The 72,089-nt window shown below is 39.2% G+C and overlaps 2 protein-coding genes and 1 long non-coding RNA gene across 5 annotated transcripts; 1 reads left to right on the forward strand and 2 right to left on the reverse strand.

Annotated features, from left to right (window-relative positions):
* Positions 1-1,750: 1,750 nt before the first annotated feature.
* Positions 1,751-31,282, reverse strand: acp7 (acid phosphatase 7, tartrate resistant (putative)). 2 transcript variants are annotated; one of them, XM_083550502.1, is made up of 14 exons: positions 30,887-31,282; positions 29,263-29,403; positions 28,637-28,837; positions 25,224-25,406; positions 23,690-23,715; positions 21,833-21,930; positions 19,356-19,418; positions 10,572-10,686; positions 10,282-10,395; positions 9,370-9,436; positions 8,725-8,792; positions 8,544-8,615; positions 4,140-4,277; positions 1,751-2,416 (listed from the first exon to the last, which is right to left on the reverse strand). In XM_083550502.1, the coding sequence occupies exons 2-14, from the start codon at positions 29,363-29,365 to the stop codon at positions 2,351-2,353; spliced, it is 1,314 nt and encodes a 437-aa protein (XP_083406628.1). In that variant the 5' UTR covers positions 29,366-29,403; positions 30,887-31,282; the 3' UTR covers positions 1,751-2,350. The 2 variants fall into 2 exon arrangements, with proteins under 2 accessions (XP_083406628.1, XP_083406629.1); XM_083550503.1 differs by lacking the exon at positions 30,887-31,282 and having other exon boundaries at positions 28,687-28,837; positions 29,263-29,402.
* LOC310731157 lies at positions 24,512-25,180 on the reverse strand. The gene is made up of 2 exons (XR_014535085.1): positions 24,840-25,180; positions 24,512-24,769 (listed from the first exon to the last, which is right to left on the reverse strand). It is a non-coding gene; the product is annotated as an uncharacterized lncRNA (long non-coding RNA).
* Positions 31,283-47,050: 15,768 nt separating the features above from the next.
* LOC310731267 (fibrinogen-like protein 1-like protein) lies at positions 47,051-50,435 on the forward strand. 2 transcript variants are annotated; one of them, XM_083550750.1, is made up of 4 exons: positions 47,051-47,171; positions 47,269-47,411; positions 48,186-49,429; positions 49,982-50,435. In XM_083550750.1, exons 2-3 carry the CDS (start codon positions 47,270-47,272, stop codon positions 48,878-48,880), a joined length of 837 nt encoding a protein of 278 aa, XP_083406876.1. In that variant the 5' UTR covers positions 47,051-47,171; position 47,269; the 3' UTR covers positions 48,881-49,429; positions 49,982-50,435. The 2 variants fall into 2 exon arrangements, with proteins under 2 accessions (XP_083406876.1, XP_083406877.1); XM_083550751.1 differs by lacking the exons at positions 47,051-47,171; positions 49,982-50,435 and having other exon boundaries at positions 47,278-47,633; positions 47,972-48,908.
* The last annotated feature ends 21,654 nt before the right edge of the window (positions 50,436-72,089 follow it).

Genomic DNA, 72,089 nt, shown 5'->3' on the forward strand with positions numbered 1-72,089 from the left:
AGACATACAGTGCTCTTAATCATTTAAGCAATCACACAATTGATAATTTGATTTTATATGTGTGGGGTTAAACAAAAAGTGGAAAAATTTTCTTTAAATTACTGGAGGTCACTTGCTTTTTAATTGCTAAAATTAGAAATATTATGTCGTTACAGCATGCAGAAAAACTAGTTCATGCTTTTGTTACTTCTAGATTAGACTACTGTAACGCTTTACTGTCTGGGTGTGCGAGTAAGTGCATAAATAAGCTTCAGTTAGTTCAGAATGCAGCAGCAAGAGTCCTCACTAGATCTAGAAAATATGACCACATGACCCCTGTTTTAATTAGTCTACACTGGCTCCCAATCAAATCTCGCATTGATTATAAAATACTACTACTGACGTATAAAGCACTTAACGGTCTCGCACCGCCGTATCTGAGTGAATTTCTGTACCAGTATGATCCTCCACGCCTACTTAGATCAAAAGGTGCTGGCTATCTGTTGGTTCCTCAAATAATGAAGACTACAGCAGGGGGCAGATCTTTCTCTTATAAAGCCCCACAGTTATGGAACAGCCTTCCAACCAGTGTTCGGGACTCGGACACAGTCTCAGTGTAAAAGTCGAGGTTGAAAACTTATTTATTTAGTCAAGCCATTTATCAGTAGATTTTTCTTAGGTAAAGGAGCAGATCTGGAGGGAGCATAGATATAGAGTGTTTGGTGAACTGGTATATTTGTATGCTGTCGTCCCCTCACATTCACACGTTCACTCGGGTTTGTTGACGGTGGTGTGGTGGGTCGTCTCTTATCCCAGAGATCCCTCATGTCTGTGTTACCTTCTGGTTCTCCCTTTTAGTTATGCTGCCATAGCGAGTCTTGCTGGAGTCCAAACTGCACAGTGACATTAACTTTCATACACCAATAGGGACACTTGATAATCCATATCCTTCTCTCTCTCTCTCTCTCTCTCGGTCGAGTTAAACATGCTCCTGAGGCTCCAGTGACCACTGTTCCTGCCCCTCTTCCATCCATGTCCCTTCAAATGGACATTTGGTGCAACCCAGATGAGGATGGGTTCCCTCTTGAGTCTGGTTCCTCTCAAGGTTTCTTCCTTATGCATCTCGGGGAGTTTTTCTTTGCCACAGTTGCTCATCAGGGACAAACAAACTTACAAAGAACATATTTACGTTTAATCACCACATTATCTGTGTAAAGCTGCTTTGAGACAATGTTCATTGTTAAAAGGCGCTATACAAATAAAAATGAATTAAATTGAATTGAATAACTGCATCAGGCAATTATATCTAATCAATCTACAATCTACTATCTATTGTACAATAAATTAGATTGTTTTTCATTGTGCTTTGAGTTTCACTAAAGAATAACTTAAATAAAAATAAAACTTCATTATTTAATCAGATCACAGAGTAATTTTTTCTATTTATTTACTCATTTTTAAATATTATAAAATCATAAATAAGAACCATGCCAAATTAAATTTTATTATAAGGTAAAGTATAATTCAATTGGCCCATGGAACTCAATCAAGTTTGATTTTTGGCCCGTAATTGGAAACAATTTCGAGGAAGATCAGGGCTAATGTAAAAGCTAAAATTTAGATATACTGTCTATTATATATTTATAGTATATAGTATATAGTTATGCCAGTAAATGAAGAAATAATATCATAATATAAAACACAAAGATAATAATTATATGGGAATTTACTTTGAATGCAATACAAAACTTTGCCCTAAAAAAAATTAACGAGAGCTATCAAGACTATCAATATCTTGAAAAGTTTTATTAGTTTAATAGAAAATCAAAACTCAGCAGCATTTATTGTTCCAAAGAAATAATATTTCCTGAAATCAGAGTGCACATAGAACAAAGTTTCAAATGGATATTAATAATGATTATTAAAAGTTTCAACAATGTGTTTAAGATTACATTTTATATAATCATGTTTTAAAAATACACCAAGTTAACAAGTCAAGAAAGAAGAATCTCTGGCCAATGATCATTACAAAAAAATAATAATTAATAATAATAATAATTATATATATATATCAGGCTTAGTCTCTTGCACAAATGATTAATGCATTTTATTTAAAACCACATGCATATGTAGTAAATGTATCTAACATTGCTCACTGCAAATCTGGTAAGACAAAATATAAGATGGAAGAGCCATCTCTTTTCAATTGCACATGCACTCATGCATACTGTCCAATTTTCATTAAGTATCCATTTATTCATTTTCCCAATATAAAATATTATTATTAAAATATCCAGCACATGTGGTATTAAAGTTCAATTAATTGCATGAAAGTTAGAATATATTCACTTTCTTAGAGCAGATGGAGTCTTCAGAGCCAGGCTTCGGGCCCATGAACTTCTTTTATCAATGTGAAGCTGTCTATAATTTTTCCTGACTGAGAACAAAATAATTCATTCAGTGACATAGGTCTCTATAAATCAATACTTACATTATTTTGTAGTAAGAATTAATAACAATAGTAAGTATTAAAAGGTTTAGAATGGTGTACTGTTACTGCTATTATGAAAAACCAGACATACTATATTTAATTCAGTCCAGGTGCAAATAATTACTGATATTTCATAGGATGAATTGTACACTAGTATATTTTAATGGTGTCTACATTCAAACTGACAGTAATAAAAGTTACCAAAAACACACATATACAGGTGAAGAGCTTTATGATATTATTAGTGCCGCAATTAATTAGGGCTGCAATTAATGATTATTGAAGAGCTTTATGATATTATTAGTGCCGCAATTAATTAGGGCTGCAATTAATGATTATTTCGATTACTCTGATTTATTTATTTTTAATTAATTGATAACTACATAAAACCCTAATCAAAGTTATTTATGTATAAAAGTGTACTTAAAAAAAACCTTGTATACTCAAATATTTATTTTTCTTTGCAGCTGGCAAGTTGACAACTATGATTCAAAAATATATATATGAAATAATACATTGTTTTGACAATTTTTGTTTAAAAAATACACAGACATTTTGTTCAGTTGTGAAGATATAAGAATATAGCATATATCATTAATTTAATTTTGTATAATAATTAAATGATATATGCATAAATTAAATATACAAACATTGAAAACAAGCATTTGAACGTAGTAAAGTTGCAGTAAATCACGTTTGAAAACAGATAGTTAACTGTTGTAGTAGACAAAGGCTATGAAAAGAGAAAGAAACAGAGAAAAACAGCAAGCTAAAAGGCTTAAAAAGAAAGGGAAAAAATATGCATTGGTGTACAAATGCATAAGCATTCACTGAAAACCACAACAGTGTCTAAAATTGTTTGTTCGCACCATTTTTAATCGAATCCATCGCTATGTTGCAAGCGAGCTGATTGTGAGTGACGACAGAACAGATCTAGTGCGACTGTCCAAGTTAGCAAACAGTTTACACAATAGCACTTTATACTATACTTTTAACTATATCATTTTCACATGATAAGGATATGCAGTTTTTGCTTACCGTGCTGATGTTTTGCCTTCATACGAGACACCAGTGTGTTTTCTTTTAATGTGCTTGTGCATTATTGTGGTACTTCTATACCACACAGCTCAGCTTTGTATAACTTGCAGGTTACACTCTCCATTGTTGCATTTAATATAAAATGCTTCCATGTAATGTCTTTCCTGCTGCCGTTTGCCCTGTACTCTCCATTCTGTTCACGCCATTCTGCAAGCGGTTGTGTTATCTTGCCGTCACACAAAACCATAACTTGAGCCCGACTAATCGATAACAGCATTCATTATCGATTATTAGCAATTTGATTGATTCGTTGTTGCAGCCCTAGTCATGAGCATTCAAAAATAATGTACTTGAAATTTTATCAGTGTGTTATGTAGACAACCGTTATTTAACAAAACCTACAAAACATGTATGTTTAAAATTTACTTTAGTTTTAGTTTTGAATTTTGTTCAAAATATGCATCAAATATGCATTTCACATACTGCAAAATTAGCGGACATTGTTTGCCTGGACCCTTTTATTTATTTTTTTATACATACACTGTAATATATGCAATCAGATAGCTCAGGCACTGCATCTGTGAGTAGTTTCTTACTATTATTACTATGAATACAAAGATTTTTTTTTTACCTGGTCATCAGAGATCTGTTCCAGGTAGATGTGTGTTGAGTTCATGAGGTGCATGCGTGTGTAGCCATAATCAGTGCTTCTAAAACTACTCCAGTCTCTAGTATGGGGGATAAACCCATCGTGTTTTTCTCGGCACCCCTAAGAAAGACAAATCATTAACCTTTTTGCTTTTGGTAGTATGCTGCAAAATCTAGTATTTTACATTATTTCTCAAAATTCCATTTTGTTTCAGGGCCTTACAAATACATGGACAATATTCTTCTGATGCTAGATTTATTATTTACTCAGATAATCATATAATTAAAATAAACAATAAACTTGTGCAGCACAAGCATTGATTTTTGTTAAAAAATTACATTTGTCAAAAGTATTTATTTTCAGGGTTTAAAGATATTAACAATGTATTTTAAGCTCTTAATTCTAATTTAAATCACTCTAATGTAGATTTGTTAAATTCTTATTTAACAAATCTTACTGACAGCACAATTAATAAAATAAAAAATATAATAAATATTAGAAATATAGTCTTTAAAACTGAGGTATTTTTAGGTTAAAACCACATATTTGCATGGTAATTATAGTCCCAGTTATAAATAAAGCAGTGGTATAGAACAGAAATCCCTAGCTCTAATCAAACCTGATCTAATAAAAACTTATCTAAACCTTAGCAACACAACACACCTCAGAGATGAAACCATAAATAAGTATTTGTCTGTTTGTTGCAGTTGCCTTAGCAACAGTGTTGCAAAAGCCAGTTTTATTTTTTCTGTTTAACTAAAATTTAACAGCTTGTCCTGGAGCCTTTTATAACCCTAATAAAAAAAGGTGGGAAAAACAAAAAAATGCACAACAAAAAACAACAAACCCCCCCCCCCCCCCCCAGAATACAATGATTTACAAATCTTATGTACCTGTATTGTAATCATAATAGAGTATAGAATACATATTAAATGTTTAAACTGAGGAAATGCAACTGAGGTTAATTTTGAAATTGATGTCAGCAACACATCTTAAAGTTGGGATGGGCAAAAAAGTCTGGAAAAGTAAGTGTTACTAAAAAGAAACAGCTGGAGGAACAATTTGCAACTAAATTGGCGGCAGGTCAGTAACATGGTTGGGTATAAAAAGAGTATCTTAGAGTGGCAGAGTCTGTCAGAAGTAAAGATTGGCAGAAGTTCACCAATCTGTCTACGAATAATTTAAAAAAAATGTAAAACATAAAATTGTTAAGACTTTAAATTTCTAGCTACAGTATATAAGATAGATTAATAAAATAGATTAAGTCATCTTACTACAACAATACATTTTTTACATTTTGATTTGACTTGACATTTTATTTATCCAAGACTTTTCAGGGTTTTGTCTCTTTACTTGTTTTGCTCGACCTTAGTGCAGCTTTGACACCATTGATCACACCATATTGCTTGCTAGACTTGAGAATGTTGTTGGAATAAAGGGAACAGCTCTCTCTTGGCTCAGGTCTTATTTGACTGATCGCCATCAGTTTGTTGATGTAAATGGTGAGTTCTCCACACTCTATGAGGTAAAGTTTGGTGTTCTTCTAAGATCTGTCTTAGGCCCACTGCTTTTCTCTTTATATATGCTGCCTCTTGGTGAAATTATAGATAAACATGGTATTCGCTTCCATTGCTATGCTGATGATACACAGTTGTATATTTCAGCAAAGCCAGATGAGAAAGATCAGCTTAACAATGTTGAGAAGTGTGTAAAGGACATTAGACAGTGGATGCTTGATAACTTTCTTCTGCTCAACTCAGATAAGACGGAAGTACTTTTACTAGGACCACATGCAGCTAGAAGCAAACTTTCCGATTACATAGCATCTCTGGATGGTGTTTCTGTTTCAGCATGTACGGCTGTCAAAGACCTTGGTGTTATTATTGACCCGAGTCTTTCCTTTGAGTCTCACGTTAATAATATCATCAGGATCGCCTTCTTTCACCTTAGAAATATTGCTAAAATTAGAAATATAATGTTGTTACAGGATGCAGAAAAACTAGTTCATGCTTTTGTTACTTCTAGATTAGACTACTGTAACGCTTTACTGTCTGGGTGTGCGAGTAAGTGCATAAATAAGCTTCAGTTAGTTCAGAATGCAGCAGCAAGAGTCCTCACTAGATCTAGGAAATATGACCACATCACTCCTGTTTTAATCAGTCTACACTGGCTCCCAATCAAATCTCGCATTGATTATAAAATACTACTACTGACGTATAAAGCACTTAACGGTCTCGCACCGCAGTATCTGAGTGAACTTCTTTACCAGTATGATCCTCCACGCCTACTTAGATCAAAAGGTGCAGGCTATCTGTTGGTTCCTCAAATAACGAAGACTACAGCAGGGGGCAGATCTTTCTCTTATAAAGCCCCACAGTTATGGAACAGCCTTCCAATCAGAGTTCGGGACTCAGACACAGTCTCAGTGTTCAAGTCGAGGTTGAAAACACATTTATTTATTCAAGCCTATGATCAGTAGATTTTTTCTTAGGCAAAGGTGCAGATCTGGAGGGATCATGGATATTGAGTGTTTAGGGAACTGGGATATTTGTATGCTGTCGTCCCCTCACATTCACACGTTCACTCAGGTGCGTTGATGGTGGTGTGGTGGGTCGTCTCTTATCCCAGAGATCCCGCATGTCTGTGTTAACTTCTTGTTCTCCGTTTTAGAGCTGCCATAGCGAGTCTTGCCGGAGTCCAAACTGCACAGTGATATTAACTTTCATACAACAATAAGGACACCTAATAATCCATATCCTTCTCTTCCTGTCACCCACTTCTCTCTCTCTCTCTCTCTCTCTCTCTCTCTCTCTCTCTCTCTCTCTCTCTCTCTCGAGTTAAACATGCTCCTGAGGCTCCAGTGACCACTGTTCCTGCCCCTCTCCCACTTCGTCCAGGCCTGCCTCTGGATAGTGTTCTCTTCGACTGGAGGCCACTCTGTGCAGCTTGGGACGGTTTCTCATCAACGCCTTGGGTGGTTCCATGAAATTTTGGAGTAAGAACGGGCGCTTTGAGGATGGATTGGACTGTATTTAATGTCAACAGTCTCCTACACTGACTCAGGACTACTTTTTCGCTTCTGATCATCATCACTGTACCATGCAACATCGTATATCTGCTACAAATGGACATTCGGTGCAACCCAGATGAGGATAGGTTCCCTCTTGAGTCTGGTTCCTCTGAGGGTTTCTTCCTCTGAGGGCTTGCTCATCAGGGACAAACTTACTTATAAAGAACATTTTCACTTTTAATCACCACATTATCTGTGTAAAGCTGCTTTGAGACAATGTTCATTGTTACAAGCGCTATACAAATAAAAATGAATTGAATTGAACTTTACTCAAACAGCAACAGCATGCAGATAACAACGATACAAATCTTATTTAAACTTGATGTCTAGGTGAATTAGATTCTGCTTAATATTTTCACACTATAAAGATCTAACATAAACTACAGCTAACACCACATAATGTTAATTAAATAATAGAATTCTGAACAGATCTCGAAGCTTGGTCTTGGTCAACAGTCACATGCTTGGCATAAACCATATTATTAACATTATTGTTTTTTTAACTGAAGCCTTTAAAATCCAAATTCAAAACATGATAAAACTGCCTACAGTCCAAACACATTGATTGATGATAAAACATCTTTGTGGCTTCAATTATCTGTGTACTGTTATGCTAAATTAACTTTGCATATAACGGTATTAAAATAATTATAATAAAATGTTAAATAATGAGAGCCTGCATGAAGTTTTGAATTTAAAAGCTGCTAAATAAGGATGGTAGATGATAAATTGTTGAATGAAACAAATTTTATAATCAATTTATTATGATTTTTAAATTACCATTTTTAAATTGCTTTTATATTACATAATATTACATCTACAAACCCAATTTTTCAGTCTGCTTTTTAAACCTCAGGTTTCAAGGCAAGTGCTTTTGTTAAAGTTAAAGTTGGTTTAAAAAAACTAAAACATGACTTACCATCCCCCCGTTATCACAAGGTTGAAGAAACAGTCTTTGAATGTGGTAGCTTTAGAGTTAAATTAAATGAAACAAGGAGACCCGAACCTGTTCCAGCATTACAATGCCCCTGCTCACAAAGCTACATGAAGATATTGAATACTTTTGTGATGAATGGGAACGCTGACTGCACCCCAGGCCACCACCCCCTACAGTATCAGTATAATATCTTGTTATATTAATAAGTTTGGGCTGATGGACAAAACTTGTTTTTGGCATGAGGAAGTTTATTAGAAGTTTTATTTTAGAAACTTAAATGGGTGGTCTTCTTTTAATGACCCTTAGAAGTGCAAAAGTGTACTAAATATATACTACTTAAAATAATGCACTTTAATTTAAACGTTTAAAATATACTTACAGCTGAGCCAGTAATTATATGCACTGGTGCTTTAGGGTTAACGTATGGCTCATCAAAACTCCCATTATACACCTGTGAGAAATCAATAATAGACTGTAATCACAAAATAATAATATATATAAATATATAAATGTATTATGTACTTGTATGAGTATTTTTGTATACAGAGTGTGGCGTATACCTTGTAATTATACACAGGCCATAGTCTTTCGTATGTATGCTCATGTGCCCAAAGCTCCAGATCCACTCCTGTAGCAACAATATGTCCACACAGTAACAGTGTTACTACATTGTTGTCAAATAATTCACATTTTGAGTAAAAATAACAACAGCAACAACATGTAAAAAACAAAATTATGTGGAGTATTCCAAAACAAATTACAGGGTTTAAGGGAAAAAATTTAATATGATGAAAGTTAAGAGAAATTTCTAGTTAGCAAGAGAGAGGTGCTTTCAAATGTGAATGAACTCTTAAAGGAAATACAGAGGAGTCCACTCAGATAAAAACTCAGACATTGCTTATTGTGGCCAAACCCGAGGGGATTCTTTAGTAACGGTCAATGTTCTATGGGCTTATGCATGACATTCTACCCATTTAAATGAACAGGGACAATTGGGAGATTAGATCTCATGTTTCGAATGCTGAAATGCTTTCTATAAGCACTGAATAGTTTTGTTGGCTTACTGGCTAGATTTTTGCCTCAAAATCCTTATTCAGTGACTTTGGAATTTAACAGCAATTTAGTAAAGAGTTCAATAAGTTTCTTTGGTTATTAATAGATCTGCACAGCTTGTAAAAAAAAAAAAAAACAGTATATGGAGTCACCATGCTGATAGAATAAGTCCTCCAGGCCAGGGGCTGGTGGCATTGTATCACTGCGTCCATGACGTACCTGATAAAAGATAAACATGAATGAATACAATTACTTTTATGGATTTCTGAAAACATACATTTCAAGAGGGCCTTCAAATGCAGCATGTTTGGGGATATAGTGCAGATATAATGCAATTTAGAATAATGTTAATAATACAAAGAAATGCCTTTGAAACATGGGCAAAAAAGGGTTTGCAAAAGGGCACAGAGGTAAAAGGTCTTTGTTGAACAGCAGTAAAGATAAAAAAACACATTGCAAAATTAACTTTAACTCTTTATTCAAGTCAAAAGTTTTGTTTTACTAAGTCTTTATTTTTTGGAGTGAATACATTTATGGTTTTATATGTTTTGTAGCAAGAACAAAAGATGCTTTTTTAAAGATTAAAAAGTAAATGTTTTTGTTACTCTGCTCTAAAGACTATTAGCAGGTTAATATAGTATAGAACTACACAATAAGAACACATTATTTCTATTATGATTATATCACACTTTTTAACAGACTTTTCAATTGTATGACTTGATAACCCATTACATTTACATAACATTACATTTGATTTCTGATTACTAACATCAACTCATCAACTGTGTTAAGCCTAGACCGGTCTGGTCCAAAATCGGCTAATTTTGCAAGTATAAATGTTGTTAATTTTCTTATACTCTTCTTCTAAGCACTGAAAAAAATACTATGAATCTATAAATGCACTCCATACCTGCAGTACATGGATATATAAGCCATGGAATAACACTGAAAAAGATTCACTTAAAAAATGCCACACCAAAAATATTCGTGAAAACCAAGACCATTATTGGAAATTGATGAATCACTGGATCTATTTAGCTACCATACTCAGGAAAGATCCATACATAGCTTTCAAACTTGGTGCAGTCATCTTTATCATCATTGGAGCAGTACATGGGTCTATGTGCCATGGTGATTATCCAGGGTCTTGCAGCCCTATTCTCTGGTTTGTTTGCTTCCTAGTAAAAAAAAAATAGCAGGAATTTATGATGATTTTTAATTACATAAACTGGCATTCCAAACATTCCAAATTAACCCATCATTTAGTCAGTGCTTGGCTCAAAAACTTCTAATGCTTAAAATAAAATCAGTTCATTGATTTTAGCTCAGACAGAAAACATCTTGGACATATTACCACCAAGTCCTTTTGTAGCCATTCATACTGTTTAAAAAGGAGATCTAGGCCATACTCGAGGTAGAAGTAAACTTCTGTGGAGAATGAGATGATGTGTGCTGACCCAATGTTCCAGCTGCATGCAAAGGGAGACATAAACCAAAACTGGACTACTTTTAAAACACAAAAGCAAGCAGAGATGGTTTTACACAAGAGATGTAACTGCAAAGAAATGCTGTTTGTGTAATTATAGAATAATTATTGAAAATAGGAAAAGTATCATGTTGAGATATTTAGACACACACTATACGGACTAAAGATTATGGACATCTGACCATATGATTTTAAGTGTTTTTTGAAGATCCCATTTAAAATGTAGTCCCTGTAAGCTATTGTTATAACCTCCACTTTTCTGGGAATATGTTCCACTACATGCTGGGCTGTGGTTGTGGAGATCTGTGCTCATGTAGCCACAATGACATTAGTCAAGTCATGAGATGTAGGGTAAAGCCATTGTTCCAATTCATGCCAAAGGTGTTAAATAAAATTGAGGTCAGTGTTTTATAACAGGTCGCTCAAGATCTTCCACATCATAGAACTCACATTTTCACACTGCCATGATGAAACAGGTTTGGGTCTCAGTCTCAGTTCAAATAAAGAGAAAATGTGAAAGTCTAAACTTTGTCTAAACTTTCTATGTATGATGAGGAATTACGACTACCCCACACTGGCACAAAAGAGCCCAAAACTGTTCCAGCAAGTGCACAAAGTGAGGAATACGACTTTAATTTGCCATGGTTAGTGTGGGAGGCCTACGGAATAGAGTTCAGTCATCAGCCTCACTTATTATTTTAGGATGAACTGGAATAGAGCTTGCATACTAGGGCTGTAACGATTCTCGAATAACTTGAGTAGTTCAATTACAAAAAATTCAAATTAAATTAATTTGACATTTAAAATTAATTAAATTAACCTAGCCATTAGGGTTGCACAAGCCAGTGCACTCTTAGTGCCGGTCCCAAGCCCAGGTAAATGGGGAGGGTTGTGTTAGAAAGGGCATCCTGGCGTAAAACATGTGCCAAATCAAATATGCGGATCACGAATCAGAAATTCATACCGTTCGAAGCCCATGTTACCAATGACAGGTATCGTTAGCCAAAAGGGTACTGGTGGAAATTGGGCTACTGTTGGCTGAAAGAGGAGAAGGAGAGGAGAAAATGTCTACAGAGACAGCAGAGAAAAGAGAAGTGAAGGAGAGTGGAGGTAAGGGTTGGTACTTTAAATGTTGGTACTATGACTGGTAAAGGGAGAGAGTTAGCTGATATGATGGAGAGGAGAAAGGTAGATATGTTGTGGAACGGGATAAGTGGAACGGGAGTAAGGCCGGTTCTTACATGGTGTGGATGGAAATAGAAATGGTGTAGGGGTGATCTTGAAGGAAAAGAGTGTAAGAGTAAGAGTGTAGAGGAGGTGAAGAGAGTTTCTGATAGGGTGATGAACATGAAGCTGAAAGTTGAAGGGGTGATGATAATGTCATCAGTACCTATGATCCACAAGTGGTTTGTGAGATGGAGGAGAAGAAAAAATTCTGGAGTGAGATAGATAAAGTGGTGGACAATGTACCTAGGAATAAAAGATTGGTGATTAGGGCAGACTTTAATAGGCATGTAGTTGAAGAGAACAGAGGTGATGAGGAGGTGATGGGTAGGTCTGAAGCTATTTTCCACAGTCTGAAGCTATTTCAGACCATTATCTCATCTCTTTTAAAATCTGCCTCAGTCATTGCATTAGTACCTCACCACGTTACCACGTGTTAAGCGTACATTCACGTCAGCTACAGCAGCGCGTTTTATCAATAATCTTCCAGAAATTACGATATTAAATAGATCTCCGTCTGACCCTGCAGAGCTCGACTGGGCCACTGAATACCCAGAATCAATGTTACGTTATACTCTAGATGATGTAGCTCCCCTTAAGACCAAAATGATCAGGGAAAAACAATTTGCACAGTGGTATAATGATCATATGCGCACCTTAAAACAGACCACTCGGAAATTAGTACGTAAATGGCGTCAAACAAAATTAACAGTATTTCAAATAACATGGAAGGAGAGCCTCCTAAATTATAGAAAATCTCTTAGTGCTGCTAGATCAGCATATTTCTCCACCCTCGTAGAAAATAACAAGCATAATACTAGATTTTTATTCAGCACAGTAGCAAAATTAACAGGAAATAAAAGCACTGCACTAACATGCACACCATCATTAGGTAGTAATGATTTCATGCACTTTTTTAATAATAAAGTTGTAAACATCAGGCAAGAAATCCAGATGATTAATAACCCTGTAGACAGCAGTGTAATTATAACAGACAATCAATTACAAAGTTTTACTCCTATTCATGAGAATGACTTAATTTAATTAATTTCCTCATCAAAATCATCAACCTGCATTCTCGATCCCTTGCCTACAAGTTTTTTTAAACAGATAACTCCAGAGGTAATTGAACCTGTTTTAAAAATAATAAACTCTTCCATTAGCCTGGGTTATGTACCTAAATCTTTCAAACTGGCAGTTATCAACCCCTTAATTAAGAAACCTGACCTTGACCCATGTCAGCTGTCCAACTACAGGCCAATATCAAATCTCCCCTTTATATCCAAAATTTTAGAAAAGGTTGTAGCACAGCGGTTATTCTCACATCTACTTATGAATAACATTTTTTAAATGTATCAGTCAAGATTTAGGCCTCATCATAGCACAGAGACGGTGCTAGTTAAGGTGGTAAATGACCTGCTATTGGCCTCTGATCAGGGTTTTGTCTCTTTACTTGTTTTGCTTGACCTTAGTGCAGCTTTTGACACCATTGATCACACTATACTGCTTGCTAGACTTAAGAACGTTGTTGGAATAAAGGGACCAGCTCTCTCTTGGTTTAGGTTGACTGATCGCTATCAGTTTGTTGATGTAAATAGTGAGTTCTCCACACTCTCTGAGGTAAAGTTTGGTGTTCCGCAAGGATCTGTCTTAGGCCCACTGCTTTATATATGCCGCCTCTGGGAGAAATTTTACATAAACATGGTATTCCCTTCCACTGCTATGCTGATGACACACAGCTGTATATTTCAGCAAAGCCAGATGAGAGAGATCAGCTTAACAATGTTGAGGAGTGTGTAAAGGAAACTGGATGCCTAATAACTTGCTTCTGCTCAACTCAGATAAGACGGAAGTACTTTTACTAGGACCACATGCAGTTAGAAGCAACCTTTTCCAATTACGTAGCATCTCTGGATGGTGTTTCTGTTTCAGCGTGTACAACTGTCAAAGGCCTTGGTGTTATTATTGACCCGAGTCTTTCCTTTGAGTCTCACGTGAATAATATCACCAGGATCGCCTTCTTTCACCTTAGAAATATTGCTAAAATTAGAAATATAATGTTGTTACAGGATGCAGAAAAACTAGTTCATGCTTTTGTTACATCCAGATTAGACTACTGTAACGCTTTACTGTCTGGGTGTGCGAGTAAGTGCTGTTGCCCTGCTAACGTTGCGAAGGACATGTGATCGGACGAGCCATACGAGCGTTACTGGAAGTTTCTGCTTTATCTTGGGGAAAAAAAAAAAAAAAAAAAGACTCTCGCATTAATTATAAAATACTACTACTGATGTATAAAGCACTTAACGGTCTCGCACCGCAGTATTTGAGTGAACTTCTGTACCAGTATGATCCTCCACGCCTACTTAGATCAAAAGGTGCAGGCTAGTTCGTACCTCAAATAATGAAAACTACAGCAGGGGGCAGATCTTTCTCTTATAAAGCCCCACAGTTATGGAACAGCCTTCCAACCAGTGTTCGGGACTCAAACACAGTCTCAGTGTTCAAGTCGAGGTTGAAAACGTATTTATTTAGTCAAGCCTTTTATCATTAGATTTTTTTTTCTTCTGTAAAGGTGCAGATCTGGAGGGAATATGGATATAGAGTGTTTGGTGAACTGGGATATTTGTATGCTGTCGTCCCCTCACTTTCACACATTCACTCAGGGTTGTTGACGGTGGTGTGGTGGGTTGTCTCTTATCCCAGAGATCCCTCATGTCTGTGTTACCTTCTGGTTCTCCGTTTTAGCTATGCTGCCATAGCGAGTTTTGCCAGAGTCCAAACTGCACAGTGACATTAACTTTCATACAACAATAAAGACACATAATAATCCATATCCTTCTTCTCTCTCTCTCTCTCTCTCTCTCTCTCTCTCTCTCTCGGTCGAGTTAAACATGCTCCTGAGGTTCTAGTGACCACTGTTCCTGCCCCTCCCCCTCCCCCTTTGTGGATCTTCCCATTTTGTCCAGGCCTGCCTCTGGATAGTATTCTCTTCGATTGGAGGCCACTCTGTGCAGCTTGGGACAGTTTCTCATTAACGCCTTGGGTGGTTCCATGAAATTCCGGAGTAAGAACGGGTGCTTTGAGGATGGATTGGACTGTAGCTAATGTCAACAGTCTGCTACATTGACTCAGGACTTCTTTTCGCTTTTGATCATCATCACTGTACCCCGCAGCATCGTATATCTGCTATAAATGGACATTCGGTGCAACCCAGATGAGGATGGGTTCCCTCTTGAGTCTGGTTCCTCTCAAGGTTTCTTCCTTATGCTATCTCGGGGAGTTTTTCCTTGCCACAGTCGCCACCGGCTTGCTCATCAGGAACAAACTTACTTATAAAGAACATTTAATCACCACATTTTCTGTGTAAAGCTGCTTTGAGACAATGTTCATTGTTAAAAGCGCTATACAAATAAAAATGAATTGAATAGGTACGGCCTTAAGGAGAGGAATTTTAAAGGGCAGATGGTGGTAGATTTTGCTAAAAAGGACAGAAACGGCAGTGGTTAACACTTATTTTAGGATGACATACAGTGGTGTGAAATTTTTTATTTAATTTTTTTTGCATGCGTGTCACACTTTAATGTTCATTAAACTCATTTAAATATTGGTAAAAGATAACACAAGTGAACACAACATGCATAAATGAAGGTTTTTATTATTGAAATAGTGTGAAAAAGTGTTTTCAAACCTAATAACTGGTTGGGCCAAAAACTGCAATCAAGCATTTGCACTAACTTGCAATGAGTCTGTTACAGCGTTGTGGAGGAATTTTGGTCCACTCATCTATGCAGAATGGTTGTAATTCAGCCACATTGGAGGGTTTTCGAGAATGACCTGCCTTTTAAAGGTCATGCCACAGCATCTCAATAGGATTCAGGTCAGGACTTTAACTAGGCCACTTCAAAGTCTTCATTTTGTTTTTCTTCAGCCATTCAGAGGTGGACTTGCTGGTGTGTTTTGGATCATTGTCCTGCTCATGAAGATGTTTTCTGGCAAAACTGAGACTAGTCTTTGTGTTCTTTTTGCTCAGCAGCGGTTTTCGTCTTGGAACTCTGCCATGCAGACCATTTTTGCCCAGTCTCATTCTTATGCTGGAGTAATGAACACTGACCTTAACTGAGGCAAGTGTGGCCTTCGATTCTTTGGATGTTGTTGTGGGGTCTTTTGTGACCTCGTGTATGAGTCGTTGCTGTGCTCTTGGGGTAATTGTGGTCAGCCGGCCACTCCTGGGAAGGTTCTCCACTGTTCCATGTTTTTGCCATTCGTGAATAATGGCTCCAACTGTGGTTCGCTGGAGTCCCGAAGCTTAAGAAATGGCTTTATAACCTTTTCCAGTCTGATAGATCTCAATTACTTTTTTCTTATTTGTTTCTGAATTTCTTTGGATCTCGGCATGATGTCTAGCTTTTAAAGATCTTTTTTTGAGGATTCTTCTTGATTGCGAACAGGTGTGGCAGTAATCAGGCCTGGGTGTGGCTAGAGAAATTTAACTCAAAGTTAAACCACAGTTTTAACAGTGGGGCACACTTTTTCACACAGGGCCATGTAGTTTGGGATTTGTTTTTCCCTCAATAATAAAAAACCTTCATTTAAAAATTGCATGTTGTGTTCACTTGTGTTATCTTTTACTAATATTTAAATTAGTTTAATGATATGAAACTTTAAAGTGTGACAAACATGCAAAAAAATAAGAAATCAGGCCAACAATTTTTCACACCACTGTATAAGATTGAAGGAAGGCTCACACAGGTGGACTATATTCTATTTACGAGATGCAACCTGAAGGCGATTGGAGACTGTAAGATGTTGGAAGGGGACAGTGTAGCTAGAGAGCATCGGATGGTGGTCTGTAGGATGGTTTTGGAGGTGAAGAAGAAGAGAAGGAGAGTGAGGATTGAAAGAAGAATAAGATAGTGGAAACTGAAGGAGGAAGACTGTAGTGTGAGGTTTAGGGAAGAGGTCAGACAGGGGCTCAGTGGTGGTGAAGAGGTGCTGGATGATTGGTCAACGACTGCAGAAGTGATAAGGGAGACAGCTGGAAAGGTACTTGGTGTGACGTCTGAAAATAGAAAGCAAGACAAAGAGACATGGTGGTGGAATGAGGAAGTGCAGAAAAGCATAAGGAGAAAGAGGTTGGCAAAACAGAATTAGGATCGACAGAGTGATAAGAAAAGTAGGCAGGAGTACAAGGAGATGCGGCAACAGGTGAAGAATGATGTGGCTAAAGCCAAGGAAAAAGCATATGAAAAGCTGTATGTGAAGTTGGACACTAAAGAAGGAGAAGAGGATTTATACCGATTTGCCAGGCAGTGGAACCAAGCTGGGAAGGATGTGCTACAAGTTAGAGCAATAAAGGATTGGAGATTGGAATGTGTTGACTAGTGAGGAGAGGGTGTTGAGAAGATGGAGGGAGTATTTTAAGCAGCTGATGAACGAGGAACATGAGAGTGAGAGAAGATTGGATGGTGTGGAGATGCTGAAGCAAGACGTGGATAGGATTAGTAAGGAGACAGTGAGAGCACCAATAAATAGGATGAAGACAGTAAAGTCAGTTTGACCAGATGACATAGCGGTAGAAACATGAAGATGTTTAGGAGAGAGCAGTGGAGTTTTTTTACCAGGTTGTTCAACAAGATTTTGGAACGTGAGAGGATGCCTGAGGAATGGAGAGGGAGTGTGCTGGTACCGATCTTTAAGAATAAAGGAGATGTGCAGACCTGCAGTAACTACAGGTATTGTATGAGGAAGTCATACAATACCTGTGTTCGAAAAGTATGTGAGGGTGAGTGTGTTCGAAAAGTATGTGAGGGTTGTGCAGGACATGTATGAGAACAGTGCTGCTTTACAATTCCTTTAATCTATATATATTCATTAAATACTATAGCTATGGTTACAATAAAGGTTATATATTTACCAAGTACACATTTAGACTTTTGTTTTCACTTACAGCCAATGAAATAATCAACCAATTGCTCTGGTAAAATTGTGGCAATTGTGATTTAGATTATCTGTTTATATCACATCAACCATTTTGTAGCGTCGCCACATTTTTTTCATTAATTACTTGTAGGCTGTGTAATGCAACTGTTGCCACGGGTTGTTTGCTTGTCTTGCACCATTACTGTCTGGACATCACGCTCAGACCAGCAGTTTCCATAAACTGACTTAAGCCTGCTTGGAAATGCTGAGGTGTGTGTGTACCCTATGAATGTATTTACACACCTTTGGACTTGTGCTACTTCCTGTAATAAGGAGAGCACACACCTGGAATGGAATACTGTTACCCCCAGCAGCTAAATACATTTCCGGGGAACGGATCCACAGCATGAGAATCAGCTAACAACAGGGCTGTTCAGATATGGAAGATCCTGCTAAAGACACTGACTTTTGTATATATTGTACACAAAGACTGCTTACACATACACACAAATATATTCCCCCAGGATAGCCCTCAAACTTGTATTTAAACTCACACAACTTTCAGGGTTCACCAACACAGTAAGCCATCCTATGAATACCCAGACACAAACCACCTTAGTGTATCAGGTCCAGCCTAGTGTATCCTCATTCTATGAAAGACCATAAAACACCAGGACTTCCCTTTCTTTGTGACTACACAGAAACCTCTGATGTCTTCAACCTCTTGGAGCAGAGCAAGATATTTCTTAACCTTCAGCTCGTTCCAAAGGATGGCTTGACACCCTGCTTCAAAGCCAATAACCAACAAGGTACAGCCCTACCATCGAAGAAATCATTCAAGCCCAAAAGACAGATGGTAAATCACAGCAGTTAAGAGTGACAGTACCAAGATGACATCCTCTTGTCATACCAGATTTAAAGTCTTTCAAGTGGTGCAGTACAGATTACATGCATTTATTACATGTGGAGCGTGTAATGCAACTTTTGCCACAAGTTGTTTGCCTGGATTGTGTCCTCATCATCTTAATGTGTTTGGACCTGGCTTGCCCTATTTTGATATATTATGAAACTTTTGCATCACGAGCATCACCATGTACAGCATAGTTTCAGGAACTAGAGACGCCGACAGCAGCACATGCTCTATAACTGTCTTTACATGACTTTTGACTGCACTACCACTATGGAGATCACACACAGTGGATTCCACAGCCCTAAGATCAGCTCACCACAAGACTGTTGGAGACACTGAGTTTTGTATATATCACGCATGAAGACTGTTTACAAAAACATACACACACAGGTTTTTTTAAAGAAACTCAGGACCTTTAAGGTGCAAAGAGGAAAATTCAGAGTGTGAAAATAAGATGAGCATAACTGTCTGGTTTGATAGATCTTTGGAAAGCATGCAAAATTATTTTGCAACTCGCAAAGGAGAACGTCTGCTCTGAACATCATCGAAAAAGAGTATCTGATGAATGTAGAGGATTAGATGCTAATTAAAGCTCATACCTGTACCACAGGCTCTCAGTTTCCCCTGGCATACTGAATCGACTCCTGTAGTGGGAGAAATTGCTAGAGAAATATACAACAAATACATTACTAGCATTCCCAGAGATGATATTTCAGCGAAGGTTTTAAAATTAAATTATCTTTATGGTCACATGTGTCAGAAAATACATAAGCAATCACTGCATAAAGTGAGTTTAAAAAAATAAAGCAGTTTTTCTTGAAGACACAAGATTTGAGATCTTCTTGAGATCAAAAAAAACATGTCAATCTCTAGAACATAGGTAGGTCTTTAATCATACACCTTATGATTAGACAAGATGTCAGAAAAACATACAGTCGTTTAGGAACCCCTGACAATGTCCATGATTTTCATTTACAAATATTTGTGTGTTTGGATCAGCAATTTCATTTTGGTCTATCAAATAACTGAAGGACACAGTAATATTTCAGTAGTGAAATTAGGTTTATTGGATTAACAGAAAATGCACAATATGCATTAAAAATAAATTTGACAGGTGCATAAATTTGGGCACCCTTGTCATTTTGTTAATTTGAATAGTCTGTAACTACTTAGCACTGATTAATTGGAACACACAATTGGATTGGTGACATTTAGCCTTGAACTTTATAGACAGGTACATCCCATCATGAAAAAGATTTTTATTTGAGGTGGCCAATTGCAAGTTGTTGTTCTCTTTGACTCTCCTCTGAAGAATGGCAACATGGGGGTCTCAAAACAACTCTCAAAGGAACTGAAAACAAAGATTGTTTAACATTATGGTTTAGGGGGAAGGATACAAAAAGTTATCGCTGAGATATAAGCTGTCAGTGTCCACTGTGAGGAACATAGTGAGGATATAAAAGACCACAGGCACAGTTCTTGTTAAGGCCAAAACAGGCTTCATTTTGGAATAAGGTGCTGTAGACTGATGAAACAAAGATTGAGTTATTTGGTCATAACAAGGGGCATTATGCATGGTGGCAAAAGAAAACAGCGTTTCAAGAAAAACACTTGCTACCAACAGTAAAATTTGGGCGAGGTTCCATCATGCTGATCCAAACAAATATTTATAAATGAAAATCGAGGACATTGTCAGGGGTTACCAAACTTTTGCATACAACTTTATACAATATTTACAAGTAAAATTGTATGTGAACAGGTTTGATTTAAAAAATACACGTTGCACATTTAATAAAAAAAAGTGTGCAGAACGGCAGAACTAAATGAATAAAAATGTAACAAGTAAATGTGAAGAGAACTGAAAGAACAACTTTATAGCCCCCTCTTGTGGAATCTTGCAGTGCGTTATCACAAAGATGGCAGTCACATAACAGTGGCAACCAGATATGACAATGATGACTTAAACAAGTTTCCACATCTTCATGTAAGTTCAACCAAACTTAAATTCTGGATGCAGCATGATTTTAAGCTTGACCTTCCTTCTCTACAATTCACTTTGTTTTAATGGAAGTCAATGTAACGAAAAGTCTCTGTGATAGCAGATTAACTTGACCATATAAAAATTATTTTTACAGTATTAATGCAGGTTTGTATACTAATACCAAAATTCTATACTTTGTATTGTTGCTTTTTTAATTCATGAAGAATGTAAAATTGGGCATACTTTTTTTTCATTTCTTTATGAACTTTAGTAAATAATGTTTAATTCATGTTGACCATTAATTAAGATAATTAAGTTATCAGCTGTTAATGGGTTTAAGCAAAATTTGGCAATGTGTCACAAGTCCTATCCTTAACTTCAACTTCACAGTCTTGTGAATGTCCAAATAATTATTAATCTAAACCTTCCATTTGCTCACTCAAAAAAAAATAAAAAATTTGACTTGAACTTTAGCTTTTTAGTCTTGGATTATGACCATATACAGGTTTAATGTCTTTCCCTGATACTGTTTATCAGCCTTTTGCAGTCAATTTGTCTCAAAGCTGTCCCAAAGCAAAGCAAAGCAAATACCTCACAAAATATTCTGGATGTCTCCCCTTTTTACCACCAGGCTTCTCTTTCCAGACAGTAGCAGTGGTCCATGGAATGGTTGAGTGTTAATGCTACAACTATTCATAAGTTTATGGAATATGCATTTGAGCTCTGCTAAAACAATTTTTTTTAACGTCAGCCTATTTAGGATTGGTGTGGACAGGAATGTGGGGAACAGGAAGTACAGGGAAATAAGAGTAGACTTGAAATAGATATTGTGTAGCCTCCAGACTTGCTGTGCATCCAAAGAATAAGCACATCAAGAGGACATATCATTACATATACACAAAGTAATCAAAGTTTAGTTTGAAAAAGAATGTGCAGTACAAACATATTTCATCACATGGATTAAATCCAAGAGCTACAGAACTGTGATTGAAATGATTGAAAATATAAGAACAAAATTGTGCTCATTCGAACAAATGGGGTTGTGTATATTTAAATAACAACACTCAGTAAAGAAGGAAAAATTATAATACTTACTAGGCCCACTCGTGATTACCAGGACAGGTCATATATGGCACATAGGCAGCAATGGACTCAATCTGTTTCATAAACTCATCCCCAATCCTGCCATTGTCCTAAAACATGGTCATAATTAGAAACATGCACTGGATTTCAACATGAAACAGACTGTGTAAATACAAAAAAAGAAACAAAAAGAATGCACATTGGTGATAGCAAAATATTAAAGTGTGTTGAGAGTTAGTCATACATTTGGTTACTGCAACAGAAAGTAAGCACTGCCGATAAGACTATAAAAATGAGTACTATGAATAAAGTTTGAATTAATTTTCCAGGCAACTCACTTACAGCCTTATCATCACATCAAAACAGGACAAAAAACCCTTCATAAAATCTAAACTATTGTGGGATACAATGTGTGAACTCTAATAGCATGCTGTAATTTTCAAGCTTTCAACAGCATCAGTTTTGTTTTTCTAGGACTCTTGTAATAACAGAATAGACTTCTGCACAGAACTGGTTGTACTGAGATATTCAAAATATTGCATTAATCAAATCATGCTATTTTCTTTGGGGAAATGGAGGCGATGAAAAGTGAAAAATCAAATAATATCAATATTTGGTGTGACTACCCTTTGGCTTTTAATTGTTAATTCTTTACACTCTGCACACCTGCACAATGTCCAATTATAACCAATCATACCAAGCAGGTGCTAATGATCATCAATTTCAAATTTATGTAAAACACAGTCATTAAACTTAAACAAAAGATGGTATAAATGGTACTAAGCGCTCTGGACGGATCTAAATCTGAAATATTTTGCTTTAGTAAAAAAAAAAAAAAAAAAAAAAAAAAAAAAAAAAAAAAAAAAAAGGTTGTTTGCCTGAGGGCTGAAGAGTGATACAATAAGGAGTGCCTGGGGTCAAGAGTAAAGCATGGTGGTGGTTTCTTGCAAGTTTGGGGCTGCATTTTTGCAAATAGAGCTAGAGATTGGTTCAGGATAAATGTTTTCCTCAATGGTGAGAAATACAGATATGTGTCAATCATTCAATACCATTAGGGAGGTGTCTGATTGGCCACAATTTTTTTCTGCAGCAGGACATTAACCCAAAACAAACATGCTATTAAGAACTCTCTTCAGCATAGAGGAGAACCCAGACTAGAAGTAATAGTTTTAGCCCCCACAGAGCCCTGATCTCAAACGTCATCAACTCTGTCTGGGATTACATGAAAAGCATAAAGATTTGAGGAAGCCTACATCCACTGAAAATCTGTGGTTACTTCTCCAAGATGTCTGAACATCCTCACTGCTCCTTCGAAAGCTGTGTGCAAGTCTACCACAAACAGCATGAATAACTGATGCTGTTTTGCAGTCAAAGGGTGGTCAATCAAATATTGATTTGGATTTCTCTTCTGTTCATTTACTTTCCATATTGTTAATAGATACAAAAAAGCATTCTTCCTTTACAGCATGTTTTAAAGTGCCTAAACCTTTTGCACAATACTGTACTTATTATGAGGGACTACAATCTGCAGCCTTTATCTGATCAACACACCATTATATTAGTTCCAACGGATAAAAAAATTACACGTGTTAAAAAAAGATGTTGGCTTAATAAATTGGCACTGATTGCTACTAACACTGGTAGCAGTGGTGCAATATTTACCATTGAAGTGATTTTGTAAGTGACAAGCAATAAACAATATTTATCATAGCATGCCTTTTTTTTTTTGCAGAGTAGCACAATAAAAAAAAGAAATTAATCTGTTACTGCTGTTTGTTAACCAAATGAATTGAGAAATGCATACTATGTGTAGTATTACATTTTATTATCCGATTCGTTGAAAATAACAAGTGCTTAGTGTAACTTTACCTCATGCATATCATAAGCAAAGTCCCCTGCAAATCAAGCAAACAAAAAAAATAGCAGAATTGTAATTATTTGATCATATTATTAAAATCTAAAACATTTAGTTAAAACTAGATAATACTAAAACTTACTTCTACTGTCGTACAGAGAGTGTTAAATGTTTTAATTAATATCATTGTAATTATTTATTACCATCATATAATGTTAAATGAATGACATTAGAATTAACAGTTTTAATTGGACTGAGTATCTGATTTTTTTTAAAAGAGTTGTAGTCAACAGAGAGCACTATTCAGCTATTTACACTGCTTAGCCATATGTTTACAATCACAGACACGTAAAGTGAATAGCACTGATTATCTTGTTACAGTGACACCGTTTATTGAATGGGATATATTAGGCTGCATGTGTAAAGTTAGTTCTCAAAATTGTTGTGTTGGAAGAAAGAAAAATGGGCAAGCATAACCATTTAAGTGACTCTGGAGGGCTAAATTGAAATGGGGTCTTGTGGGGTGTTCCTGGTACATGACTGTACCTGGCACCTAGTACCTACTGTGACAACATGTACTCTACTCTGTCTGGTCTGTGACCACAGAATATAGCTACTAAAGCACAAATAAATGCTGGCTGTGATAAACAGTGTCCATTGTGGCACATGAGCATCAGAACTGGACCATGAAGAAGTAGTATAAAGTAGCCTGAACTGCTGAATAGCATTTTCTTGACCACAGTATAAAATAATGATTTTATGTATCTGAACTGACAACATGACACAATCTCCCATTTGTGGCTTTAAAGCCTTGTTTTTATTTCATGTTTTTTTAATTTTTTATTTATTTTTTTATTTTTTTTAATGGAAACCACTATATTGCAAAAACTGGAGCCAGAGTCTCCACTAATAGAGATCTTGATGCATGAACATGCACAGTTTATGCACCCATTATTCTTTGCCATTATTGTTGGTGCCTGGTGAGCTGGTCTGAATATTTGCTGGGACACACCATTCTCTTTTATGTTTACAGAAAAAAATTAATAAATAACTGCAAGAATGTCAACATGGAACAGAATCTCAAAGAAATCTTTCTTTTGTGAAATCACAAAATAACATGAGAACTGTTCCTAATAATGTAATCAGTGTTAAGTGTTAAGTCACTGGTGTAAATATACTTTCATCAGTAAAAAACTTGAACACTATATTTTAGAATCTGATCATTTTAGCAATAAATAAAATAAAGATATTTTACAAGATAAAATGACTATCAAAACTGTCAATTCAATATATTTGACAATATTTGAACTGGTTTAAAACTCAACGGTTAATAGGATTATACCTTGGGGAACACCCATAACGTAGTTATCTGCCAACCCAGTCCCTTTAGAATCTTAAAGTAAACAGTATAGAATATTGCTATTCTAAATTATTTACTGAATTTATTTATTACTTTAAACTTGGTAATACAAACAATATAAAAAAAAGTCACAAAATCTTTTTTTTTTTTTTTTTTTTTGACGATCCCTTTCTGGCTGTAAATCTTACCAATGTGCAGGATGACATCATACATGCCGGCCTGTGTTTCTTTCTGAAGTCTGGCCAGTGACTGAGGGTTTTCATTTCCCATGTCACCAAACAGAGCAAATTTAGGGCTAAACTGTGTGCTATCGTTCAGAGCAGTAAAAAAGAGAAGATCACTCCAACCTTCCTCACTACCACAGTGGTAGACTGTAAAACACATACACATTATTATATTTAATAAATGTAACATGGCACAAACCCAGTAAACTTTTTAATCTTTGTCCTGACACAAATAATATTTAAGTAATTTCAGGTGTGATAATTTTACAATCCAAGATGACAAATGTAATTATCCACATCGGTATGGCATAAAGTTAACAGTACAGACACAATCGTTTTAGATTTCCAAAGCACAGTACCGTATTTTCCGGACTATAAGCCGCTACTTTTTTCCACGTTTTGAACCTCACGGCTTAAACAATGAAGCGGCTAATTTATGGATTTTCCGGGGTTTTTTCCGGTTTCACAAGCTTCAAGCCGCCAAAAAACTGAGCCCCGTAACATTAGACCAATGAAATTCTTTATATTAAATCAGATGCACTCCCAGTGAATCGTGCCGCACAACATCATAAATATGGATGAGGTGCCTCTGACGTTTGACCTGCCGCTCACTCGGACTGTCAACAGGAAATGCGACGTCACGCTGAAAACAACCGGGCATGAAAAAACGCACTTCACCTGTGTTCTGAGCTGCACGGCATCGGGAGAAAAGCATTACAGATGGTGATTTTTAAACGCACGACGATGTAAAAAAAAAAAAAAGAGAGCGAGAGAGAGAGAGAGAGAGAGAGAGAGAGAGAGAGAGAGAGAGAGAGAGAGAGAGAGAGAGAGAAATTGTTGTGAAAGGAAGGAGGAAGACAGTGAACACTGACTTTCTTGGTAGGATACTGTTTAGATACAAGCCGTGTAAAAGTCACTGTCTTTCGTTAAAACCTGTGTAAAGTTCATTAGTTTCAATGTAGGCACCTGCGGCTTATAGACAGGTGCGGCGTATTTATGTTCAAAATAAAAATCTTTGTAAAATTCAGTGGGTGCAGCTTATAAATGGTCGCGCTTAATAGCCCGGAAATAACGATATGTTAACACCATAACGCAAGTCAGGGGTCACCAACGTGGTGCCCGCGGTGACCACATGAGTCGCCCGCAAGCCTTTTCTAAAAATAACTGTTTCCTACCTTGTTAAATCATTGTTGATAATTATTGTAAGAAATCATTAACAATATCAGTCTTCACATAGATCAGGGGTGTCAAACTTAATGTCAAATCCGGCCCACAAGATGATTTTATATAGATCTATTATTATTGTTATTAATGTTGCGGCGATATGAAGCGCTGATAAACACAAACTACAGATCCCATAATGCAGCGCTTCAGCTGCATTACCGAACGCTAGACTACTTGGGAACATTCCAGCGTCAATCAAGTCGAGCTTCTGTTAATGTATTTAACCCTATTGTACAGTTATTGTGAAGCCTCTCACAATGGTGAAGAGAAAAGTTGATTCTGAAAACAGAGCCTTTTAAAACCAATGGGATTCTGAGTACATGTTTACTGACACTGCCGGTAAACACGTGTGTTTTATTTGTGGAGCGAATGTGGCTGTAATTAAGGAATTGAATCTAAGACGGAACTACGAGACAAAACATCAGGAGAATCTACAGATACAGAAGATACAGAAAGTAGAAGAGTTAAAGAAGAATCTGACATTTAAGCAAACGTTTTTTCACCAGAGCAAAATCACAAAGTGAAGCTGGTGTGAAAACAGAGGAGAAATCAGAGGCACATCAGCCAGTTATTTACTGAGGGAGAGTTTCTGAAGAGCTGCATGATGAAGGTGTGAGATGTCTTGTGTTTCACAGGAGATATTTTTATGAAAAGCAAAATATTTTAAAGTTATTTAAAGTTTAAGATAATTTTTTAATAAAATGGCATAAGAGCAAAGAAATCTGATTGTTTTGATTTGTTGTTATTTTAACGATTACTTAAAAGCACAATTTTTATTGATTTGTTCAGAGTTTTTTTGCAGCATGTTCATATTTCTAACTTGTATAATTTTGACAGGAGATATTTTTATGGAGAGCAAAGTATTTAAAGTTTAAGTTTATTTATTCTGGAATAATATTCCTGTCGTTTTTATTCATACTTATGCTCAAAAAACATTGTTTTAGTGTGTTCAATAAATGTTTATCCTGTTCGCCCCGTGACCTAAAGTGTGCTTTGAGTTTTTGCCCCATGTGCAATTGAGTTTGACACCCCTGACATAGATGAATATCATTAATTATTAATAATAACATATAATTAAAGGTAAATTGAGCAAATTTGTTATTTCAGAATTGTGTATCAAACTGGTAGCCCTTCACATTAGTCGGTAAAACCCCAGCAAAACAGAACTGCTGGTCATCCCAGGTGATTCATCTCCAGGTAAAGATCTCCAAATAACACTTCATGACTCTCTGCTCTCCCCTTCAGCCACTACTTGTAACCTTGGGGTAACTATGGACAATGAACTGTCCTTCTTTCCACATGTCGCTAATGTTGCTTGTTCTTGTCGATTTCTTCTCTATAACATTCAAAGAATTCGACCATTTCTGTCCACACAGGCTGCCCAGGTACTTGTTCAGTCTCTTGTCATTTCAAGACTTGACTACTGCAACTTTCTGCTGGCAGGTCTTCCCCTAAACACTATTCGTCCGTTGCAAATGATCCAAAATGCAGCTGCACGACTTGTGTTCAATCTGCCCAAGTTCTCCCACACCACCCCACTGCTGCGTTCCCTTCACTGGCTTCCAGTAGCTGCACGTATCAGATTCAAAACACTGATGCTTGCCTACAAGGCCAAAAATGGACCAACACCATCTTACCTGAGAGACCTCATCACATCTCACACTGCACCATGCTGTCTGAGATCCTCCAGCACTGCTCGACTGGTACCACCTTCTCTCAGAATGAGAGGTAAGTACACTTAAAGGCTCTTCTCTGTTCTGGCACCGAGGTGGTGGAATGAACTTCCCCTAGATGTCCGTACAGCAGAGTCCCTGACTATCTTCAAGCGACGACTTCCTGAAATACTTAAATTAGCACTTTCCAAGTTTGTAGAATTCAAGGGTTATATTTATATTAAGTTTGTAATCTTGCATACCAGTGTAGATTTATTCATTACTAGAGACTCAAAGCACTTTTGTACGTCGCTCTGGATAAGGGCGTCTGCTAAATGCCGCAAATGTGAATGCAAATGATACCCAAGAAGTAGCTCTCAGTGTTAAAAAGGTTGGTGACCCCTGACGTAAGTTGTTCACCCTTAAACAGAACATTTGTTCAACACACCAGTCATACACCACATACAGTGTGATCATCATTGCAATTGATATCATGCTTACCATATTTAGCCCCGGGTCTGAGGTCTGGCAAAGTGACTTTGTGAACATACATTTTACGCTTCTCTGAGCCTCCATCAATAAACAGACTGGAGTGTCCCTTAGAAGTGTGACTGAAGAGCTTTCCACCCCATAGTCCATATTCCACCAAACTTTCTGTGTAGTTAAAGGTTGTCCAAGTGACCAGCATGGAACCCTTTACACCTGTGGAAGTGTGGAAGCATTACTTACAATTCACAGTAATATGAACATCATCAGTACATACTCACTTTTCTTTAGTACACAATACTTAGTTAAGAGTATAGTGCTCTAGGCGAGTATCGAGTTGCTTTTATAATTTGGTAAAACAATATTAAATATAATAATGAGAGCCACTGTAAACATTTTCACACATCACTAAGAGCACAATGCATTATTAGATAAACAGATACAATGTACAAATATAGCTGCAAGCAGCGATGGCGGGCCCTCGCACGTTTGTGTATCGCTATACGGTGCCTCCCAGAAAACAATGCACGGTGGGCAAGTGCATCAAGTGGGTAAATATCAGTGGACTATTTTATGTTGTCACTGACCCGGGGGCGACACCAACATGAACGCGATGAATATAAATTAGTTACAATTCTTACCTGGATAAGAAATGTGCACCTGCTCAGGCTGGGACCAGATAGGTGGCATACATGAGGACAAAGACAACAGGCAACAAAAATAGAAGAAATACAGGAAAGACATCTTTCATAGTTTATTCTTTTTCTTCTTCTGCGTTATTCCTGAATAACAGAGAAGACAAAGACAGATACTTGTTACATATTGACCACATCACAGGCACATGATCCACTGCATAAGCTGAGGCAAATGTCACAAGATCATATTTGTTTATGACATAACTTTGTGTGAAATTTGCTCCGTCAGTAAACCAGCTGAATTAAAAATTGAACAAATCAAATGGTGAAATTATTAATTTCTCTATTAATAAGTTTATTAATTGAATCTTTATTATACCACACTGACAACTGTTTTGCTATATCTATGTAAATAATTAGAAAAATTCCAGAAATGTATAACCATCAAAAATTTAATGCACTGAGGTCTATAAAAAATTTTATAGAAGCAGCATTGTAAGTAAATGCAGGAACATGACACAAAAGAAATAAGTCAGTCAGATGTTGTTCGGAGAAAAGAGATATTATTTCCTGGAGCAGTGTGAGAATTTCAACTGTATTGTCTAAAATGAGCAGAACATCAGTCTTTTAATAAACCCAACAATAATTAACTTTTTGAGAAATTCCTTTGCAAAACACTATTAATTACAGATAGAACGGATATGTCAAATGTAAAAAATATTAAAACACATTTTTGGTTTGAGAAAAAATATAAAATAAAAAATACAACTCGGTTTGAAATTTAAAATACCTATATCTTGATGACACATGACATATACAAGTGTTGCAAAAGTATTTAACTCTTAAATCATTTGGCAGATTTGTCTGGAAGACAAATGGCATTTACAGACTGTTCTGTCAGTATTCATATTGTGAACCACTATGCTCTTGAAGCAAATGTTCTAAACACCTCCTAAATAAAAACAATCATTATGTGTAAAAGTTTCAAAGCTACTTTGTGACAATGTCCATTATTTAAGGTGATAAACAAATAAATGAAAATAAATGAATAGCTGCAATAAAATGTTAAGTCTGTTGGGGTAGGATCATACAGTATCAGCTTTGCACACTGTTTAGAAGAAATCTTACTTTTAGAATGAAATGTTTTTTACACTGCAATTTGTTTAAACAGTACCACAGATGTCATTGTTATCATTGTTCTTCAGAAAGGGAAATCTAATTTTGTTATTGTTGTTCCTAAGCACATTCGTTTGCAATATCCCCTTGTCTATTGAATTCCCCCTTCAACTCTGAAAAGAACCCCAGGCTCTGGGGATGAAAAGTGCATGATGCTGGCACGATCATATTTAAATTTAGCGATCAGTACTGCCAGCTGTTGCACCACACACATCACCTATTCAAACGACTCCCATACAGTCCCCAGCTATGTAGAGCCCACCCTGTTTTCACTTGTTTCCCTCAGTAATATAAAAGTTTTACAAATGAAGGACAATAAGGCAACTGTGTCTCTCTCACTTACTCACACACTTCAAAATATACTTACAGATATGTCACATACAGCTTTTGTCTAAACAATATCGTAAGAAAATACTGTAAATATTCTAGTATAAAAATGCATTATTACACTTACCGTGACCATATAAATATTTATAGCAAACAAGAGCTTTAAATGTTTTCATAGGTGCTTTATTCAACTGAACATATTCAGCTTCCTGGTTATGTAGCAGGGTAGCAGTCTTTGCTAAACTACCGCAAATGTCTTGTTAGTAAACAAACATTATTTCAAACTGTTAAAGATTGTAAGACAACACTTACATTTCTGTAAACCTATCTATTTTACCCTTCTATTTTACTCTATTTATAACTAGCAAACAGCTTATCCTTTCAACTAATAAAACCTTAAATGAGGTTCACTAGCTATATCTGTGAATTGCAAAATGGCTGTGTGACTATCAGCTCTTTCAGGAAAGCTTGTAAAAGGGTTCGCGTTTGTTTGTAGGAAGTAAAACGATCAGTCAGATTTTAGGCTGTTTTGCTTAGTGGACGACATCGTATGACCATGTCCCAAATACTTCCCACAGCCCCGGAGTTTTCTAATCAAGTGCGCACTTTGGGTACCTAAATATGTCGTGAACGTACAGTGAGTTTCGCGTTCTCGAGGATGCAAGGAATAATAGTCGAGCATTTGGGACGCTACCTGCAGCTCTTCCGCACACGCACGTGGTTGTTTACGTTTTAGGGTTATGGGAGGAATTGGATCAGATTACGCTCCACCCCCCTGCCTGCTTCTGCAGCGAACTAGTGATAGGAAGACCTTTACAGTGACTGCAGCGAGCTAGTATGATCGTATCATTTTAGTGCCCTGCCTTACTTTTAATCAATCTTTTTTTTGGGTCATTTGGTTCATTTAGTTCCTTTGATCAGAAAAAAAATACTACATATACAATAAGCAGATAGATAGATAGATAGATAGATAGATAGATAGATAGATAGATAGATAGATAGATAGATAGATAGATAGATAGATAGATAGATAGATAGATAGATAGACAGAGTACATGTGTGTGAATGAGAGGGATGGAAATGAAGTGGTACGGTTGCAGGGAGAAGATGTGGCGAAGGTGGATAAGTTTAGGTCAACAGTGCAAAGTAATGGATAGTGTGTTAGAGAAGTGAGGAAAAGACTGCAGGCAGGGTGGAGTGGGTGGAAAAGAGTGGCAGGAGTGATTTGTGATAGAAGGGTATCTGCAAGAGTGAAAGGGAAAGTTTATAGGACTGTGGTGAGACCTGCGATGTTGTATAGTTAAGAGACAGTGGCATTGACTAAAGGACAGGAGGTGGATCTGGAGGTGGTACAGTTGAAGATGTTGAGATTTTCATTGGGAGTGATGAGGTTGGACAGAATTAGAAACAAGTTAATTAGAGAGACCATGCATGTAAGACGTTTTGGGGACAAAGTGAGAGAGGCCCGATTGAGATGGATTAGTAATGTGCAGAGGAGGGACATGGGGTACATCGGTAGGAGAATGTTGTGGATGGAGCCACCAGTAAGGAGGAAAAGAGGAAGGCCAAAAAGGAGGTTCAAGAATGTGGTGAGGGAAGACATGCAGGTAGTTGGTTTGAAAAAAGCAGATGTAAAGGACAGAGTAGTATGGAGATAATGGGAGTAACTCACCTATGAGAAATTCAAGTAGTTGTATGAATTCTCCAATGATTTCCAAGGTCCTGATTTACTTTTCTAACATATATTTTTTTACGTTTCAAACAATAATCTGACTGTTATTCAGATCACGGGTTTGGTTACAGCTTAATCTGTTATGCTTTTTTTGTGTAGCGCTTTTAACAATGAACATTAATTCATTGTTAAATAAAAATTCAATGGATTTCAAGTATAACAGCTTATTCTGTTATGTTTAAAATTCAATAAATCTCATTTGTATAGCGCTTTTAACAATGAACATTGTCTCAAAGCAGCTTTACAAAGATAATGCAGTGATAAAGAATAAATAGGAATGTTCCTATAGTGTGGGTTTATACCTAATAAGCAACCCAGTGGTAACTGTGGCAAAGAAAAACTCCCTGAGATGACATTGGGAAGAAACCTTAAAGTGGAGCCAGACTCAAGAGGGAACCCATCCTCATCTGGGTGGCACCAAATGTCCATTTATTAGAGCTAAACGATGTTGAGGTGTGCAGTGATGGTGATCAGATGCAAAATGTAGTCCTGTGTCAGTGTGGAAGACCAAATTTATCCCCAAAGCTCCCACCCTACTTCGCAACTTCATGAAATAATTCCAGGAAAGAATATGTATGGAATTATGTAGTAAACAATAATGTGTTAAACCCAGAATATGTTTCATATTTTCAATTCTTGGAAGATTTGAAACGTTGATTTGATTTTTGCTTTGATGGCAGCTTTGCCCCCTATTTTGAATAAATCACCAACAATGTCACCAGCAAAGCATTCCTACACCATCACACATCCCCCTCCATGCTTCACTGTAGGAACCACACATTCAGGAATCATCTGTTCATCCTCTGTACGTCTAACGGAGACAGGGCAGTTAGAGCAAAATTCACAAATGTAGACTCATCAGATCAAAGGACAGTTTCTCAGTGGTCTAATGTAAATTCTTTGTGTTTCTTGGCCCAAGCAAGTGTCTTCTGCTTGTTGTTGTTTATTGCAATTTAAACGCGAACTGACTCACACTTTCTTCTCTGAACAGTAGATGTTGAAATATTTCTCCCACTTGAACTCAAAGAAGTATTTAAGCAAATCATCGATTTTTAGGACTGGAATTTCTGATAAACTTATCCTCTGCAGCAGAGGTAGCTCTTCATCTTCCTTTCCTGGGATGGTCCTCATGAAAGCCTGATTCATCATAGCATTTGACAGTTTTGGCGACTGCACTCAGAGATTTGGAACATTTAAAGTTCTTGAGATTATATAGTTAAAATATATATTAATATAAAATATAGTTTATTTAAGAAATGGCCAGATGATATCCTTACATCGTAGCTGTTTTGAAGTCACCAAAAGATGTTCCAATGGAAGAATGGATTCCTACACCACTTTGATTTAACTTTTCCTATATGTGTCATTTGCTTTTTTTTCTCACCATTTTAGTGTTTAAACTGTACTTGCAGTATTACTAAATATTCAGGGACTTACATGTTATGTGCAGAGTCCAGCGTGATTGATCCCAGAAGTGAATATAAGCTGGCTCATGGACGCCGAGGGCAGTGCACACTCTATGATGACAGTACACATATTTTGTATTACTTCTACTTACTCCTTATGACATGAAAATCTTGCACCTGGAAATGATTATTATTTCTGCTGGGAGCTAAGGACATTTTCAAGGAGTAGATCCATAGGATGAGGATAGATTTACCTCAGGATTGGTCAGGTGAAGGAGACATCCTGCTAAAGACATTAACTGTTGAAAATATTGTGCACAAACACTTTTTACACACACCCACTCTCTCTCACGCACACAAATACAGTTGTACTTGGGGTTTGTAAAATGGTTTGTAAAAACCCCGTTGTACGAGCAACCTATAGTACGAGCAAACGAAGATACGAGCAAACTTGCTTGCAAAATTTTACCCTGTTTCATTAACAAATTTTGCAGGCACGAGCAAACTCATGTTATTTTTATTTCACTAGAAATCCTAAAATGTCTCTTAAGAAAATCAGCGATGGTGCAGAGAAAAAGAAGGTAAACAGAATTACGGTTAAAACAAAGAAGGAAATAGTGGAAAAGTATGAGCGTGGTGTGCGTGACCTATGTCAGCAGTATCGGGTGTCTAGCTCTACCATAAGCACCATAGTGAAAAATAAAGAGAAGGTCAAAGAAGCAAATTTGTCCAAAAGTATGACGATTATTGGAAACAAGAAAAGATCACAGACTATTGAAGATATGGAGAAGTTGCTTTTGATCTGGATAAAGGAAAGGCAGATTGCAGGTGACAGTATAAATAAACCTATTATACAAGAGAAAGCTAGACGCATTTATGCCAATTTAGTAAAAGATGCTCCTGGTACAAGTGATGAAACTGTCCAGCAGAGGCTGGTTTGATCGATTTAAGAAAAGGACTGGCATCCCAACGTGACAAGACATGGTGAAGCTTCTAGTGCAAACCAGAAGGAAGCAGATGCATTCGTTATGGAATTTAACAAATTCGTGAAGAAGGAGGGTTATGTTCCACAGCAAATTTTTTACGTCGATGAAACTGGACTATTTTGGAAAAAAATGCCAAATAGAACATACATCACGAAGGAGGAAAAGTCTTTGCCTGGTCATAAGCCTATGAAAGACAGGCTTACTCTCGTGCTTTGCGCTAATGCCAGTGGTGACTGCAGAATTAAGCCCATGCTGATCTACCATTCGGAAAACCCTAGAGCATTCAAACAACATAAGGTCGTCAAAGAAAATTTGCCTGTTATGAAGAGATTGAACACAAAGGCCTGGGGAACAAGGGTTCTCTTCATGAAGTGGTTGTGCCTCGTCTGCACAAATAAAATTGAGAAATACTTAAAGGACAGAAAGTTGCCAAGGAGATGTATTCTTCTCCTCGACAATGCATCTTGTCACCCTCAAGAGTTGGAACAAATTATCCAGGACGAGTTTGACTTCATTACAGTCAAGTTTCTACCACCGAACACTACATCACTCATATAGCCTATGGACCAGCAAGTCATGGTGAATTTTAATAAACTTTACACCAAATACATGTTCCAAAAATGTTTTGAGGTAACATCAGACACCAGCTTGACTTTGAAAGATTTTTGGAAAGATAATTTTAATATTTTTAACTGTGTTTGCTTAATAGCCACAGCATGGAAACATCTGAGTTATAGGATTTTTAACTCGTCATGGAGAAAAATGTTGCCTGATGCTGTACCGGAGCGAGACTTCGAAGATTCGAAGATGCCGATGAAGAAGCGCTGATCGATGACATAGGTAAAATAGGCATTGCGCTCGGCTTAGAAGTTAATGAAGATGATGTGGTTGAATTATTAGATTCCCACAAAGAAAAACTTTCTACGGAAGATTTGAAACAGCTAAAAGAGGAGCAAGATAAGTTGCAGAAAAAAAGAAGAGGAAGAGGAAGTAGTTGAGGAGAAACATTTTCGACGACAGAAATAAAAAAAATTTGTGGCATGTGGAACGAGGTGCAAAATTTTATTGAACGTCATCATCCATATAAAATGGCATCTGTCAATTCTATTGACCATTTAAATGACACCATGTCCTACTTCAGGAATGTCCTGAAAAATCGTCAAAGACAAACAAAAATTGACTCCTTCTTCACTAAAAGATCGAGAGGTGACGATCAAGAAGCAGGACTTAGTGGCATTGACACTAAAAGAAAGAGAAGAGAGAACATTCCAGAAGATGAGTTACCCTCTGTCATTTTGGAAGGAGATTCTCCTTCCAAAAACTAACTTTCTTCCTCTCTCTCCATCCACCACCTTCTCGCAATCAACCACTATCACATGGGTAAGTGTTAAATTATGTTTACATTACGGTAATTTGCGGTGTATTTGTTTTTAAAAATAGGCTACAAATACTTTTTAAGTGCAGAAATAAGAAATCGAATGAGATCTCGGAATGGATTAAACCGCTTTTACATTCATTCCTATGGGGAAAATTAGTTCAACGGGGTTTTACTGTACTGTAGCATTAGACATGACATTAAATATTGTATTTTTCATATTTTGTATAAGTCAAGCCACATTGTTGGACACTTTAGTGTGGACGAACTATTGTTTGTGCTTCCTTTTTACACAAACACTGAACTTAGTCTAACCAGTGCATCTCTGAGGTATGAATTCCAGTTCAAATCCATATTATGGCAAGAAACACTTATGTACAGTAAAGAAATGATAGTACATAATTATTTTAAGAAATTAGGCTCTGTCAATCTGAAAAACCTCAAGAACTTTAAATGTATTTCCAAGTGCAATCACCAAAATCATTAAGCGCTATGAAAAACAGGCCCTCATGAAGACTGTTTCAACAAAGGAAAGACCAAGAGCTACCTCTGCTGCAGAGGATAAGTTCATTACAATTACCAGCTTCAGAAACCACCAATTTACATAAATGCTTCTTGGAGTTCAAGTGGCAGACATATTTTAACATCAATTGTTTAGAACAAGAAGAAAAGACTTGCCAAGAAGAGCCAAAAACCACAAGGAATGGCCATTAGATAAGTGGGAAGCTGTATTTGTATTGAACTGTATTGAGTACATATACAGTAAATGAACATACTTTTCAGAAGGCCAACAATTCAGTTCAATTCATTTTTATTTGTATAGCGCTTTTAACAATGAACATTGTCTCAAAGCAGCTTTACACAGATAATGTGTTGATTAAACGTAAATATGTTCTTTGTAAGTATGTTTGTCCCTGATGAGCAACTGTGGCAAGGAAAAACTCCCCGAGATGGCATAAGGAAGAAACCTTGAGAGGAACCATACTCAAGAGGGAACCCATCCTCATCTGGGTTGCACCGAATGTCCATCTGAAGCAGATATACAATGTTGCAGGGTACAGTGATGATTAGAAGCGAACTGTATTCCTGAGTCAGTGTAGCAGACTGTTGACATTAGAAGGATATGGATTATTAGGTGTCCCTATTGTTGTATGAAAGTTAATGTCACTGTGCAGTTTGGACTCCGGCAAGACTCGCTATGGCAGCATAACTAAAAGGGAAAACCAGAAGGTAACACAGACATGAGGGATCTCTGGGATAAGAGACGACCCACCACACCACCGTCAACAAACCTGAGTATACGTGTGAATGTGAGGGGACTACAGCATACAAATATACCAGTTCACCAAACACTCTATATCCATGCTCCCTCCAGATCTGAGCCTTTACCTAAGAAAAAAAATCTACTGATCAATGGTTTGACAACATAAATACGTTTTCAACCTCGACTTGAACACTGAGACTGTGTCTGAGTCCCGAACACTGGTTAGAAGGCTGTTCCATAACTGTGGGGCTTCATAAGAGAAAGATTTGCCCCCTGCTGTAGTCTTCATTATTTGAGGAACCAACAGATAGCCAGCACCTTTTGATCTAAGTAGGCGTGACGGATCATACTGGTACAGAAGTTCACTCAGATACTGCGGTGCGAGACTGTTAAGTGCTTTATACGTCAGTAGTAGTATTTTATAATCAATGCGAGATTTAATTGGGAGCCAGTGTAGACTGATCAAAACAGGGGTGATGTGGTCATATTTCCTAGATCTAGTGAGGACTCTTGCTGCTGCATTCTGAACTAACTGGAGCTTATTTATGCACTTACTCGCACACCCAGACAGTAAAACGTTACAGTAGTCTAATCTAGAAGTAACAAAAGCATGAACTAGTTTTTCTGCATCCTGTAACGACATCATATTTAAAATTTTCGCAATATTTCTAAGGTGAAAGAAGGCGATCCTGGTGATATTATTCACATGAGACTCAAAGAAAAGACTCGGGTCAATAATCACACCAAGGTCTTTGACAGCCGTACATGCTGAAACAGAAACATCATCCAGAGATGCTACGTAATCGGAAAGTTTACTTCTAGCTGCATGTGGTCCTAGTAAAAGTACTTCCGTCTTATCTGAGTTGAGCAGAAGAAAGTTATTAAGCATCCACTGTCTAATGTCCTTTACACACTTCTCAACATTGTTAAGCTGATTTCTCTCATCTGGCTTTGCTGAAATATACAGCTGTGTGTCATCAGCATAGCAATGGAAGCGAATCCCATGTTTATGAATGATTTCACCAAGAGGCAGCATATATAAAGAGAAAAGCAGTGGGCCTAAGACAGATCCTTGAGGAACACCAAACTTTACCTCATAGAGTGTGGAGAACTCACCATTTACATCAACAAACTGATAGCGATCAGTCAAGTAAGACCTGAGCCAAGAGAGAGCTGTTCCCTTTATTCCAACAATGTTCTCAAGTCTAGCAAGTAGTATAGTGTGATCAATGGTGTCAAAAGCTGCACTAAGGACGAGCAAAACAAGTAAGGAGACAAAACCCTTATCAGAGGCCAATAACAGGTCATTTACCACCTTAACTAGCGTCGTCTCTGTGCTATGATGAGGCCGAAATCCTGACTGATACATTTCAAAAATGTTATTCCTCAGTAGATGTGAGCATAACTGCTGTGCTACAACCTTTTCTAAAATTTTGGATATAAAGGAGAGATTTGATATTGGCCTGTAGTTGGACAGCTGACATGGGTCAAGGTCAGGTTTCTCAATAAGGGGGTGGATAACTGCCAGTTTGAAGGATTTTGGTACATAACCCAGGCTAATGGAAGAGTTTATTATTTTTAAAACAGGTTTAATTACCTCTGGAGTTATCTGTTTAAAGAAACTTGTAGGCAAGGGATCGAGAATGCAGGTTGATGAGTTTGATGAGGACATTAATGAAATTAAGTAATTCTCATGAATAGGAGTGAAGCTTTGTAGTTGATTGTCTGCTCTAATTACGCTGCTGTCTACAGGGTTACTTGTAAAATAATTTGGATTTATATTAACCGTCTGGATTTCTTGCCTGATGTTCTCAATTTTAATAATAAAAAAGTTCATGAAATAATTACTACCTAATGATGGTGTGCATGTTAGTGCAGTGCTTTTTTTCCCTGTTAATTTTGCTACCGTGCTGAATAAACTCTAGGATTAAGCTTGTTATTTTCTATGAGGGTGGAGAAATATGCTGATCTAGCAGCACTAAGAGATTTTTTATAATTTAGGAGGCTCTCCTTCCATGCTATTTGAAATACTGTTAATTTTGTTTGACGCCATTTACGTTCTAGTTTTCGAGTGGTCTGTTTTAAGGTGCGCGTATGATCATTATACCACTGTGCCATTTTTTTCTCCCTGATCATTTTGGTCTTAAGGGGAGCTACATCATCTAGAGTGTAATGTAACATTAATTCTAGGTGTTCAGTGGCCCAGTCGAGCTCTGCGGGGTCTGACGGAGATCTATCTAACACGTTACGCTTAACACGCTAACGTGGTGAGGTAGAAATGCAATGACTGAGGCAGATTTTAAACGAGATTAAATAATGGTCTGAAATAGCTTCAGACTGTGGAATTATGACTAAGTTTTTTATTTTTAATCCAAATGTTAACAACAAATTCGAGAGTGTGTCCACCACTATGAGTGGGTCCTATAACATTCTGATTAATTCCAACTGACTCTAGAATGGACACAACTGCTGCTCTTAAGGAGTCTTCCTGATTATCAAAATGAATATTAAAGTCATCAATAATTAATGCTTTGTCTAAAGAAGTAGCTAAATTTGTGATGAAATCTGCAAATTCTATTAGAAAATCAGAGTAGGGCCCTGGGGGTCTATAAATAATAATTAGTGGAATTGACTGACTGGACCTGCTTTCGGACACTGAATAATTTATGTTGGTGTAAAGAACTTCAAATGTTTTGCATTTTTGTTTAGTCTTTTGTGTGACGTTTAGATTATTATTATAAATAGCTGCGACTCCACCTCCTCTGCCATTTAGACGGGGTTGGTGTATGTAACTATACCCAGAAGGACTCGCTTCATTTAATGCTGCATATTCATTCGATTTAATTCATGTTTCTGTCAAGCACATTATATTAAACTCCTGGTCGGTAATAATTTTGTTTATAGTAAGCGCTTTTGACGTGAGAGATCTAATATTCAACAAACCTATTTTTAGATCAGAGGTGCTGGCTGTGCGTTCAGTCCTATTTAATTTAATGCTAATCAGGTTACTAAGACAGACTTTCTGATAATTCCTATATTTTTGTTTTGCTCGGGGGACAGACACAGTCTTAATTTGGTGGATCCTGAGTGACAGCTAGCAGACGGTCGGTTTAGCCTGTCTGTCTGCTCCCTGGCCTTGGCTCTAGACAGTCACTTGTTAACTAGTGCTGTTCTGAGACTATTACCTATACTACAAGAAATGAGAGCAGCACCTTCCCGGGTGGGATGGATACCGTCCCGCCCTAACAGGCCAGCCTTGCCCTCAAAAATGCTCCAATTATTAATAAAGCCCACATTGTTTTTGGAGCACCACTCGGACATCCAGCAGTTCAGCGACCATAACCTGCTGTAGGCTACATCGCCACGTCGCATTGGGATGGGGCCAGAGCATGCTACAGCATCGGACATTGCCTTTTTTACACACCTCTATAATATTACTCTTAGTAACCTCTGACTGTCGAAGGCGTATATCATTAGCTCCTGTGTGAAAAACGATCTTAGAAAACCTGTGCTTTCCTAAGAATCTAAGCTGACCTGCTATGTCCGGCGCCCTGGCTCCAGGTATACACATAACCTGTGCTGCTGGTGCCCCTAAAGGTCTAATTTCATGTGCCTCAGAATGGAGTCTCCTAAAACCAGAGCTCTTTCAGGTTTCTCAGCGGGTGCTTCACTGAGGAGAGCAAACCTGTTGGACACGCGAAGGAATGGTGCTCCCGTGGGCGAGCCTTAGCGTTAGCTTTGGCTTTGCAAGTATGCCGCCGAGCCGTCACCCATTCGCCCCGCTGCGAGGGCTCTAATGCCGGAGTCGGGGGAATATTAACTTCACCTAGGGCATCCAGACTTTCCCCTGCAGAACCTGAACTGCTCTCACACTCACTACTTCTCTCTAGACTCTGGATGTGCTCCTCTAATGCTAAGATCTTCTCTGTAATTGAGCAAACTAGCTTACACTTCTCACAGATAAAATTATCGCTAACAACAGAGAAAGACTGACTAAACATGTCACACTTCACACACTGAATGAATTGGATGTTCGCCATAATAGAGAAATTACGTACCCTTAATGTGATTACTGTACTGTGTGTTCGTAGTTCTGGTGAATATCCTCCACTCACTGCTTTCAAACCCTCAAACAGGGAAAAAAAAAGCGCTCTTCCGAAAGCAAAAATCGACGAGACGGAGCCAACGGAAAGTGAAGGATGCAGGAAATCAAAACGATATTTTGATATTTTAAAGCGATGAAAGCGAGAAAAAAAAAACTGTAAAAAAAAAATATTTAAAACGCAGATACAAACAAAATTCCCGGCGAACAGTTCAACAACTGACGTTCCTGTTTCACAAAGTTCACAAATTCACAAAGTTATACTTATGGAGTATTTACATTTTTTGAGATAATCAAAATTAAAAGAAACAAACACTTGAAATATATCAGTCTGTGTGTGATGAATCTATATAATATTCGGGTTTAAATTTTTGTATAGAATTACTAAAATAAATCAACTTTGTAATGATATTCTAATTTATTGAGATGCACCTGTGTGTGTGTGTGTGTGTGTGTGTGTGTGTGTGTGTGTGTGTGTGTGTATATATATATATATATATATATATATATATATATATATATATATATATATATATATATATATATAAAAAAGAAGCTACATTAAAACCTTTAATGTAACACATTTATTCACAATGTACTTTCTTTACTGAGATATATAAAAAAAATTTACTTCACCAAAAAAGAATTTTTAATCACTAAACATTTGTTTATTCATGCACCAAGTCTCAAATCAAGCACCAACATGGTGCCCACAGTCATTAATTGAAACCGTCCATGTGGAAACATAGCAAAAGTTCAATTTGGTGTCCTGATGATTTACGTAATTTAAAACACCATATTTACCTTAAAACATTTACAAGAATTTTTTGAGTTGAGTATAATAATAATAAACATACTGTACATTTGCATAAAGCATCCATATTTGTCCATGCCAATTTTGATTACTGTATTAAAAATGTTTTAAGTATCAATTTGAGATACATTTAGAACAGATAAAAATGTGCAATTAAGTTAAGATTAGTCAAAAGTTAACGCGTGACAATCACGCGATTAATGTTTCTCCTATCCTTTTGTTGTATCCACTTATCTAATTAATGGATTTCCCTCGTCTTCCAAACATGCACTTCATTTAGACAATGTGAGGACATTTAATACAATTTAATATTTAATTTAGTGTGAGTGATTTGTATAGACTTATTAAAGTAAAATAAATTAAAAAAATCTGAAGTCTGAATTGTGTTAACTGCTTCAGTTCATTGTTCTGCCAGTAATCCTTGCTTTTTTAAATGACTTTATTGAATAAATCAGATCCACAATATATACATCTTGTATCACATAAGACAATGGAACATTTCCGGTACATATGCAAACAGTGATAAATAGTGTTGACATGCAAAACAATTTGACAACTAAGTACATACTAGACAAAATAATTTCATCATATCATTTCATACACAATTCTTAACATAAAAAGGGGAGAAAAAGTATAAACAATCTTACATTTACAAAAACCTAATAGTTTATAGTTTTATAGTTTAACAGTAATCCTTGCCACACCACTACAGTGGTTCAAATTTACAGGTTAAACAAACTACATTGAATATTTATTGAAATATTGATACCTAAAATATTGCAGAGCAGCAAAATTAGGCCAGTGCAGCTTTTAATATATTTTTCAACTAAACATGTTCAAAGTGCATGTTCATATTAAAATGCAGGGGGAAAAGCAACATCAGGAATAACTTATTCATTGATGAATTTAAAACTGGATCTTAAGTTATATTGTGTGGCCCAAATGTGGTTCTACCCCAGACTGTTACTGGAGGCACTTATATGTGTAAAATGTTTTTGAATTCTGTATATCAATAAACATATGTAATTAAATGTTTAATAATTGTTTACTTTAAGCATTTCTTTGGTTCTTCTTTAGTTAATAAGTTGTTTAGTTTTATTTGACAGCAGGAATGTTGAATACTACCCATTAAAACCCCCAAATTTTTCATATTTCCAAAAATGTAAATGCAGTAGCAAAAATGTAAACACAATTTTGTGCAAAGAGCAAATAGCAGCAATCCAGAAAAGAAATGCAAAAACGGCATGTAAACAGTTAATGGTAATGAAGTGATGTAATATGAGTGGTACTGAAGACATGGGTGTGCGAAGTGAGTACGAGTGTGTGTTGAGTCTGGGTTGTACAGATCAGTCACACAGTTTTGTGTGTGTGTGTGTGTGTGTGTGTGTGTGTGTGTGTGTGTGTGTGTGTGTGTGTGTGTGTGTGTGTGTATGAGTTCAGTTCAGTTCAGTTTTGTGTTGAGAAACCTGATAGTTTGAGGGAAGAAACTGTTGCACAGTCCGGATGTGGTGGCCCGAATGCTTCGGAACTGCTTCCCTGATGGCAGGAGAGTCAAGAGTGTGTCTGACGGGTGTGTGGGGTCGTCCACAATGCGGTTGGCTTTGCAGATGCAGCATGAGGTGTAAATATCCGTGATAAAGGGGAGAAAGACTCTGATGATCTTCTCAGCTGTCCTCACTATTTTCCTCAGCCTTCTCAGAAAGTAGAGATGCTGCTGGGCTTTCGTGGTGATGGAGCTGGTGTTGAGTGACCAGGTGAGGTAATCTGCCAAATGAACACCAAGGAATTTGGTGCTCTTGATGATCTCCACAGAGGATCCATCGATGATCAGTGTAGAATGGTCACTCTGTGCTCTCCTGAAGTCAACAACCATCTCTTTAGTTTTGTCAATGTTCAGAGACAGGTTGTTGGCTCCACACCAGGCTGTTAAATGGTGCACTTCCTCTCTGTAAGCTGACTCATCGTTGTTGCTGATCACCCACCACGGTCGTGTCATTGGCGAACTTGATGATGTGATTCGAGCTGTGCATTGCTACACAGTCGTAAGTCAGCAGAGTGAACAGCAGTGAGCTCAGTGGACACAGCCCTGAGGTGCCCCAGTGCTCAGTGTGGTGGTGCTGGAGATGCTGGGGATGCTAAGGTCTCCCAGTCAGGAAGTCCAGGATCCAGTTACAGAGGGAGGCCCTGTAGGCTCAGCTTCTCAATCTGGTGAGGGATGATCATGTTGAATGCCGAGCTTAAGTCTATGAACAGCGTCCGTACATAAGAGTCCTTGTTGTCCAGGTGGGTGAGGGCCAGATGAAGGGTCGTAAAGATAGCATCATCCATGGAGCAGTTTGGACGATACGCGAACTGCATGGGGTCCAGTGCGGGTGGAAGCTGGGTCTTGATGTGCCTCATGACCGGCCTCTCGAAGTACTTCATTACGTTGGGTGTGAGCGGGATGGGATTAGGGCAGAAGACAGTAGACTTCTTCGGCACAGGAACAATGGTCGTCGTTTTGAACGTAGGAACAATGATGCTGCTCAGGGAGATGAAGACATCCGCTAGCTGTTGTGCACATTCCCTGAGCAGTCTGCCAGGAATGTTGTCTGGTGGGTTAACTCTGCATAGAGTTTTCCTCACTTTAGCTGTGGTTAGACAGAGCACCTGGTCACTGGGAGGAGGGGTGGTCTTTCTCGCCACCATGTTGTTCTGAACCTCAACTTGGGCGTAGAAGTCGTTCAGCGCATTTGGGAGGGAGGCGTAACGGTCACAAGCAGGTGATGTTGTCTTGTAGTACTATCCCCTAAAACAAATTTAATACGTTTAAAACATATTTAAACATTTAATTACATAATAATCATAGTTATAATTTTTCAATACAGTAATATATTTGGTTATGCATATATTTGTGATCAACATTTATATATTTTTATATAACATCTTAACATCTGATGCTCATTTAAACAGTATAATATTAAGTTTTTGAGTGATGTGACACATTGTTAAGAAATACAAGAAACATAATTAGACATATTCAGTATTAAAATTTAAATCATCAGCATACATGCAGAATCTGCAAAATGTTGATTTTTTTTAAAAGAGGGATCATACAAATTGTAAATTGTTTTTATTTAGTACTTCCCTGTATAAGTTATTTCACAAAGCAGGTCTTTGCCTATATTCCACAGGACAGTAATTCTTCTTAAGAACATTAGACAGTTTAGCAGGTCAGGATAAACATGGGACACATATACAGCACAAACATCACAAAACATAAATCATTCAGGTGACAACACCCAGCATTAAAATTAAGGTTACCCAACGTAATCCAACCTTTGTGCTGGATCATTTGGGTATATTTAGTTTATTTTGTCTTATGGAATGTATGTAAAGAATAATAGCTTATTCAAGGCAGAACTAAATAAACACATTTTCCAAAAAGTATTAACAGTTTGCAGACTATAGAGTAAACTAATATAACGTTATAAATGCAACTGTATTATTATTTTACTGGTAGTTTTCTGTACTCGTGTATCTTTATTTGTTTGTTTATTTGGAAATGGAGCAGTCAATAAATGTGCTCAATCCGAGCCATAAGCTTTCAAATGTGTCCGAGCTCATGACTAAGTTCTTTGTGCCACCTAAAAGCCACAGTAAATTACTCACAAGGGACACAGAGGCAGTGGAGGAGCCATGCAGGAGATAAGATGTACTGTATGTGAGCAATAAGACAATGAGATTCTTTTGTTTCATCCTGATTTTATCATTTCGGTCTTTTGCTAAACAACGGGTTCACTGGGTATCATTATGAGTTTTGGCTAACTTTTCTTTATATATTTTCTGCCGTGCTAGTACTGTGTGTTTATTTATTGATTTAAAGAAAACACGTAAAATGTGTATAATAAATATTATAATAAAATTTTATTAGCAAGTGATGCAAACTACTTGCTTATTTCATTTATTATGCTTATTTTTTTTTGTAAGCTATTAAATAACTGTAGAACTCAAAATTTTATATATATGTGCGTCTATAAAAACCCACAACCTTGTCCAACCACTTTGGAAGCTAAATTGTGTGGAGGCTAAATAACTTACTAGTGAAAGCAAATGGGGCTGTACAGGACAACCTATCGGTGAAGACACACATTATACTTGTCTATTGTCTGTGAGGTGCTTACTGCTAGGAACAGATTAGATGAGTGCAACAAAAAATAAATATTCATTATATATTGTTGGAGAAAGAAGTTGGGGTAGGGGTTTGTAATCTCTATAAACCATGCTGACAATAAAACAACACTGATAAATCTATTATGACATCCGTCTCATTGTCTGAAATATTCTGTATCCATTTTCCAACAGATTTATATTATTTAGTTTACTCTAGATAGATCAAAACAGATATAAGCACAGACATTATAGTATATGCTTATTGTAACTGCTGGTAACACCCTAACACTTTAATATGAATATAATCTGATGTTGGCTATATTATGCTGCCTAAATTATGCAATTGCCCAGTCTTGTCCAAGATGACACAGATAGGCCTGCAGTCTTTAAATGTGTGATGTGTTGCAGTATTACATGAGCAAGGCTGAAGTCCAATGCTGATAGACCCAGGGTGTGTGATGGTGACAGAGTTATTGTGGACTCTGAGATTCAGACTGGGACTTTATCTTTTCAGTAATTTTCCTTAGGTTGTGTGTTGTTAGTAGTGTGGTAGTGTGTAGCAAACCTGATAAACTGTGAAGGTAAGCACCATGGATTCTTTTTCTAAAAATACCCTTGAATTAAATAGACTTCTATGCTATGGTTTTTAATTTGTTTTATATTCTCATACTACTGAAGGATGACACTTTTTGAAGGTAAGGTGGTGGCTTTCTTCAGCATTGCCATTTCAGCTGGAGTACTAGCTGCAGCACACAAAGCTAAAAACATCCATCTTCTTTCTCTAGAAGAACAAAAATTCATTCAGAACGATGGACAAAAAGGTACAAATATTTAGTTCTGTGGGTATCAACATTTACTTGTTTAAATTATTACACTTTTACTTATCTTTAATGAAACTGTAAAAAATTACAAATGTGAATTTATTTTGTCTGTATATTATTCTACAATCCAAACCTTTTAATAAAGGAGAGCTTTGGTTCAAATGGAAGCTCAAACTGTCACAAGTATCTTTCCCAGCTAAAAAATTTACCACAACAAATTAGGTAATTCAATTGTATGAAGATTTACTCTGGTCAAACAAATATATAAATGTACAGATGTTATTTTCATTCTGGTGATTTATTTTCTTTTTTTTTTTTTTTTTTTAATAGTCTGCTTCCTGGAACTAACAAACATTAGTGAGAAATAATCTATTTTTGGTGTATAGCCTTGTATGCCTTGACATAACACTAGTAACATATTTTTGAAAATCTCTTGATCAAATATGCAGTTAAGATACAAACCCTTTTTCAGAAGCTTGAATTTCATGTATATGTAAATTCTCTCTCTGTCTCCCTCTCTCTCTCTCACTCGCCTGCTTTCTCGCATGCTCATTCTTAAGTTTTGGTTAAGGTATACTATCGTTTTGTTTTAGTGGTACAAAAATGGCCTAATCCAGCCTAGATCTCTTAATACCTCTATGCATTTAGCAGGTTTAGAAACATCCCTATCCAAAACACTACAACCCAATATTCAAAACAACCAAGTCATGAATTGTTTGATAAGTTTAACGGAATTTATTTATTTTTATTATGATCTTCATATTTTTGTAGTAGGGTTACCCCGGGACTGTCATGAGCTGTGGGAAAGTTCTGGCGGTCAGGCACCGGATGGTGCCTACATGATCAAGCCAAGAGAGTTACCTATTGTAGCCTTCTGTGCGATGCAGGAAGGTGGCTGGACTGTTATCCAGCACATCACAGTCAACAGCAGTGTGGACTTTGACCGCTCCTGGGAGGAGTACAAGTTGGGCTTTGGAACTTTGACTGGCAACCATTGGCTTGGCAATGAATACATCCACCAACTCACCAGTGGGCCCATCCGCTACAAGCTGGGCATCAAGTTGGTGGACAAAGATGCCATAACCAAAACAGGAGAATATGACCCAGCACTAGTGGAAGGAGAAGATGCACAGTACAAGTTGCGTCTGGGCTTGTACCATGGCACTGCTGTGGATGCTCTCACTTTAGATCCAGAGAACTACCTTCATGATAACCAGAAGTTTACTACAAAGGACCGTGACAATGATAACTATTTCCAGAACTGTGCAATGCTAGAGTTCCATGGAATTGCAGGTGGGGGCTGGTGGTATGATGCTTGTGCAGGTGCCAACCTCAACCGCCGCAATGTCATCTATTGGCAAAATGATTGCAACAAGGAGCACCTGTGCAAATATGCCTGGATGATGGTAAAGCCTTCAGATGTAGTAAAAGTTTTGCATCCGGCAGATTGCAAAAGGGATGAGCTTTAATCAAGAGTCAATTGATCATTGTGTGAGGGATGAGTGTTATTTGCTTGATCAAATGGTCAAAGAGAAATCATAAAATGTTTTCTCTTTGACCATTTGATCAAGCAAATAACATTCCCCTCACACAATGATCAATTGACTCTTGATCGATTGTTTAAAAAAATAGCTTTTATACTGCAGGAGAGTAGATCTTCAGGAAAGTCATGATTAGTTGACTCAATCATCTAATAAAACTGACGACGGTTTTAGGAAAAAATGATTAGATTAACTGTGAGGTTTTTTATATAAAGATTTTATTCACTGTAACTGAATAGAGAGTAACACATTTTTCTATATTTCTGAAAATCATAAATACAAAGAGGATTGCAAAATAATACAAATAATAATAATATAATAATAATAATAATAATAATAATAATAATAATAATAATAATAATAATAATACAGCTAAGTGATAGTTTATTACCTATACTTTTAATAATATTTAATGCAATATTCTAATATCAGTGTTTAACACATACTGTGTCACTGAATATCCTTAACAATTAAAAAGTGTGTAAGAAAAAATAATGAGGACAACGAAGATCGTAATGAAGAAGTTTATAACAGCATAGCAGTGACAAAATACATGAAGCACTTTGGGTTCAACGGAGTCAGAAAGAACCCAGAGCAAACTCTGCCCAGATATTTTATATTGTTCTTCCCTTTGAAGTATAGACCGGAGTTATCCTTTAAATGTAAATTAGATATAGGACATCTGTGAGGAAACAAAAGGCTGGGGGATACCATTCTCGCGGAGGTCAGCAGGTGTAATCACCGGTATTCACACCTTTGCTGGCGCTGGCCCCCCCAGCAGGTCAAGAAGGGGTATTGTTTAAATGATAATCATGGTCTCAGATACCTTTTGGTTAGAGATAGTCCTTGATGGCTTGCTACTTCTCCCAGACAGATTCAATCAAGACTATGATTAGGATTGATACAACTAAAATTCTACATCAAACTACATAACTACTATTTATCAATTTTAAGCCGTTTTGAGGATGAGCTGAATTTGATATAGCGTGGGGTGGAATCTGGATTGAGGCAGTCTGTAATTCTTACAAGTGCCTCTTATGGATTAACAAATCAGTTAAAAAGAGAGGAATTACAAAAACAACTTGTTATGCACCATGTCTGTTTAAATATGAAAATCTTAAAATGAAAATCTGTAGATTTTTATTATTAATTGTTTGTTTGTTTTACACAATGTTTTGGCCATTTTATTTGTCTTTTAAAACTTTCTTTGAGCTTATGTTCTTTCTTGTAAATGGGGAAAAAACATTTGAAGTATGTACAAAAACATTTGTCGTTAGTACAATCTTGTTTAAGTATATTTTGAAATATTCAGATTAAAGTGTATTTTCCAAAACAGCAAATAGTTTATGATTATATTAAACCTACATATAAGAATGGCAATTTTAAATATTTATCAGATTTTACATTTGTTAATATCACATATTTACCTTGTGTGAAGCAATCAACGAATACGTCATTTTAGATGCTGTGGTAAAAAATAAATAAATAAATAAATAAATCTATAAAAACAACATTGAAAGTTCTATGGTTGTATTACAATCTACCTTAGACTGTACACTCTGTACATTATGCACAGCTGTACGTTCTTTTAGGTTTTAATGGTTGATGGGTGTTTTGTTTCAAATTCATATCACACCAACAAGCACTCCAGCATTTTGCAGGTCTACAAAATTCTACCGGACATCCTTTGACAGCTCTTTGGTCTTGCCCAAGGTGGTGGAAAGGTTTGAATAGAAAAGGTTGATTCTGACAGGTGTCTTTTACACATATAAGAAAATTATGTTAGGTGTATTTTCTTAAAAGATACAGAGACTAATTTGGGTCTGTGGGAGTCAGAACTCATGCTGATTTGGTATGGGATAAAATACTTATTTTACTCGATTAAATACAAATTTATTTATTTATACAATTTCTTAAATGATTGGATTTTTTTATATTCTGTCTCTCTCTGTAAAAATAAACCTACCATAAACATTCTAGACTGTTAATTTATTTAAGTAGTCATCTCACAAAATTAGCAAGGGATCAAATAATTATTTTCCCCACTGTAAGTGGACTAACAAATTACATTTACTTTGTTACTGTCCACCACTGCACACCTTATAGGATCTGTTCTGTATAATATTTTATATAGATTTTTTAAGCATAGTTGCCAACTTGCCATCTGTAAAATACAAAACAAATGTTCTCTTAACATATCTAAACAAGGTCCACATGCATTAAGTTACATTTTAACAAGTTAACATTTTTAATGTGTTATAAAAATATTCAGGTATATTTAGTAATGTAAAGCCTAGTAATGTGTAATCTAGTAACACAACTTCTACAGGGTGAAATTCTAAGTAAGATGCTTTGATCAGGACACTGATCTTAAACATGTGTTTAAATGAGATGCAGGACACAAGTGCACAAACTCAGTGTATTTATTAGCAGTAAACAGAAAAATGTCATCACAGTTGATAAGGCTGCTGAGCAGGGGTCAGAGGGTGAGAAGACTCCGCTCAAATTTTGAAGTCAGCATTTCATGTTTTTTTCTAAGATCTTTTGGAAGCCCTATTTCGATTTGTTGTGTTTGTTTACTTTCTGGTTCTTTCTATAGGGCTCAAAAAAATTTATTTTACAGTTTTTGTCAATAGATTTTACAGTTTTTTTCTCTATATTTTTTCAATTACATTAACTATGTATTAAAATTACAACAATAAAATGTTTCTTGAAATATGTAATATTATTTAACAAAGAAATTCTGTGTAAACTGATATAAGTAAAACTATATATCTGTTATTTAACCGATTTTAAATGACAAATAAATAATTACATTGAAAATAAAGTAGTTTTTTTTTAACCTTCTGGCCTCTCTCAACACATGAATAACAGCTGTCACTTTCTGACACCATTTAGCTTCTCACAGATTATCAGATATCTGTTAAAATTAGAGCTATCTTAGTTGAAAGTTAATTTTATTAACTTTTTAATCTGTACAGGTAGTTGCAATGTTAAGTCAACATGGAGTAATCAAAAGAAAGTGTAACCAATCCATGTGGTACAACTACAACTGACTATTGACTAACTGCAAGGTTTTCTTTTTTTCTCAGTAATAGCTACTGTCTTATACTATCATAGAATTTTCTATCATACTTTTTCACATGTTTTTTTACATCTGGCTTTATTGTGAGCTTTGTGTTTTCAACAGTAGTATAGAGTATTGGACTTTGCTTAAGGTGCTCAGCATGGACTTTAATACCTGCTTAAATACAATGCTGATATTTATCTTATTTCAATGGCCAGAGTGTTGCTTTGACAAAACAATAGTTCCAAAACCCATCAGTAGACAGCATTCTTTATGCTCTAGTATCCTGGTTCATTTGTATCACACCAAAATCTGGATATGTTCTACTTAATAAAATATTATTATAACCTATTTTAAAGTCTCTTAGGCATTTAGTGTGCATTATAATTCTGTAAATTAAGTAAAATAAACTAAACATAAAATGTGTAAAAAAGAAATTACATTTGCAAATAATTGCAAAATTCTTTTTTAACTACAAAACCACTGCAAACAAAAAAAATCACACACTTCTATGTTCAAATAACGATTTGCAGAACAATCATTTTTAAGGCATTAGAACACTCCTGCAAGGTGGCAGTGCACACAGGAAGAAGCACACCATATTAACGGAGACCGCATGCAGGTGCAATTCTCTGGTGTGTTCCAGATAAGAGGAAGCAAGTAACGTCAAAGATTTAAATCAAAACTATGAATAGACACATTCAAATATACAACTCGCATAGTGTAAATTTTGATAGATGACCGGAAACAAGGCCAGTAATGTAATTCTTGGAGAGGTTTTCCAAACGACCTGCTATGCCCGTGGTGCCTTTCTGATATCAGGGAAGAAGAAATACACAGCACACAGAATGCATGTTCTTCCTCTTCTTCTGTTTATTGCAGGTAGCAGAACGTATATATATATATACAAATACAGAGAAAAGGCTGTCCTAAACTTGTTTCCTGTTTAGACAAGAGGATATACTAGCCGGAGATGTGTGAGCCCAGATAAGGACTCCCTGTTTACCTTACAGACTAACATCGTAAATATTCTATAGACACTGAACAGACAAAGGAAGGTGTGTGAAACAGTGTGAAAACCCTCTTAACACTAACAGTTAGCCAGTGCTGGGCCGTGCATTTTGTGCACCTGGGCATTCAGTGGGGATTTAACGGACTTAATCCTCCTCTTAATACCACCACTATTACGTGGCAATTATAGAAACCATCAATACTATAAAAATAAAAACAATATAAGAATGAGTGGCATTACAGAGAGAGAGAGGCATTTCACATATGGAGGGTAAATACCGTTTTACTAAAGCAAGGAAGCCAGTTAAGACAACTCCAATCCTCTACACTACCACTGCAACTGTGCCACCTACATCATCTGGAGCAGTTCAGAATCAATATTTGTCTAATAACATGACATTCCAACCAAATCCAACTTACTCAACAGAGATGCATACTAATAATTTGCTGCTCCTCAGAGGCTGTAAGCCAGTGGTACTGCTCGTATTTACTGTTCTGGAAGTGGCGAACAAACCCTTTCTCGGGCTGAGACAAGCTAGCTAGCTTCGGGGTTGGCCGACCTCTCCTAGCCATCTAGCTTTTCTTATAAAAATAGATTATTAAGTGTGTCCGTGACCAAATAAATTTCTCCTCCTGCATAGGTGTAAAAAAAAGTCTAACTCAGTTGTATTAATGTGTGCAGAGTGCTACACACATGTTTTGCCAGTAATAGTGGCTGTAATAGTTTCCCTCTGACCATCCAATCAAAAGATGGAAAAATGCTGACGCTAATCTGGGCCAGCTAGTTATATTTTGCACCACCTTAAAAGGTCATCTGTGTTGCAATGTAAAGCAGTACAGGGTCCACTGAAATATCAAAACTCTGCAGGTCTCAGTTCTGTGCCCAGCCAGTCAGTTGTTGCTCATATATCTTCAGATGTACTTCTACCTAAGCTCCTGGGGGTTCCCTGGTGGTCTAATGGTTAGGATACGGTGCTCTTACTGCTGCGGCACGGGTTCGGTTTTCGGCCAGGGAACCAACCCCAGCCGTTAGGGTTGCACAAGCCAGTGCACTCTTAGTGCCCTTCCCAAGCCCGGATAAATGGGGAGGGTTGCGTTAGAAAGGGCATCCAGCGTAAAAACATGTGCCAATTCGAACATGCGGATCATGAATACAGATGATCCGCTGTTGAGACCCCGAATGGGAGAAGCCGAAAGAAAGTTTTACTTCTACCTAAGCTCCTGGTTTGTGTACTAAGGCAAATAAAGCGTGGTGACTTCATTCTGGTCTCCGACTCCTGATCCGAACGTGACATATACAAGAAATATATATATGTTTTAAAAGAAGTTAAAACATAGAGAAGGGAAAATACTTTGTACCTTTCTCCACTATTCAGATAATTTTAATAACATTATTAACAAGATGGTGGGGCGAATGGATGCAGCGGCCCCCTCTCTCTCCGATCAGCCAAGAATTTTGTGTGTGGCCAGAGAGTTTGCAGTCCACTCTTAAAGACTGTTTTGACACACACTGTTTTACATCTTCAAAGAAGTAGCAACTTACAATAATGTGTACAATAACCACACAGACATAGAGGCTGTTACTGCTTACATCTTAAAGTGCACTGATGATGTCACACACATAAAAACCATCACTATTTGGGCAAACCAGAAACCATGACTGACAGGAGAAGTGCACAAACTTCTGAGGGCTTGGGACGCACCCTTTAGAGCTGATAGTGCAGGCCTATCAATAGAGCCAACTTGTCCAATGGAATCAGGGAAGCAAAACAGCAATACATCAATAAAATATCTGTGCATTTCAGCAACACCACAACACAGAGTCTCTGGCAAGGCATCCAAACTCTAACAAATTTTAAATCCCTACCACGGACCTGTGACATCTCTGCCTTAACAAATTCTTTGGCCGATTTGAGACCCAAAACAATACACTGGCAAAGAAGATCCCACCTTTCCCACATGAGCAGGCTACAGTATGTGTCTGACTCTATTCAGTGTGGAAAAGACCCTCCTGGGGACCAACCCACACAAGGAGGCTGGACCAGACAATATTCAAGATCAGGTTCTAAAAGACTGTGCTAAAGAACTGAATGGATATACTCACTGACATCTTTAATATCTCACTCAAACAGTTGTCCCCAAGTGTTTCAAGGCCACCACTAATTGTGTCCCAAAGAAGCCGCACCCATCCAGCAACAACGACTACCAGTCGTTACTAACACTATTGCACCTTACAAATTGTTGACATATATTTGAACATATAATTGTATAACAACAAATTTACTGTTTACATTTACTAAGATGTATAGTCATTCAGATGTTTATTTATTTTACATATGTCTATTTATTAGAGTTCCCCTTCGGGAACTCGAGCTGCTTCGAAATGCTTTGGGAACGCCCCTGCATGACCACGCTTTGAACCACATGTGAAATCTGACCAATAGGCGTTTAGACATGACGTCATCGGCGTGCGAATTCGCATAAACCAGGAAGCAACAAATGGCTGCGAAATGAAAAGGACGGTAGCTTCTGCTCATTGAGGTAAGCGCTGTTTTGCTGTGTTGTTCTGGTCGAGTGATGGCAGGCAGACAAAATTACCATAAGTGTTCATCCGTGTCCCCATTTTATTACCGGGAAGGATTCGCATGATCGGTGCGTTGTGCATGGCTATGCGCACGCTTCGCTCTTCAAAAAGAGCTCTCTCCCTCGCGGCTCCGGTCCCGCTCTTGCCGCGGCAAAGTGTCGGATGAGTCGGATGAGTCCTCTCCAGCCTCATCTGCTGGATCGAGCTCCTGCTCTCTCGGAGAAGCAGGCCCGATGGCTGCTTCTTCTCCCGGTGCGAGCAGCGCGGCGTTACATGTCTCTCCCTCCGAGGAGGGAGATATGATGGATGCTAGCAAGCCCGTGGACTCCTCACAGCCTGTGCTGTACAAGGAGCTCCTCGAGGTCGTGACACGAGGATCTAGCTTTATGTAAATATACTTAATTGTAAGTAAATGTATGTTAACATTAAAAAATTATATCCTTACAACATTATAGATTAATTGTATTATTTTAGCTTTTGACTGATAGCAAGCATGATTTTTATTATGTCTCTTTCATCCAGCTGAGAAAGATGCCAGTGAGATTCCTGATCTGCCTACAAGAGCTCAGCCGAATCTAATACCATGCGGAGATCGTTTGTTGATTTACAAAACATTTTTTTTATTATTATTCCTTTTATTAAAAATTACACAATAGGGATTTAAGCTCTATTATCAATGTAATCAATGTTCCCCTTCAGGAACTCGAGCTGCGTCGAAACGCTATGGGAACGCCCCTGCGTGACCGCGCTCTGAACCACGTGTGTAATCTGACCAATAGGCGTTTGGATCGTGATGTCATCAGCGGGCGACGTCGCGTAAACAGGAAGCTACAAATGGCTGCGAGATGGACCAGACGCTAGCTTCTGCTCACTCAGGTAAGCACCGTTTCGCAGTTTTTTTTCTGATCGAGTGATGGCTCGCAGTGAGGGTTTTGCAGGCCGATTTAGCGGCGGGATTGGAGTCGGATGAGTCCGCTTCAGCTTCGTCTGCTGAAGTGAGCTTCTACTCTCTCGGAGAAGCTGGCCCGATGGCTGCTTCTTCTTCCAGGACGAGCAGCATGGCGTTACATGCCTCTCCTTCCGAGGAAGGTGAGCTGATGGATGCTAGCGAGCCTGTGGATTCCTCACAGCCTGTGCTGTATGAGGAACTCTTCGAGGTCGTTACACGAGCCGTTGCTAAGCTGGATCTAGCTTGGCCGGTGGAGCAGCAGAAGCAGCGCGCTGGATGAGTGTTTTCTGGGTCCTGTGTCACTTCCTTGGCGCCGGGGCTTGCCGTTTTTTCCCGATCTGCACGCCGAGGTGTCCAGTTCCTGGGAGACCCCATACTCAGCGCGTACTTCGTCTCACCACTCCTCGCTCTACGCAAACGTGGTTGGGGCTAAGGCGTGCAGCTATGTGTTGAAGAGACGCTAGCCAGCTATCTCTCTCCTAGCATAGCATCGTCATTGAAGGCTCCTGTGTTTCCTACTAAACCGTTACGTGCTACATCGGCTTTAGTAGGGAAGGCTTACGCGGCAGCAGGTCAGGCTGCGGGTTGTCTCCACACCATGGGCGTGTTACAGGCATACCAGGCTGACCTGCTACGTGATTTGGATTAACCCTTCGGGCCACGAAACACACGGCACGGGCCGTTGGTCGGTCCATGGCGGCCCTGGTGGCCACAGAGAGCCATCTGTGGCTCACCTTGTCCGACCTCCCAGACAAGGATCAAGCTGTGCTCTTGAACGCACCGATGGCTCCTCCTGGCCTGTTTGGTGACGCTGTGACGGCGGTCGTGAACAGGTTTCAGGAGTCTAAAAAGCAGTCGGCTGCGTTTCAGCAGTACCTCCCTCGCCGATCTCGTGGGGCTGGTCGGCGGCAGCCCCAGCCTGGTCCTACCGGGCACCGCGAAGCCCAGAAACAGATCGCCACCCGATCTCCATGGGCGGGACCTAAGGGACCTGAGGGTCACCCTCGCCTCCAGCAAACGGGCTGTGGTGCGGAGATCCTGACAATCTTTGGTCGAAGGGGGCGGTGTACACCTCACGCTACGGTGCCCGTCCCTCCCCCGTACAACCAGGAGGCCGGGCGTCTCCCTCCACTTCCGCCCCAAGTCTCGGTGCGGATAGGGGAGACCCGCCGCCTCTCTCGAGGTGTCATCAGTTGCAGGGCCCCGCCCCAGCTGCTCTAAGTGTGTCAGAGGCCAGTCCCGAGCGGCTGGTTCCCCTGAGGAACTTTCTGGCGGCTTGGGAGGGGCTGCCAGAGGTCTCCCGGTGGGTCCTGCGGACGATAGAGGGCGGTTACACGATTCAGTTCGCGTCCTCTTCTCCCCGTTTCAACAGGATGTGTTCCACCCTGGTGGGACCCGAGCAGGCTCTGGTCCTGAAACAGGAAGTGCGCGCACACCTGGGGAAAGGGGCAATCAAGGTGGTTCCCCCCTCGGTTTGAGAGTCAGGCTTCTACAGCCCGTACTTTGTTGTTGCGAAGAAGGATGGTGGGTTGCGTCCCATTCTAGATCTTTGCTCCTTGAACCGCTCTCTCAGGAGGCTCCGGTTCAGGATGCTCACCCTCAAGGGGGTCGTGATGCAGATCAGGTCCGGGGACTGGTTCGTCACTATAGATCTGAAGGACGCATACTTTCACGTCTCCATCCTTCCTGCACACAGGAGGTTTCTGAGGTTTGCTTTCGGGGGCGTAGCATACCAATATCGGGTACTCCCGTTCGGCCTGGCACTCTCGCCCCGCACCTTCACAAAGTGCATCGATGCGGCACTGGCCCTGCTGCGGCTCCAGGGCATCCGCATTTTAAATTACATCGACGAATGGTTGATCCTGGCTCATTCGGAGCGCCAGGCGATTCGGCATCGAGATGTCGTCCTCGCCTACATGAAGGTGCTTGGGTTTCGGCTAAACGCCAGAAAAAGCGTGCTTTCTCCAGCACAGAGAACCACCTTTTTGGGCTTTCACGGTTGTCGCCTGCTCGGGTCGAGGTCATCCTCACTGCCGTCAGGAGAGTGCGGGAAGGCCAGTCACTCACTGTGAGGCAGTTCCAGAGGCTGCTAGGTCTCATGGCGGCGGCGTCCAGCATAGATCCGCTCGGGCTCCTGCACAAGGCCCCTCCAGTGGTGGCTCCGGGGCAGGGGGTTCTCCCTCATAGGAAACCCGCATTGTACTATCAAGGTCTCGCGGCGTGCCCTTCAAGCCTTGGATGTCTGGAAAGACCGGAAATTACTGTCGCGCGGCCCAGTGTTAGGGGCTCCGTGTCTTCACGTGACGCTGATGACGGACGCTTCCCTCACGGGGTGGGGAGCGGTCATGAGTGGCCACTCTCCCCAAGGTCTGTGAAGCGGCCCACGTCTCTCGTGGCACATAAATTGCCTGGAGATGATGGCAGTGTTTTTGGGGTTAAAACACTTTCTCCCGGACCTGAAAGATCGCCATGTGTTGGTCCGCACGGACAATACGGCAGTGGTCTCTTACATCAACCACCAGGGGGGGCTGGATGCAATGGTACAGTCGTGGCCGAGGCTACGCCTGAACGCCTTTACCCCGATCGCACTTTTCCCTGGAGTTCTGGAGAGAGTTCGCCGGATGGAGTCCGTCTCCTCCTGGTAGCGCCTTGATGGCCGGGCAAACCGTGGTTTGCGGATCTGGTGTCCCTACTCGAGGGCCCTCCGTGGGAAATTTCTCCCAGGAGGGATCTTCTCTCACAGGCGGAGATTGTGGGGGCTGTGGCTGTGGCCCCTTCGTAGTGGCTGGTCTCTCCACCGAGGTGGTGGAGACCCTTCTCCACTCCAGAGCTCCCTCCACGTGGAGGTCGTACGCTGCACGATGGCGACTGTTCATGTCTCGAGCACCATGGCCTGAATCCTGTCAACTGCCCGGTTGGTTCAGTTCTGGAACAGTTTGCCGCAGGGTTAACCCCTTCTACCCTGAAGGTTTACGTGTCCAGCATCTCAGCATATGGCTCCCCGCTGGGTAGGCACCCACTGGTGACACATTTCCTCCGCGGCACCCTGAGGCCCGGGATGTGACCCAGAGTGCCTGTCTGGGATCTGGCGGTTGTGTTGGCAGCTCTATCTGAGCCCCCCCTTCGAGCTGTTAGCCGATGTGGCCCTTAGGTTTCTGTCTATTAAGACCACCTTCCTTTTGGCGATTTCCTCCTTGAAGAGGATCAGGGATCTGCAGGCTCTGTCCGTGGCCCCGTCTCGCCTGGAGTTTGCCCCTGTCATGGCCAGAGTGTTTCTCTATCCAAAACCTGGGTACATGCCTAAGGTGCCTTTGGCTCCCTCATGTCCTATTGTGTTGCAAGCATTCTGCCCTCCTCCGTTTGCAGCCCCCGACCAGAAGAGACAGCACCAACTGTGTCCAGTGCGAGCACTGGATACTTACCTCCGCAGGACGAGTCCGTGGAGGAAGTCGGAGCAGCTGCTTGTCTGCTATGGCCCTAACAGGAAAGGTTTCCCGGCCAATAAGCAGACTTTGGGCAGATGGGTACTGGATGCAATTGTGTCTGTTAACGAGTCTTTTGGCCTCCCCGCACCGCTCGGCGGCCTCTACGGCCTGGTCCACTGGAGTGCCACTTCAGGACATCTGTGACGCTGCAGGTTGGTCCACCCCGCTGACCTTTGTCAGGTTCTATGACCTTGACTTTAGAGCCACCCCAGGCTCCTCTGTCCTGCGTGCTGGTGACGAGGCCCTCACTCTCTAGGCAGGGTCTGGTCAGTGTGGCGTGATTGGACACTCGTTCCCATAGCGTTTCGACGCAGCTCGAGTTCCTGAAGGGGAACGTCTCTAGGTTACGACCGTAACCCTAGTTCCCCGAGGGAAGGAGATGCTGAATCTCCGTGCCACACTCCCTGCATCCCTGCAGCGCTTACCTTCTCTTGCAGGAGCTAGCGTCTGGTTCATCTCGCAGCCATTTGTAGCTTCCTGTTTACGCGACTAAAATAAATACTAAATGGCATGCAAGACAAATATTGTGGTCTTTTAATAGGCATGATCAGTGTTGGGCACTAACGCGCTACCGGTAACGCGTTACTTTTTACAGTAACTAATACTGTTAGTTACTGTATGGTGCGTTACCCGTTACTTTTGTAAATGAATGAATTTCGGCTGAAGTTTAGACTACCGCCTAACCTGTTTACAGCAGCGACACATTGTAGGATTGTTGGATGAACCACTGTAAACACGAAGAAGACGCACTGTGGGCGTGTCTCCGTTTATTCAGGTCTGTGCAGCAATAATGGCGAGTCGAGGCGAGAGCAAGACGAGTTTCTCAAAGTGGATATATGCTCATTATTTCACTTTAGTTAAGTATAAAGACAAAAACTTTTTAGTCAAATGTAAGCTGTGTCTTTCTGGTTCGAAGGTCGTGTCTACTGCGATAAACAGCAACTCCAATCTGCCGAAGCTTCTCCAGAAACTCCATGCCTGAGGAGCTAGAAGCTAACCTAGTGTTCTGTTCTACATTGTTGATAGTTTTCATACTTCAGCTGTAACACAACAGCAGAAGCCACTTTAGTTTTTGATTCTGAATATATTCTTAAGCTTGTTTTGTTATTTATTTCAGAAATCCTTGTGATATATTCAGTTTGTGCTGCTCTGACTTAAATAAAATAGTGTTTAAAAATTACTTTGTGTTTAAGTCAGTTTTGTGTTTGTATAGACCATAATGCATAAAAGGGCATTAATGGGAACATTAAAGAAGGTTCTTTAAAAAAGTAACTAAAAAGTTAAAAGTAACAGTAACGCATTATTTTTTTGTGTAAGTAATCAACAAAGTAACTTAGTTACTTTTTGAATAAAGTAACGAGTAACTGTAACTAGTTACTATTTTTTAGTAACTAGCACAACACTGTTCATGATGTTGGCATTCTTGTAAGTTAATGTTTTAGTTTTTTCCTTATTTTTTTGTGCACTGTAGGGAGTTGGAAGTGTTTCTAGAAAATGTGTTTCCTGCAAAAAAAATGTGTATGTGTATGCATATATGCAACCCAAAGATAGATCATATACTGTAGATAAATTTAATCCCAAGGTTCTTTCATCTATTAAACACATTGTGAACTTTGAATGGAGAGTAGAATAGAAAGCTTCTGTAACCGGTTATGTCGGTTTGCTGAACGATCACGCTTTTTAAAGCTCTTTGTTGATTCCCATAATTACCAAGCCTGATTACCAAAATCCTAAGTAAAGCAAGTATGGCACTGGCTAGTCAAACTAAGCCCACACACAGCTAGTAAGCACTCATGGAGAGATCGACTAGCACGAGCACAGAAGCTGCTGCCGATACTCCCGCTTCGGTATGCAGCTGACATGGCCACGACGTACCCAACCACGTCAGCAGTTCACATGCGGTAACTGTGGATCCCACTCTCATAATTACAAAACTCATAACTCTCCAGCCCATGACCAGGCATGCCACAATTTCAGAAAAAATCACTTTGCCAAAGTCTGTTGATCAGGTCTGAACAGATCAGAAACATGCACCTCTCAGTCTACTTCCACTATTATCCATAATGTGACATCAGGATTGTCGACATTCAAATCATGTTCAGTGACTATAAATGATGTGTGTATTTCATTGCTGCCAGACACAGGGGCTAGTGTATCCATACAGAATGCCAACACTTACAGAGAATATTTTAACTGTTTCCCCTGGCCACCCTTACTGCCCTTTGTGGGTATTGCAATTTCAAAATAGAAATACTGGGCTCACTTAAATTGACTGTTCATTATGGACAAAGAACAGTTACTTCTTTTGTATTCCATGTGTCCTGGAAAGGAGCAAACTTGATGGGTTTAGACCTGTTCAATGCATTGGGGTTTGCAATGGTAAAAAACGGTGGGGCTACTATCCTAGCCGCGACGACAACGTGGCAGCAACAGTGGCCAGCGCTGTTTAAAAAGCTGGGCTACCTCACCACATTTACCCACCAGCCTCTTCTTGATCCCACTGTCATCCCCATTATTCCACCCTTACTCCGCATCCTCTTTGCACTTGCACTGCGTGATGGAGTTTTAGCAGAGCTGCAGCGGCTGAAGGATGGAGGTATCATTGAATCTGTGAATGCATCAACCTGGATCTCAAACCTGGTCATAGCAAAAATTTAAAAAATCAGGTGCCCTGCATATCTGTGTAGATTTGAGGCGAGTGAATAAGGCTATAATCACTGACAAGTACCCACTGCCGACTGCAGAGGAACTCACAGCCCATTTGTACGGCTCTAATGTGTTCTCCAAGTTTGAATTTAAAGAGGGGTATCTGCAGGTGCCCTTTCACCCAACCTTCAGGAGCCTGACAGCTTTTGTGACGCACATTGGAGTCTTTCGCTATACCAGGATGCCGTTTGGCCTTAGCTCCACCCCTTTCTGTTTTCAGAAAATAATGACGTCTGTGCTAGCTGGCACACTAGGCAGGGTTATTTATCTTAACAATGTGGTTGTACAAAGGGCGACCAAAGGAGATTCACGATGAGCGCCTAAGCAAGGTGATCGATGCACTAGCCAAACAGCACTTGACCCTCAACAGCAACAAATGTCTCTTGGCTGTGCCCTCCATTTGTGACTTTGTGGGATTCAAACTTTCGGCACTTCATTCCAATGTAGAGGCTACCCAGTCCATTACTGAGCCTACTTTACCAGCATTTGTGGCTTCCTTTTTAGACATGATGGGTTATTATTCAAAGTTTCTCCCTCAGTATTTAGCTATCACAGCACACCTGCAGCAACTATTATGGAAAGATAAACCCTGGTTGTGGACACAAGTGTGCACAGAGTACACTCTTAAGGCCCAGCTTACATCACCACCTTTGCTGGCACATTTCAGCAGCTCTAGTGAGACTCTGGTCACCTCAATGCATCCGTAACGTGGGAACAAGTTGCCGTGGTCAAAGAACTAGTTGCCTGGGTCAGAAAAAGCTGTCCTGTTGGAACGATGTTGGTGTAGATTGTGGGCTTTGCACTGTGGTCCCAGAATCCCTTCATGTGCTAGCAGTGGTGTACAAGAGCCACCTAGGCATGGTGAAGCTCAAGCAACGCTGCAGAGACTAAGTGGGGTGGCCGGGCATAGATAAGAAAATTGAAAAACTAGTCAAGGACTGCTCTGCTTGCCATCTGAGTTGTAAGACAGGCCAAACACCACCTCCACCCCTCCAACCCTGGCAACACCTGCAGTTGGATGTTTGTAAGGAGATTCATGGGGTTCCCCACGCTGGAGCCTGCCAAAGATGAATGGATAATGGCCCCCAGTACCTCTCAAGCAACTTCGCTTCTTATCTGAAGAGCAAGGTCATCCGGCACATCGAAACAGCTGTTTATCATCCCCAGTCCAATGGTGGCGTTGAGCGTTTATCAGTCCCTTAAAAATAGGCTTGGAAAACCAACCATTAGGGAGGCATAAGCCAGTGCACTCTTAATGCCATTCCTAAGCCCGGATAAACGGGGAGGGTTGCGTTAGGAAGAGCATCCAGCGTAAAACATGTGCCAAATCGAATATGCGGATCACAAATAAGAATTTCAAACCGGATCGGTCGAGGCCCGGGTTAACAACGACCGCCACAGGTATCATTAGCCAACAGGGTACCGGTGGAAATTGAGCTACTGTTGGCCGAAGGAGGAGAAGGAGAGGAGGAAAACGTCTACAGAAACAGCAGGAAAAGGAGAAGTGTAGGAGAGTGGAGGTTCGGGTTGGTACTTTAAATGTTGGTACTATGACTGGTAAAGGGAGAGAGAAAGCTGATATGATGGAGAGGAGAAAGGTAGATATGTTGTGTGTTCAGGAGACCAAGTGGAAAGGGAGTAAGGCTAGGAACATTGGAGGTGGGTTTTAACTGTTCTATCATGGTGTGGATGGAAAGAGAATTGGTGTAGGGGTGATTCTGAAGTAAGAGTACAGTAAAAGTGTAGTGGAGGTGAAGAGAGTTTCTGATAGGGTGATGAACATGAAGCTGGAAGTTGAAGGGATGATGATAAATGTCATCAGTGCCTATGCTCCACAAGTCGGCTGTGAAATGGAGGAGAAGGAAAGATTCTGGAGTGAATTAGATGAAGTGGTAGATGGTGTACCTAGAAAAGAACAATTGGTGATTGGGGCAGACTTTAATGGGCATGTAGGTGAAGAGAACAGAGGTGATGAGGAGGTGATGGGTAGGTATGGCCTTAAGGAGAGGAATGTGGAAGGGCAGATGATGGTGGATTTTGCTAAAAGGATGGAAATGGCAGTGGTGAATACGTATTTTAAGAAGAAGGATGATCATAGGGTGACCTATAAGAGTGGAGGAAGGCACACACTCGTGGACTATGTTCTATGCAGGAGATGCAACCTGAAGGAGATTGGAGACTGTAAGGTGTTGGCGGGGGACAGTGTAGCTAGACAGCATCCGATGTTGGTCTGTAGGATGGTTTTGGAGGCAAAGAAGAAGAGGAGGAGAGTGAATATTGAAAGAAGAATAAGATGGTGGAAGCTGCAGGAGGAAGAGTGTAGTGTGAGGTTCAGGGAAGAGGTCAGACAGGGGCTCGGTGGTGGTGAAGAGGTGCTGGATGATTGGGTAACTACTGCAGAAGTGATGAGGGTGGCAGCAAGAAAAGTACTTGGTGTGACATCCGGAAATAGAAAGGAAGACAAAGAGACATGGTGGTGGAATGAGGAAGTGCAGGAGAGCATAAGGAGTGTGTTGAAAAGGTGGAGGGAGTATTTTGAGAAGCTGATGAATGAGGAAAATCAGAGAGAGAGAAGGTTGAATGATGTGGAGTTAGTGAAGCAAGATGTGGATAGGATTAGTAAAGAGGAAGTGAGAGCAGCGATTAAGAGGATGAAGAGTCGAAAGTCAGTTGGACCAGATGACATACCGGTAGAAGCATGGAGATGTTTAGGTGAGATGGCAGTGGAGTTTTTAACCAGATTGTTTAACAAGATTATGGAAGGTGAGAGGATGCCTAAGGAATGGAGAAGGAGTGTGCTGGTACCGATCTTTAAGCATAAGGGAGATGTGCAGACCTGCAGTATCTACAGGGGAATTAAGTTGATCAGTCACACCATGAAGTTATGGGAAAGAGTAGTGGAAGCCAGGCTGAGAGATGAGGTGACCATCTGTGAGAAACAGTATGGTTTCATGCCAAGAAAGAGCACCACAGATGCCTTATTTGCTTTGAGAATGTTGATTGAAAAGTATAGAGAAGGACAGAAGGAATTGCATTGTGTATTTGTGGATTTAGCGAACGCGTACGACAGAGTGCCAAGAGAGGAGTTGTGGTATTGTATGAGTAAATCAGGTGTGTAAGAGAAGTATGTGAGGGTGGTGCAGGAAATGTATGAGGACAGTGTGATAGCAGTAAAGTGTGCAGTAGGAAAGACAGACTGGTTCAGGGTGAAGGTTGGACTGCATCAAGGATTGGCCCTGAGCCTTTTCCTGTTTGCAGTGGTGACAGACGAGGTCAGACAGGAGTCTCCCTGGACTATGATATTGTGATTTGTGGTGAGAGTAGTTAGCAGGTTGGGAAGAGTCTGGAGAGGTGGAGATATGCGCTGGAGAGAAGGGGAATGAAAGTCAGTAGGAGTAAGACAGTACATGTGCATAAATGAGAGGAAGGGCAGCGGAGCTGGAGGTAGCAGAGCTGAAGATGTTAAGGTTTTCATTGGGAGAGACGAGGATGGACAGGATTAGAAATTAGTTTATTAGAGGGACAGCCCATGTAGGATGTTTTGGTGACAAGGTGAGGGAGGCGAGATTGAGATGGTTTGGACATGTGCAGAGGAGAGACATGAGTTATATTTGTAGAAGAATGCTGAGGATGGAGCCACCAGGTAAGAGGAAAAGAGGAAGGCCAAGGAGGAGGTTCATGGATGTGGTGAGGGAAGACATGCAGGTAGTTGGTGTAAAAAAGGCAGATGTAGAGGACAGGGTGGTATGGAGACGGATGATCCGCTGTGGCGACCCCTAATGGGAGCAGCCGAAAGAAGATGAAGAAGAAGAAGAAGAAGAAGAAATATGGGCTTGGAGCACACCTAGCCCAAGGGTACTTTTTTAGTCAGACCATTCACCTTGCCCTGCTGCAAACCCCCTGGCACCCCATAAACTTCCCCCTTGGGTTTAAAGCTTTAGTCATTCGTCAACAGAGCTGAATAAAATAGCAGTTTTACAAACGAAAACACGCCAAAAAACCAAACATTGCTGTAAATGACTGGGTTAGGTTGTGTAGGCCTCACAGGGACAACAAGCTGGCATCATTCTGGTCTTCTCCCCTGAGAATTGCCCATCAGCTTGGCCCAGCATATTATTGTTTGAGTGTCTTAGTAAAGTGCCAGCAGTATGTTCAGACCCTATTCAAGGCCGTAACAGCCTGCCCCAGGCCATCCCCACATTGCAACAGGATGCTTCAGAACCGCAGGTTGTCAGGCCAGGTCTTACTCTGCTTTAGAGCCTGTCGGAACTCAGAACCCGTCTCGGATCAGACACATCGTGGGTGGATTATTTGTTGCAGTTCATTCCCAATATAACACTCTTAATAATAATATATAAAGAAAACTTAAATAGGCCTCAAAAGCCAATGAAAGATCTTCAGTCTTGGATGAGTAAAAGCAAAACTTCTTTATTGCCGTCACGTTCCAATGAGCTTATAGAAGGTGGTCACTCAAACACATCAAAATGATCAAGCACACACACTTTACATAGTCATATTTATACCCTGGTGTCACGACACCTTTATTTTTTCTAATTTCTTTGCCTTGGCAAATTCCCCTTATTTTTTGTTATCACCATCTTTTTCTTGTTTTGTCCAGTTCCCCTTATCTCCGAACCTTGGTTTTCCACCCCTTCCTGTGATCCCATATTTGGGCTTCCTGTTCTCTTCAGTTACCCTTATTTTTGGACTTTCTCTGTTCTAATCTTTTTTTCAAAAACCATTAGTACAAAACCTTTACTCCCTCAGGTACAGCTTTATTATGTTCTCAAACTTCGTGTGTGAATAAACATTTTGCGGCCTATTTTGCCTTCCTGCATCTGCAATGTGTAATTGTTCTGCTTTTATTCTCTTTTATTTATCTCTATTGTCATTTAATCAAGCTATATTCTTTTTTACTTTGATTGTTTATTCATATATGCTTAACTGTATTGTTCTGTGTAGAACACACTATGAAACAGTTAGCTCGGAAAATACGTATGACCTAACATGACTATGTTAGGTCATACGTATTTTCCGAGCTAACTGTTACATAGTGTGTTAAGCTCATAAAGATAACATTTATAAGCTTGTTACTTTTGTCGCTACATGCACATACTACATTTTTATGTTTAGTCATTGTGATTTCACCCTTTTACATCGTATCTCTGTTGGTCAGTTAGAACTCTTCTCCCTCGCCACTAAGTTTTTGCTCAATTTATTGAACATCTCTCTACCCCAGCTGTTCCAGAGAACCCCTGTCTGCCTCCTCGCATTGTGCAGCATACTTTTACGCGTGATATGGGCACACAGACCTCCTGCTGTTTATCATCAGGAGACACAGACCGACAACGAAGACTATGATGACTTCCGTCTACCTGCATCAACTCTACCATCTCCTCCTTATCCTTCATGTTGGTCCCCTACTGATTATTCTCATTCTTCTGCTGTTCTCTCACCTAATCATTATTATCCTCCCATATCTTCCCCTGAGTCTGATCCTTCTCTTCTTTCCCTATAAATATGTTTAAGTCTGCCTTGTACTTTGTTTTTGTTTTCTCCAGCACACTTATAACATCAGTCAGACCCTATTCTACTCTATTTATTAGTATCTGATTATTATTATTTTAATTATACTTGGAGTAAATAGGTTACATGAGTTTGATTTAAATATAGGCTAAATAGGTTTAAATAAGTTTATTGTATCTAATAGGTTCTATACTAATTATTAGGTCTTTTTGTTGAAATAATATTAGTTTGATTAAAACACACACTAGATAAGGTGGATAAGGTTCCTTGCCTCTGGGCTCACCAGGCCCATCAACTGGTCTGCAATGACTCAAGGCCAGGTCACTTGAAAGATGTTAAGACAATGTTTCATGCGTAGGGAGCAGCTTAGAGGGGGTGGGGGGTTGTAGTGTTTGGTAGGGTGGATTGTTCTGTAATCACCCTGCATGCCTAGTGGGAAGTGTTTGACTAGTTTTTTTTTTAGATTTTTAATGTAGAGGCTATGTTATGTAATGTGAGGTTGTTAAGTTTTTGTGAAGAAAGTAAACGGAGCACTAAGTGCTAAAAGAAACCTTCTCTTTCTGATTATTTTGTGCATGCAACAGCATGTCCTCACAACTGTTAAGGACAATAAATAAAAAAAATAAAAAACCACGGATTCAACATTTGATGACCTAGGATCCACATCTGAAACAGATACTGCACAAGCTAGTGCCATGGCTAACTTCAAGGCTGAAACTCAACCTGATAACAGCATAATAATCTGTAAAATTTTTATCATTCCCAAACAAAACTTAATTCTTGGAGAGGTTTTCTATGCGATCTACGATGCCTGTTGTGCCTTCACAGAATGGTGCAAATGGTCTTCTTCATTTTAATGCAGGTAAAAGACAAGTATATATACACACGGGAAAAATTTTTTTCAAATCTAAAGGTGTTTCCTGTTTGCATAAGAAAACATAATAGCTGGAGATATATAAGCCCAGATAAAGACTTCCTGTATACCTTACGTACTCACATCGTAAAGATCCTATAAACACTGAACAGACAACAAAGGGATGTGTTTAGAGAACTAGTGTGAGAACCATCTTAATACTAACAATGGCCACTTTAAATCATTAATGATTTAGCGCCTCACACCATGACGTATGATTTTCTTCCTGGGAACACGATCGGTGATATAAACTGCAAATGAAAAGATAAAGACAAAACAAAAACAACAGATTTCATTTCATTTCGTCCCTACATGCATATAATCCTTACCACTCCAATAGAGGCCTTTATGGTGTGCCTTACCATCGTCATCAAACATGGCAACATACAAAGTACAATCCCAACAATTCAACATACAATATAACAATCAGTCCTAAAACAAAGTAGTGTTCAACACTCGTAAATAAATTCTTAATCTTCTCAAAAAACTTTGTTCAGCAGTTATTTCACCTTCTCCAAGATGTCACGTAGCAATTGTTTCTCAATACTTGTTCAATATGTCTATAAGCAGTATTATCAGGTATATACGTAACAGTCTCTTTTCTCTGAATGATGTGTTCAAAGAGAATAAGGAAAATTAGGAGTGTAATTACAACTATGCACATATAGTTTTAGAATTTAGAACTAGAGGAGGTCTCAGGGTAAGCTAAACAAAACAGTCAAGTGAATAGATTTTCACCCTGAAGGTTTCAGCCCTGAGTACTCACTTAGGTAGGCTTTTTAGTCAAGTCAAGTCAAGTTTATTTATATAGTGCTTTTCACAACAGACATTGTCTCAAAGCAGCTTTACAGAAATCAACAGTCAAGGTGTGCATTTATCCCTGATGAGCAAGCCATGGCGAATGTGGAAAGGAAAAACTCCCTTAGATGTTATGAGGAAGAAACCTTGAGAGGAACCAGACTCAAAAGGGGAACCCATCCTCATTTGGGTGACATCAAGAGTTTGATCATAAATCTTGCAAGAATACAGAACACTGGAGAGTGAGAACTAACATGAGTACAGGAGTATAAGATTATAAGTTAATGTTCTTTCTACAGTCTTTGGTATAAAAGTAGGAGCTCTCAACATTTGTGATCATCACAGATCCAGCAACAGCTTCTCCATGCCAGAGCCTTTAAACACTCCAGGAGGTCCAATGTCAAAACTCCACACATGTAGTGGGATCCAATTGGCTCTGGTACGTCTCTAGATGGTTCAGGATGTTTTTAGGCTAACAGACCAATTAGTGCACAGATTAAGGGGGTGCTGTTTTGATCCTGCTTAAGTGTATCCACTGTGGCTGATAATCAGTCAGAACTCTAGTCCTGGTTAAAGCTAGAACAGTCGCTCTTCGGCTCACCGACCTTGGTAGGCTTCAGACTTCGTATCAGGACCTGCTGATTAAGCACAAAAGGGTGTGTTGGCTTATCTGTGGGCAGAGGAAGAGTTAGTGAGACATCAGCACTAATAGAATTACATTTTTTAACCAGGGCAGAAACGTAGTCATCCACCATCAATTCCAGGTTACCTAATGAAGAAATGCCAGTGCATCCCCTGACCAATGAGGTCGGGAAAGGCTTGTGTCACGGGGTGACGAATAAGCGGAACTGTTCCTCCCCATTCTTGTTTCCGGTGAGAGCGAGTTTAATGTAACACCAGAACAGTTCCGGGTTTTTTCCGTGTAAACAGGCTGACGGAGCTTGCTAATGAGGGAATGAGTGGCAGCTGGGCAATGAGCAGAGGTTGGGCCACGAGGGATATGGGTTTGTGGGGGGGATTATAAAAGGATCCGGTCGATGTGCAGCAGCAGAAGAAAAATTTGGAGCGAAATCTTTGGGGTTGATGCAGACTGGAGGAAATCTTTGGTTGTTGATCCCGTCGAGCAGTACACGAGAGGGCAGATCGTTAAAGGATGGGAAAGACTGTATGCAGAGAAGGAAGAGCTGGAGAGCAGTGTCGACCACCTACACAGCTTGGATGTACAGTTTGTCAGTTGAGCGGAGAGAGTCGGCCGGGACCATGAGAAGAGACCCTATTCACTGTGAGTTGATGTGAGTTGCAGTGCCTAATGTGAAGTGAACACGTGTGATCATTTGAAGTGACTGAATTGTGCACTGGTGTGGAAACTGTAATTTTGTGTCTGCCCGTTGCGCAGTTGGCTACTTGTGGGCTCTGAAGGTCAAACTGAAATTAATTAACTGCTGTGTGTTGAGCATATGCTGTACAGGAATGCAGCTCTATTCTGTCTGAGTTGAAGAGGGTTTATGAGAGATCTATGCATTGCTGTTCTGTGGTAAGAAGACCCAGTTGTTGACTGTCGAATCCTGTACTCATCACTGTTCTGTGAACCTAGAGAAACTGTCCTTCGCCATTGAATGCTGCCATCAATGCTCTGTGGTAAGAAGATCTAGTTATTGATTGTCAACTCCTGTACTCACCACTGTTGTTCTGTGAACCTAGAGAAACTGTCCTTCGCCATTGAATGTTGCTACTACTGCCCTGTGGCAAGAAGACCCAGTTGTTGACCGTTGAAACCTGTACTCCTCACTGTGGTTCTGTGAACATAGAGAGATTGCCCTCTGCTATTGCATGCTGCCATCACTGCCCTGTGGTAAGAAAATCTAGTTGTTGATTGTCAAATCCTGTACTCACCACGGTTGTCCTGTGAATGTAGAGAAATTGTTCTCTGCCAAGGGAGGCGGCCATCACTGTTCTGTGAGGAAGTTACTGTCCGTCGCTGTATTTCAACGGCCGTCGGCTTGTGGAAGGGGAGTGGCCCCCAGCTAGCGGGTGCGTCCCGTGGAGGGAACGAGAGAGCTCCCCGGTTGCCATCTACGACGGACTATTGTATTGGGTC

Source organism: Silurus aristotelis (assembly GCF_946808225.1).
Source record: "Silurus aristotelis genome assembly, chromosome: 9".
Taxonomy (NCBI): Eukaryota; Metazoa; Chordata; class Actinopteri; order Siluriformes; family Siluridae; genus Silurus; species Silurus aristotelis.

What these genes read in the sequence shown, in the direction of transcription:
- LOC310731267 (XM_083550750.1), top strand. Translation starts at nt 47,270, where the DNA reads ATGACACTTTTTGAAGGTAAGGTGGTGGCTTTCTTCAGCATTGCCATT. An exon ending in TCAGAACGATGGACAAAAAG is followed by an intron (nt 47,412 to 48,185) that starts GTACAAATATTT and finishes TTTTTGTAGTAG; the next exon opens with GGTTACCCCGGGACTGTCAT.
- acp7 (XM_083550502.1), bottom strand. Translation starts at nt 29,365, where the DNA reads ATGTCTTTCCTGTATTTCTTCTATTTTTGTTGCCTGTTGTCTTTGTCC. An exon ending in TGATGTCATCCTGCACATTG is followed by an intron (nt 23,716 to 25,223) that starts GTAAGATTTACA and finishes CTTGATTTGCAG; the next exon opens with GGGACTTTGCTTATGATATG. An exon ending in GGCTACAAAAGGACTTGGTG is followed by an intron (nt 10,396 to 10,571) that starts GTAATATGTCCA and finishes TTTTTTTACTAG; the next exon opens with GAAGCAAACAAACCAGAGAA.